Source organism: Bos indicus, chromosome 22 (assembly GCF_029378745.1).
Source record: "Bos indicus isolate NIAB-ARS_2022 breed Sahiwal x Tharparkar chromosome 22, NIAB-ARS_B.indTharparkar_mat_pri_1.0, whole genome shotgun sequence".
In the NCBI taxonomy this organism is placed as follows: Eukaryota; Metazoa; Chordata; class Mammalia; order Artiodactyla; family Bovidae; genus Bos; species Bos indicus.
In genome coordinates, this window is record NC_091781.1 from 2,022,094 (window position 1) to 2,094,182 (window position 72,089).

The following is a 72,089-nucleotide window of genomic DNA, read 5'->3' on the forward strand; positions in this document are numbered from 1 at the left end:
ACCAGCCTAGGTGTATCAGTGAACATCTGTTACAGTCACATTCATGATATTTCTACATACAAATATTTGACTATTCGTGTTTTCTAGTACAGTTGTGCCCAAGTATTGGGTTGCCCAAAGGTTTTTTTTTTTTTCGCTTAAGATGGCTCTTGTAGCACTTAGTTATCTTTAGCTTCATTTGAAACAATTCTGTTAGAGTGTATGTGATAGCATTTAAAAAAAGACATCAAAATTGGTGAATTTTTGTGTAGCAATTTTAATATTGAAGATGGAAGAAAAAGCAACATTTTGTCATATTATACTTTATTATTTTAAGAAATGTAAAAACACAAGTGAAATACAAAAGGACCCATGCAGTGTATGGGAAGGTGCTGTAAGAGATCAAACATATCAAGAGTGCTTTGTGACGTTTCATGCTGCAGGTTTCTCTCTGGACAGGTAGACCAGTAGAAGTTGATAGGAATCAAACTGAAACAGTCATTGAGAACAAACAACATTATACCACGTGGGAGACAGCCGACATAGTTGTTCAGTCGCTGAGTCATGTCTGATTCATTGCAGCCCCATGGACTGAAGCATGCCAGGCTTCCTTCACTATTTCCCGGACTTTGCTCAAATTCATGTCCAATGAGTTAGTGATGCTATCCAACCATCTCATCCTCTGTCGCCCACTTCTCTTCTTGCCCTCAGTCTTTCCCAGCATCAGAGTCTTTTCCAATGAATCAGCTCTTCACATCAGGTGGCCAAAGTATTGGAGCTTCAGCTTCAGTGTCAGTACTGCCAACAAAGAGTTGATTTCCTTTAGAACTGACTTATTTGATCTCCTTTCTGTCTGAGGTACTCTCAAAAGTCTTCTCCAGCACCACAGTTTCAAAGCATCAACTCTTCAGCACTCAGCCTTCTTTGTGGCCCAACTCTCACATCTGTGCATAACTACTGGAAAAACCAGAGCTTTGACTAGATGGACCTTTGTCGGCAAAGTAATGTCTGTGCTTTTTAATATGCTGTCTAGATTGGTCATAGCTTTTCTTCCAAGGAGCAAGCGTCTTGTAATTTCATGGCTGCTGTCACCATCTGCAGTGATTTTGGAGCCCAAGAAAATAGTCTTTCACTGTTTCCATTGTTTCCCCATCTATTTGCGATGAAGTGATGGGACCAGATGCCATGATTTTCGTTTTTTGAATGTTGATTTGTAAGCCAGCTGTTTCACTCTCTTCTTTCACTTTCATCAAGAGGCTCTTTAGTTCCTCTTCACTTTCTGCCATTAGGGTGGTGTCATCTGCATATCTGAGGTTATTGATATTTCTCCCGGCAATCTTGATTCCAGCTTGAGCTTCAACCAGCCTGGAATTTCGTATGATGTACTCTGCATCTAAGTTAAATAAGCAGGGTAACAATATATATAGCCTTGAAATACTCCTTTTCCAATTTTGAATCCATTTGTTTCCATGTCCAGTTCTAACTGTTGCTTCTTCACCTGCATACAGGTCAAGATTATATCCTTTGCAGCTCAGGATGGAGAAGGCTGTATGTCTTCTGTATGTCTGTATGTCTCTATACAGACAGCAAAAACAAGACCAGGAGCTGACTGTGGCTCAGATCATAAACTCATGATTGCAAAATTCAGACTTAAGTTGAGGAAAGTAGGGAAAACCACCAGGCCATTCAGGTATGGCCTAAATCAAATCCCTTATAATCATACAGTGGAAGTGACAAATAGATTCAAGGGATTAGATCTGATAAACAGAGTGCCTGAAGAACATGGATGGAGGTTTGTAAGATTGTATAGGAGGCAGTGATCAAAACTATCCCCAATAAAAAACACAAAAATGGAAAATGTTTATCTGAGGAGGCCTTACAAATAGCTGAGAAAAGAAGAGAAGTGAAAGGCAAAGGAGGAAAGGAAAGGTATACCCATCTGAATGGAGAGTTCCAAAGAATAGCAAGTGGGCTTTAGGAAACATTACTATGAACAAAGCTAGTGGAGGTGATGGAATTCCAGCTGAATTATTTCAAATCCTAAACGATGATGCTATTAAAGTGCTGTACTTAATATGCCAGCATATTTGGAAAATTCAGCAGTGGCCACAGGACTGGAAAAAGTCAGTTTTCATTCCAATCCCAAAGAAAGGCAATACCAAAGAATGCTCAAACTACTGCACAATTGTACTCATCTCACATGCTAGCAAAGTAATTCTCAAAACTCTCCAAGCCAGGCTTCAACAGCACGTGAACTGTGAAATTCCAGATGTTCAAGCTGGATTTAGAAAAGGCAGAGGAACCAGATATCAGATTGCCAACATCTGTTGGATCATAGAAAGAGCAAGGAAAATCCAGGAAAATATCTACTCCTGCTTCATTGACTAGGCTAAAGCCTTTGACTGTGTGGATCACAACAAACTGTGGACAATTCTTAAACTGACATACTGAAGATATCCAAATCAATAGTTGAAAAATCAATTGCACCAGCTTGGTGGCTCAGACGGTTAAGCGTCTGTCTACAATATGGGAGACCCGGGTTCGATCCCTGGGTCAGGAAGTTCCCTGGAGAAGGAAATGGCAATCCACTCCAGTACTATTGCCTGGAAAATCCCATGGACAGAGGAGCCTGGTAGGCTATAGTCCATGGGGTCACAAAGAGTCGGACACGACGGAGCGATCTTCACCATAATCACGGTAAGTTAAGTGCTAAAAACCTTGACCACATTTCCACATGCAATTCTCTGCTGAAATGTAAGGTAAATGTTCCATTTTTTAAAACAAATTGTGATGAGTGATGAAACAGAAGAGACTGTGGGGCAAGCAAAATGAACAACTGCCAACCACACCAAAGGCTGACGTATATCCAAAGAAGATGATATTGTGTATATGGTAGGATTGGAAGGGAATCCTTTATTATGAACTCCTTCTGAAAAACCAAACAATTAATTCCAACAAGGACTGTTCCCAATTAAACCAACTGAAAGTAGCTCTTGATGAAAAGCATTTAGAATTAGTTAGCAGAAAATGTATAATCTCTCATCCAGATACCATAAGACTGTATGTTCGTTTCCTTGGTGACCAGGCAAAATCTGTTACAGCTTGGCTGGGAAGTTCTGATTCATTGGCTATATTCACCATACATTGTATCTTTGGATGTCCATTTATTTCAGTCTTTACAAATGTCTTAATGGAAAATATTTCAATTCCCTGGGAGACTTTAAAAGGCACCTGGAATGTTCTTTGCTCAAAAAGATAAAAAGTTTTGGAAGATAGAATTATGAAGTTGCCTGAAAAATGGCAGAAGGTAGTGGAACAAAAGGGTGGATACATTGTTCAATAAAGTTCTTGGTGAAAATGAAAAATGTGTCTTCACTTCAGAACCAAAGGAAAATTTTGGCTCACTCAATACTTTCTATGGGGAGGGAGGAGGGAGGAGGGAGGAGGGTTCAGAATGGGGAACACATGTATACCTGTGGCAGATTCATTTCGATATTTGGCAAAACCAATACAATATTGTAAAGTTTAAAAATAAAGTAAAATTAAAAAAAAAAAAGAAATTCACAGCATCTTATTATTAATTGCTTTTCCAATATCCCCTTTGTATCTCAGTTGATCACATTCACTTTACAAAATTGTGAATATAGGCAATTTTTAAATCTATGAATCTCAATTTAGAATAATAAAAGAGGTGCTAGTGAACTGAGTTGTGTCCCCCCAAATTAATATGTTAAATGCCTAACCCCCAATGTGATAGTATTTGTAGATGGAGTGTTTGGGAGGCGATTAGGATTCAACAAGTTCATGAGGATGGGGTCCTCCTGGGGGGAATTAGTGCCCTTGGAAGAAGATGCCCCCGAGGCATCAGCCTGCTCTCTCCCTGCTCACAGGCTCTGAGGTAAGGCAGTGTGTGCTCACAGCTCCCTACCAACCAAGGGAAGAGGCCTTGTGGTGTCCACCCTGCCAGTACCTCGGTCGCAGACATCTCAGCCTCCAGAGGTCTGAGGAAATAAAGCTCTGCTGATTAAGCTGAAAGTTTCTGGTGTTTCATTATGGTAGCATGACCAGACTAGTAGAACGGATGTTATAAACATTTTTTATAAAAGGAGAGAGAGCAATAGGATCAATAGCATTAGGGCACTGATTTCGCTCCCGTAAGACGCCCATTTGAGGATCAATTTTGCACTACTGAAACCTGGTATTTGTTCTCCCTTTGTAACAGCATCCAGACTTTCCCAGGTGTATTATCTCTCTCCTATCGTGTCTTATCTGGGTTACTTGACCTTCCCATCAGGAAGGTGAAGTTGAGCTACAGCCTCTCATTGTCCTAACATTACCAAGTGTGGGTGAGACACTGAAGTTTAGCAAGTTGGAGTTGCCTTTCCGCAACTTTGAATCTTGAAAAGATGGATATATTAATGGAAGAAAACACCCCGTAGTGCCCTAGTGTCGTGCCTGGCTCTTCAGCCTTTGTCAGCATCCTTCCAATAAATTCTCCCTGTGGTTTAAGGAAGCATTGTATTAGAGAGCCTAACTGAAAGCAGTAAGGAGAGGGAACACAATAAATGTTACTATATAATAGAAATAAAGACACAAGATATGCTTTATTTGTTGGTGGCAGGCATGACTGACTATCTACAAACCCTAAGGAGCTCTCCAGTGCAAACTAGAGAGTTTGGTAAGAGAGCTACTTTTAAAATATCAGCAATAAATTTTACAATGAAAAATCTCCTTATACATAATTGTCGAGGCAGTCTGAGTGGGTTGGAAAAGAATTTCCAGACACAAAGAATTTCAGAAGGGGGAGAATTTATTAACAGCAAAAGGCAGAGACGATGGGGGTACTGTGAGCACAGTGAGCCAAACCCCTAACAGGCCAGGGAAGGTCGACAGGATGTTGTTAGAACAGTGGGCTGGCTCAAGGCACAGCTGTTGCTTTTAATGGGTGAGTAGTCAATTTTTATAGTCTCAAGACCAAAACAAACAAAAAAATTCCTGCTGGAAGGTTGGCATTAGGTGATTGGTTAGGGCTCAATAGTGTGACTATTTGGGTGGACATTTTTGCCAAATTTGGGGTCAGAAAGCCTGTTGGTGATGAGCAGGTGGGCTTTTGACAATGGTTTCAAAGGGGCTCAGTCAGATTAGGTGACCTTGTTTCTGGGCTCTGCTTCTGTGGCCTTGGGACAAGACTCCACAATAATAAACCTTTATAATACGGAAATAAATTTAGCAACAACAGATTAGAATCTACATAAGAAAAACATAAAATATTATTAAAAGATATAAAATAAGACCTGTTCATCCTAGAAAGGATTAATAATCACAAAAAAGCAATTTAATCCAAATTAATAAAATTAAAAAATCACGACCTGTTTTTTTTTTTTTCCTTCTGAAGTAGAATAAGGAGAAAAGTACAAAAGTATTTAAAGATCAACATCTTTCTCCAAATCTGGAAAAATATTATTTGGGAGTAGAATGGGGAAGGAAGATATTAAAATATCAGAAAGTTACAGAGATCAAAACATTTACTCCAGGGAGAGATTTTAAACACAAATATACAAACAATACAAATGTTGGAAAGGAATTTAACAGACCATTTGAGTGATAACACCTTTTAAAACAATGCAGGAAACACAAAAGTCCAGAGAGAAAATGATGGACATTTGTTAGTAAACAAAAGTTAAGTATTTCTGTACAAATATCCTAAAAAAATATATCACAAAATAAAAATAATGGAGTATTCCCATTCATGATAAAATTGGACTGAGAAATTAATCTGCAAAAGAATATCTCCAGAAACTTACAGAAACACTGAGATACCACCGCACACACACCAGGATGGCAAAAATTAAATATCAAGTGTAAGTGGATCAAGTAGAATATCCGTACACTGCTGGTGGGATTAAAAGTGGCTTCAGCCAGACTGAAACACGGCTTGGCAATACCTGCTAAAGATGAATATCTGATATAGGACTTCTACTCTGGTGTATTCTCAGGAGAAATACATACACATGTTTCTCAAAAGGCATGTACTAATTGAACATAGCAGCTCTATTTGTAACAGCTCCAAACTGGAAGCTACCAATATAGATGGCAGCTGTTAGATTCAGCAACCCCCCTTCTGGCCGCATATCCAAGGGAAATGAAAACAAATTATCGAAGAGATGTCTCAACTCCTATGTTTATGCACCATTCACAATAGCCAAGCTATGCAAACAACCTAAGTGCCCATCAACGGATGAATGTTTTATATACACATACAGTGGAACACTATTCAACCATGAGAAAAAAGAAAATTCTGCCATTTGCAACAACATGGATAGAACTTGAAGATACTATACTAAGTGAAATAACTCAGAGAAAGGCAAATGCTGTATGATCGATCTCTTCGAGGTGATAGCTAAGAAAAAAAATCCCTGAATTCATAAAAGCAGAGCATAAGAAGGTGATTAAGAGGAGCTGGTGCCTAGGGGAATGGTAAAGATGTTATTTAAAGTTACATACTTGCAACTAGGAGACAAATAAGAGCTCTAATACTCAGTGCAGTGATTATAGACAACAACTGCTGCTGCTAAGTCACTTCAGTCGTGTCCGACTCCGTGCGACCCCAGAGACGGCAGCCCACCAGGCTCCCCCGTCCCTGGGATTCTCCAGGCAAGAACACTGGAGTGGGTTGCCATTTCCTTCTCCAATGTGTGAAAGTGAAAAGAGAAAGTGAAGTCGCTCAGTCGTGTCCGAATCTTAGCGACCCCATGGACTGCAGCCTACCAGGCTCCTCCATCCATGGGATTTTCCAGGCAAGAACACTGTGTTATAAACTTTAAGCTTGCTGAGACTAGATCTCATATGTTCCCAACACTAAAAGAAATGATTATGTGAGGTGACAAAGTTGTTACCAAATGCTATGATGGTAATCAGACTGCAATACAAATGGATCCAATCAATATGGAGTATAACTTATACAATTTGTATGTCAAATACATCTCAATTTTAAAAATTTGATCATATGACTGGGGGAAAATTTATCTATCTAAACTTCAGTTTCTTCTTTTACAAAATGGAGCTAATGGTGGAACTTACCTTGTAAGGTTATGAAGTTAATTGATAAAAGACAAAGTTTGCAGAACTATTTCTATTACACAGTATGTGCTCAGTAAACAATAGTAACATTAGGAGGAGTTAGGAAGAGGAGGGGACATAGCAGTAGTAGTCGTAATACCAGTATTAAAGAGGAAAAAGAAATTTACATGTAGCACCAATTTTTATCTATTAGATTGACATAAATGTAAAAGTCTGATGACACCAGCGTGTGCAGAAACGGGTGTTCATATGTGTCTGGTGGAGGTGAGAATTGCTACCTCTCTTGAGAAAAATAAATACATGCATTACAATAGCAATTAAAAATATTAAAGCTTTTGACCTAATAATCCCATGTTGGAAATACATGTTTTAAGAATAATCAATGTTTTTTTGCTAATTTGGGGAGGGAAATTAATATAAAAAGAAAAGATTAAAGCACACCAATGTTGAAATACTCTTAAAAAGAAACTTAGCAAGTGTGGTTAGGAATGTTAAGGTACGGCCTGCCTCCTGCTTCTGGATTCGGTCTAAGCCCTAACACACAGAAGGCCGGCTCCGCCTCCGGTTGAATTTCTCATCTTCCTATACTGTGTTCCTTTCACTTCCTCCGCTGGGCCCTGTGATCCGACATCCTCAGGCTCTGGGAGCACGCTCTTTCTGCTCACGGAAAGATCAGGAACAAACACTCCTACGGCTCCTCACCTGATTTCTCTGGGCTTAATTCATCTCACATCATTTTACACATCTATTTTGGCTGTGGGTCTTCACTGATGCGCGCGGGCCTTCTGTAGCTGTAGCACGTGGTCTTAGCTGCCACGCAGCGTGTGGGACCTTCGTGATGGAACTCGTGTCCCCTGCTTTTCTTTTTTCTCTTCTATTTCAAGATGGCTAACATTTTTTGCCAAGAATAAATGTTAAATTTTGTTAACTGATTTTTCTGCATGTAGTGAGACAAATGGTTTTTCATTTTTAGTCTGTAAGCATGGTGAATTATATTGATTGATTTTTAATGTTATATTAACCCCAGATAAATCTTTTTTATTAGATACATAAACACAGGATTATTATGACCTATTGATTAATTTATCCTGATATTATTATTAAATGACCTGTTCTCCTTTACTTTAAAATTTGCTTTGATATTCATATATCCACTCTAGCTTTCTTTTCATTAGTGTTAGCATGCTGTATCTTTAAAAATCTTTTAAATTTTAACTATGTATGTCTTTATATTTAAAATGGGTTTCTTATAGGCACCATATAATAATGCCCTACTTTTTAATCCAATTTGACAATCCTTGAATTTTAATTGGAGTGGTTAACAACTTAATGTTACTATTGATATTGTTGGGTTAAAATCTACCAGTTTGTTATTTACTTCCTGTTTGTTCAATCTGTTCTTTGTTTCATTTTCCTTCTTTCTGTGCCTTCTTTGGGTTAATTTGTGATTTTTAAAAAATCGATTTATCTCCTTTGTAGACTTATTGGTTGCACTTCTCTATTGTGTTATTTTGATAGTTGTTTTAGGATTTCTAGAAACATCTTTAACTTACCACAGTTTATCTTGAGTGATACTACATCACTTGACGTACACTATACTGCTGCTGCTGCTAAGTTGCTTCAGTCATGTCTGACTCTGTGTGACCCCATGGACTGCAGCCTCCCAGGCTCCTCTGTCCATGGGGTTTTCCAGGCAAGAGTACTGGAGGGGGGTGCCATTGCCTTCTCCAGATGTACACTATAAGGACCCATAATAGAGAAGGACCCTATGGTCCTTGCCCCCCATGTCCTCAGCCTGCCTTTTGTTGGTAGAAAAACTTTAGCCCAAGAATAAGTTTAATCATAGAAGTGAGAAAATGCAGAAACAAAAGGAAGCAGTCAAAGAAGACCAAATAATAATAGTTTGGGCAGTAAGCAAAAGGTCTGTTGATAATATTTTCAGCCCTCTCCTGTGAGATGTCTTGTAGATACTGAAACACCCACCAGGTGGAAGAAGTTAGCTACCTGATGAACAGACTAGCCAGGCTGTGAGTTGCCAACTCTGCAAGAACTGGCCTCAAAGAAATGAGAACAAACCAATCCTGGAACTGAAGATTAACTGTACTTTAAACAACCAAGATGGTGCTGGTCAGACCACAGATGACCAATTTCAAGACGACTGTCAGAGCTGACTGTGCTGTTTCTGCATGTAGCCCCTCCCTCTGTCTATAAAAGCTCTTGCCCATTGATAGTCAGTGGGGGGAGTTGGCCTCTGGATAAGCATCTGTGCTCCTCGCACCCATTGCCAGCGTCCAAAATCAAGCAAACTTTCATTTCCAACAACCTGGTTTCTTTATTGGCTTTTGAGTTGCAAGCATCCAGATCCCACTTTCAGTTACAATAATATTATATTTCCATTTCTCTACTCCCAGCCTTTGTGTTATCATCATATATTTCAATTCCGTGTATGTTGTAAACATCATGTACCTTGCTGTTTTCACTTTAAACAGTTAATTTTCTTTTAAGGAGATTTTGAAAATGAGAAAACAAGTATTTTATATTAACTCATGCGGTTACCATTTCCAGGGCTCTTCATTCCTTATGTGGATCCCAAATTTCCATCTGGTATCATTTTACTTATCCTGAAGCATTTCTTTTAACATTTCTTACAATGCAAGTCTGATGATTATAAATTCTGTCCATTTTCATATGTCTGAAAGAGTCTTTATGTCCCCTTCATTGTTTAAAGAGGTTTTCCTTGGGTACAGACATCTAGATGGATGGTTTTATTCTTTCAGTACTTTAAAGACGTTCCACTGTCATCTAGCCTACTTATGTTCAGCTGGCATTCTGATCTTTTTTCTTCGTATGCAATATACCTTTTCTTCCCCTGGGTGCTTTTACATTTTCCTCTTTATCACTGGTTTTAAGCAATTTGATTAATATAAGCTTTGGTAAACAACAGACTGGTTCCAAATAGGAAAAGGAGTACGTCAAGGCTTGTATATTGTCACCCTGCTTATGTAACTTATATGCAGAGTACATCATGAGAAACGCTGGACTGGAAGAAACACAAGCTGGAATCAAGATTGCAGGGAGAAATATCAAAAACCTCAGATATGCAGATGACACCACCCTTTTGGCAGAAAGTAAAGAGGAACTAAAAACCCTCTTGATGAAAGTGAAAGTGGAGAGTGAAAAAGTTGGCTTAAAGCTCAACATTCAGAAAATGAAGATCATGGCATCCGGTCCCATCACTCCATGGGAAATAGATGGGGAAACAGTGTCAGATTTTATTTTTGGGGGGCTCCAAAATCACTGCAGATGGTGACTGCAGCAATGAAATTAAAAGATGCTTACTCCTTGGAAGGAAAGTTATGACCAACCTAGATAGCATATTCAAAAGCAGAGACATTACTTTGCCAACAAAGGTCCGTCTAGTCAAGGCTATGGTTTTTCCTGTGGTCACGTATGGATGTGAGAGTTGGACTGTGAAGAAAGCTGAGCGCCGAAGAATTGATGCTTTTGAATTGTGGTGTTGGAGAAGACTCTTGAGAGTCCCTTGGACTGCAGGGAGATCCAACCAGTCCATTCTGAAGGAGATCAGCCCTGGGATTTCTTTGGAAGGAATGATGCTAAAGCTGAAACTCCAGTACTTTGGCCACCTCATGCAAAGAGTTGACTCATTGGAAAAGACTCTGATGCTGGGAGGGATTGGGGGCGGGAGGAGAAGGGGATGACAGAGGATGAGATGGCTGGATGGCATCACTGACTTGATGGACGTGAGTCTGAGTGAACTCCGGGAGTTGGTGATGGACAGGGAGACCTGGCGTGCTGCGATTCATGGGGCCACAAAGAGTCAGACACGACTGAGCGACTGAACTGAACTGAACTGAACTGAAGCTTTGGTATAGTTTCCTTCATATTTCTTGTGATTGTCTTCACTGAGCTCTTTGTGTGTGTGTGTGTTTAGTTGCTCAGTCGTGTCTGACTCTGTGCGACCCCATGGACCATAGCCCACCAGGCTCCCCTGTCCTTGGGATTCTCCAGGCAAGAATACTGGAGTGGGTTGCTATTTCCTTCTCCAGGGGTCTTCTGGATCCAGGGATCGAACCTGAATCTCTTGTGTTTCCTGCATTGGCAGGCAGATTCTTTACCACTGTGCCTCCTAGGAAGCTACTTATTGTTTTCTATTAACTCTGCCACCTGTGTCATCTTTGGTTTGGTTTTGATTGTGTTTTTCTCCTTTTTGTGGGTCATATTTTCCTGCTTTTTGTATTTGTTGGGTGTTTTTTATTGGATGCCATGAATTTTCAATATTTTCTTCGTATGAGCTTGCGGATATTTTATAACTATAAACATAGTTAAGCTTTCTTCTAGGCATAGAAGACATCCAATTGTTAGAAGCCAGGGTGGTGCCAGTATCCTACAATGCAGCTCTCCACCCTCAGAAAAAGAGCTATCTGTCCCCAAATGGCATTAGTGTTGAGATTGACAAAACCAACTTTGGTCTTTTTGGGTGTTATCCTTCTGGACTTTGGAGAGCTTCTTCATATACATGTTCTGCTCGGCGCTCAGAGCATCAGGGGACCTTGCTTGATTCTCTGGCGTCTCTGCACACACCCTACTCTCGGAACTCTGCCCTGAGAACGCTGGCTATCTTGGCTATTCCTCCTCACAAATCTGCGTCCTCAATTCAAGACTGCTGGGTTTAGTCTGGATGCCCAGCCTCATTCTGACCGCAGACTGGACACTCTCTAGGCAGCAGCTAGAGCAACCTTAGGGTTCTTATTTCTTTCTCTTCTCTAATGGATTGCTATTCTACAGATATTCAGTGTCCTGGAAGACAATTTTTCTTATATACTTTTCTGATTTTTATTTTAAAATAAAAACTTTTCCAGGCGGAAAGATAAGCCACTTCCTTGCTACTCCATCTTGTCTTGGAGCAGAAGTCCTGCTTTTGACATTTTTGAGATCCAGTTAGAATTAAATCATTGATCAAAGTGAAGTGAAAGTTGCTCAGTCGTGTCTGACTCTGTGAGTCCATGGACTATACAGTCCATGGAATTCTCCAGGCCAGAATACTGGAGTGGGTAGCCTATCCCTTCTCCAGGGGATCTTCCTGACCCAGGAATTGAACTGGGGTCTCCTGCATTGTAGGCGGATTCTTTACCAACTGAGCTATCAGAAAAGCCCAAGCTAGCAGTCCACAGCTGAATCTTTCTCAGAAGTGTTTTTGTTGTTTGTTTCTTTCAAATAAGTTATCCATATTGAAAATGATGAAGTTTTCATATAGTAATCCATATTTCCTCTTGACCTGCCTCTTGAGAAACCTGTATGCAGGTCAGGAAGCAACAGTTAGAACTGGACATGGAACAACAGGCTGGTTCCAAATAGGAAAAGGAGTATGTCAAGGCTGTATATTGTCACCCTGCTTATTTAACTTATATGCAGAGTACATCATAAGAAATGCTGGGCTGGAAGAAGCACAAGCTGGAATCAAGATTGCCAGGAGAAATATCAATAACCTCAGATATGAAGATGGCACCACCCTTATGGCAGAAAGTGAAGAAGAACTAAAGAGCCTCTTGATGAAAGTGAAAGAGGAGAGTGAAAAAGTTGGCTTAAAGCTCAACATTCAGAAAATGAAGATCATTGCATCTGGTCCCATCACTTCATGGAAAATAGATGGGGAAATAATGGAAACAGTGGCTGACATTATTTTTCTGGGCTCCACAATCACTGCAGATGGTGATTGCAGCCATGAAATTAAAAGATGCTTACTCCTTGGAAGGAAAGTTATGACCAGCCTAGACAGCATATTAAAAAGCAGAGACATTACTTTGCCAACAAAGTTCCATCTTGTCAAGGCTATGGTTTTTCCAGTAGTCACGTATGGATGTGAGAGTTGGACTATAAAGAAAGCTGAGCACCAAAGAATTGATGCTTTTGAACTGTGGTGCTGGAGAAGACTCTTGAGAGTCCCTTGAGAGATCCAACCAGTCCATCCTAAAGGAGATCAGTCCTGGGTGTTCATCGGAAGGACTGATGTTGAAGCTGAAACTCCAATATTTTGGCCACCTGATGCGAAGAGCTGACTCATTTGGAAAGACCCTGATGCTGCGAAAGATTGAGGGCAGGAGGAGAAGGGGTCGCCAGGGGACGAGATGGTTGAATGGCATCACTGACTCGATGGACATGAGTTTGGGTGGACTCTGGGAGTTGGTGATGGACAGGGAGGCCTGGCGTGCTGTGGTTCATGGGGTCGCAAAGAGTTGGACACGACTGAGCGACTGAACTGAATCCATATTTCCAGCTATTCTTGATGCAGCAATCCTGGGGATATGTCAAAACAACTGTAGAGTATTTAGAGCCTTTAGTATAAAGGCTTTGCATGGGGTGGGGGTTAGAGTAGGGCTGGATATCTTCTTCATTGCCCTGTGTTTCATGCTCCATTTTGCTCCATCCCGCCTTGTGCCCAGGATACTGGCTTCAATGACTACATCCTGAGACTTCTTGGTCCTCTGGCTTTGCATTGCGTTTGGCCAATCAGAGGCCTGGCAGGGAAGTTGAGAGTGGGAGAAGAGTTTGGCTGCCTATTTGCTGGTTGATTACAGGGTGGCCAAATCCTTTTTTGAAAAGTTGCAGCTTTTGGCAAATGCTGGGGGCTCAGACAGTAAGGAATCTGCCTGCAATGCAGGAGACTTGGGTTCAGTCCCTGGGTCAGGGAGATGCCTTTGAGAAGGGAATGGCAACCCACTCCAGTGTTCTTGCCTGGAGAATCCCATGGACAGAGGAGCCTGGCGGTCTACAGTCCAGAGGGTCACAAAAGAGTCAGACACAACTGAGTGACTAACACACACACACCCATTCTTATCCGTCCTTGCCCACGTTGTGTCTCTCTGGGTCCCAGTGACCATGCCTAAGTGCAGGAGGCTGCAAAGCAGAGCAACCATGGAACACTTGATGGACATGACTGCCCCAGCTACCGAGACTCCAGAAGGAGCCCTGATTCCTCAGGACCAGGTTAAGAATGAGACTCACAAGTTGTTTTCTAAAACTCCAATGGGAAAGCAGGCATGACAGAACACTGGAATACTTGCTTTCCCTTTCCCAGCAAGTTTGTGCTTGTTTTGTTTTTCTTAAAGGGAAAGAGGCATAGGGGGAAATCATTTGAGGCACCACCCCCAGATTAAGGTGTAATTGCATTGTTAGAGGTTCTCTTCTGTTTGCATGCTTTCAGAAGACTGTTTCATCAGGATGGCTAGGATTACCTCCTTCAGACTGGTCTATTTATAACACAATATGTTTTGACAACTCTGAGCAGAAGAGTCCCTAAAGGAAATATTGATACCACCATACATTTTATTCTAATCCTATTTTCACTCATTCTGATCTCAGTTTAATGGTATTCAGCCTTAGAGTACAAATACACTCCAAGTACAGGCGTACGAGTGCATTTTTGTGTACTAACTCAATCCCAGCTCCTCTGTGATTTTCTGTAGCAGCTATGTGGTCTCTACCTGCAGCTTCTCCATATTTAGTGATGAGCGCAGTGTAGTTGGTTAATTAACTCAACACTCACTTGGTTGAAAAGGTGGTGCAGAAGAAAAACTGGAATCCTGGAAGAAGTAAAATGTCAAAGAACGTTCTTGGATTTTACATGTATAAAATAAAAGATAACACCTGCCTGTCAAGATTAAGAAAAGCAGCAAATATGTAGGGTAAATTTACTACCCTAGTTGAGTTGAGTATAGGTCAAACAGCGAGAAGAAACAGACACCACTCCACGACAGGTCTAGATTTTAGGAAAAAAATCAGAGAAAGATGAATCATTGATCCATTGAGATCTCAAATACTTTTCATTTCAAATATTCTGAAAAACAACAGAAAAATAATTAAAAACTATGCTTTAGAATTTAACGTTTTCATGACTAGATATTTCACACACTTCTGAAACGGTTTATGTTTATAGAGTGGGTTCCAGGGACTCCCCTGGTGGGCAGTGGCTAAGAATTGTGCTCCCAGTGCAGGGGGCCTGGGTTAAAACTCCGGTCGGGGAACTAGATCCCACACGCCACAACAAAGACTGAGGATCCCATGTGCCACAGCTAAGACCCAGTGCAGCCAAATAAATAATTATTAAAAAAAAAAAGTCTAGGGTCCACACTCTGGTTTCTCTTCAGATCATATACATCTTTCACCTTTTAAAGTATAGGCCCACCCCACGGTGTGGTGCAGAGCCAGCGGACTCCCCGGGGCACGTCAGCCCTGGGGGCTCTCCTTTCTGTCACGTGTGCTCACGGCCATAGCCACCACAGTGTCCCTCAGATCTCCAATCCAGGGGGGAGGAGTCCAGTTGCCCAGGCTGTTAAAACTGGGACACTGCATGAAGAAACAGTGACCACCAAAGACAGACTATTGTAGCCAACCTTCTGAATGCCTGGTGGCCGGTGGAATAGGTGATGATTTGGTGCCTGCAACGGGGATATAGTAACACATGTAGGGGTTACATCCACCCTTGTTATTCACAGAATTACCATGGTATTCTCAGTCACGAATTGCATCCCAATTCCAGAAGTCCTAAGCTGTGCACTGTGGATAGTAACCTGGCAATCCCTAGGATGCTCCCCAACCTCTTCCCTTCCCCAGGTCCCCTGCTCAGGTCTCCCTTCCACTCTAAACTCACTGATAAGAAACCATTTCTCCTTACTTATCACAGATGAAATCACCACCTCCCTATAGCAACCACCGAGCTATTTGACAGCCCTTTTTATCACTTATGATTTCCAAATGATGTTTGTCAATTCTGGAAACATATTTTTAAGGCAATTAGGAGATTGATAATTTGCCCTGGGAATAGAAAAGCAAATAATCACACACTTTTATCACTTTGTTACGCATTGGTTTACTATGATTTCTTAGCAATCTGTGTGTAGCAAACTGCTTCAATAAATATGGATCAATCTTATCCACTGAGGTACTTTGTCCATCTTCTCACTTGATTTCAATGACCCAGGTTCCCCAGAGGGCAACAGTTACTTTCCTGTGATGATACATAAAGAGCAGAGACGTTAGATTTTTGGTTCACTCTGCTTAATGTCACAATCAAAATGTCATGATGACGCACTATCTTTAAGAGATATCTGCAATCCCATCTTCACTGTGGCGCTCTTCACACTAGCCAAAAGACGCAAACCACTAACCTAACTGTCCGTCCACGGGGGAATGGGAACATGAAAATTGGCAGGTATATTATTTAGCCATAAAAAAAGAAGGAAACCCTGCCTTTTGCAACAACATGAATGGACTTTGTGGGCATGATCTATATTTTGAATTTTTATTTTATATTGGCGTACAGATGATCAACAATGCTGTATTAGTTTCGAGTGTCCAGCAAAGTGATTCATTTATACATGTACATGTATCTATTCTTTTTCAAATTCTTTTCCCATTTAAGTTATTACAGAATATTAAGTAGCATTCCCTGTGCTATACAGCAGGTCCTTACTAGTTATCTGCTCTGAACACAGCAATGTGTACATGTCAAGGCCAAACTCTCAATCTATCCCTCCCCTACCCCAACCTCTCCGCTTGGTAACTCTAAGTTCATTTTCTAAGTCTATGCTGTTGCTGCTCAGTCGCTTCAGTTGTATCTGACTCTGTGCTACCCCATGGACTGTAGCCCACCAGGCTTCTCTGTCCATGGGGATTCTCCATGCAAGAATACTGGAGTGGGTTGCCATGCCCTCATCTAGGGGATCTTCCCAACCCAGGGATCGAACCCAGGTCTCCTGCATTGCAGGTATATTCTCTACCATCTGAGCCACGGTGGAAGCCCAAGAATATTGGAGTTGGTAGCCTGTCCCTTTTTCGGGGGATCTTCCTGACCCATGAATCAAACCAGGGTCTCCTTCATTGCAGGCGGATTCTTGGGGTCCACCTCTCCCTACTTTCTTATATGTTTGTAATTGTCCATAATCATTTTTGAGTAAATTTAAAAATCTTTCAAACAACAAGGTCCTACTGTATAGCAGAATGAACTATACCCAATCTCCTGGGATAAATGATATGAAAAAGAGTATTTAAAAATAATGTATATAGGTGTATAATGGAATCACTTTGCAGTACAGCAGAAATTAGCACATTGTAAATCAACTATTCTTCAGTAAAAATGTAAAAAATTAAAAATCCTACGGAAAAAAATCTTTCATTTGCCAATGAATGCACTTGAGTTGACCACTATGTATTGTGTTGTAAAAGTAGTAATTGATAATGCCTCCTGGACTTCTCTGGTGGTACAGTGGGTAAGAATCCACCTGCCAAAGCAGGGGCCACGCTTCTATCCGTGGTCCAGGGAGATTCCACATGCTGCAGAGCAATTAAGACCATGTGCTGCAAGTCCTGAGCCCCAGGGTCACAGCCACTGAAGCCCCTGGGCTTAAATCCAGTGTTCCAAAACTAAAAGGAGCCCTTGCTCTGGCAACTAGAGAAAACCCACGCGCAGCCAAGAAGAACAGCACAACCAAAAATTAAATAATCAGTATCTACTAATACTACTCACAGCTGCTCAACAGCTTACAAAGCAGTGAAGTTCATCCTGCCCTCTTTGGTCCTGGGTAATACATCAGACGAGCCAGCTGTGACAGCAGCTACTGAGCGGTGACCCAGGACTAGAATTTAAAGTCTTCGAACTTCAGCTTCCCGGCTCCTGCCCCCCACACCAAGGAGCTTTGAGAAGAAGGAGGGGAGGTGGCATGAAGAAGACCTCCTTGCAGAAGCTGCATGGCCTGGGGCGCCTTACTCGCGGTGGCCGCCAGATGGCGAAGCCTGCCCGCCACCCGGAACCCGCAGCATCAACGGAACTGCGGCTGGACCCACCGCCAAGGGCGCGGCGCCCAGTGAGCGGAAAGCTGGGTCCAGCCTGGGGTTACAGAAGTTACTGTGCGCGCCCTGCTGCCTCCACGAAAGCTTCTAGAAGGATGCTAAGGACTTTTTAGGGAGGCGGGGACATTTTAAGTGGAGGTGGGGGTGTTCACACCATGATGCCCAAGATAAGAAGAGACCCGGCGCTTCTGGGATGGCCAACGGTCCATCAGAAGTTGGCCACTTTGGAGACTACCTCCAAGGGTCTGCCGTGTCTGGAGCAGCCACGTCCTTCCCCCAGTGACTTGATGCGTCCTCGGCGACACGCAAAGGGCTCCTAGGGCCGAAGAAGAAAGGGGGAGAGGGTGGAGCAGTCGCCAGAAGTTAACTTCTTTTAAGCTGTAATAAGGAGAAATTCAGTGGCCACCAAGGTCAGAGTCACCATCATGTTTTAAAAAAAAAAATTATCTTAGTTTAAGCCTGTCCACGAACGGTTCAGCTCACGGACGGGGGAAGAAATGCAACTCCTGAGAGTTCGGGCAAACGGAATCCCAGTGAACCCCAAGTGCAGGCGCTGCTCCCAAGTGTCCGCGGGGCGCAGGAGGGGTTCGATTCCAACGAAAACGCGCGCAGGTGGACGGATTCCGCAGGTTCCAGCCTCCCGGACTGGATTGGTGGAGTTCGCACCTTCGAAAGCTTAGACTCATTTACAGATGGGGACTGGATCAAGCCCACCAACGGAGTTTTGCAAATTGCCTTTAAAAGTGCGTCCCGAGGCTGCCGAAATCCTCGCGAGGTGAAAAGCCAAACTCTTGGAGACTCTCAGCGCGGTGGGAGACATCGCCAGGAGAGCAGCGCGGGACAGGGGAAGCGTCCAGACGAGTGAAGAATGAGTGCTTTCACTTTTCATCCCCACTGGAGGTTCAATTTCGATTAAAAGCAAGGGGCAAGCTGAAATGTGTTTATTTCGGAGCGTTTCCACGACTCCTGCAGAATTAAAAAACAAACAGACAAACAAACACGGCATCGTACCCCCGGCCTGTTTGGTTCCGAGATAAGGAAGAGCCTGAAGAGGAAATGGAAGAGCGCGAGTCTGCCTTTACCCCTAGGCTGAAATCTAATCAGAGGCGGCTGAAAAGGAAGGAGGTTGGACCACAAGCTGATCTGGAGCCTTTAAACCCCCGTTGAAGAGTGGGGAGGTGATTCCTTGCAGATGCCGAGTAGGCTCCAAGCCCCAGCCCTGGTTTACAGGGTTAAGAGTTTAGCTGCTCCTTCCACTCTTGCCCTATTTCTTTCCAGATTCCTTTCGCCTTTTCCAATGGGTGGTTCCCCACTCCACCACCAGGATAGCTACCCTGCGCCCCAGCACTTCTGGGCTTCAGTTGCCTGAAGAAGGAACCCCGAGTCAGCGAGGAGAGAACTCGTGCCGGGGCGGGGTGGGGGGCAGAGGAAGTCCTGATCCGAGTTCTCCCCAAAGCAGCAAAGAATTCCCGAGACTACGAGTGGAATATGGATTTTGCTGTTGTTGGCCTTCTTTTTAAAGACTCAGACAACCAAAAAGTGTTCGGCGATGCAAATTAGGACACGCGAAGAAAATGACAATAATATTTCCAAGTCAGAGTCGGGTCGTTTTTGCGCTTCTCTTGCATTGCAGTTTGTCTACTTGGAGATTTCTGTTTGGGGTTACAACGGAAGGGAGCCAGCAGAACCCTCCCAAGCCTGTGTCCTCCCCACCCCCCGCTCCCCCAGCTCAGGCAGTCTGCGCGGGCGCAAACGCTGGGACCCCCGGGGGTGAATGTAAACAAACGGGGCGCCGAGTCCTTGATCTTTATTTAAATAGAAGCTTGTTTATCGGTGTCATTCTAGGAGGATTAATTAGATACATCTCTTCACAATTTGGTGTCTGACACTCCATCTTAGGAATGCCTTATCACAAGGTGTTAATTGGGGCCACTCAGCCACTTACGTTTCTATTAAACACTGTGAGGGACTTTTCACAAGTACCAGGTTCTTTTTACTGTACGGTGCAAAAATATACAGCCCTGGAAATAGACTGGGGCCGGTGTCTGCTCCATCCCGGAGGTGATTAGCATTTGCAGTCTTTCCAGAAGGCAGAAGAGGAGAACGTCGTTTCGAAATTCCATCGTATCTCCCAATACGGTCGGGTTCCTTGGGGTTGGGGGAGGGGAGAGCGCAGACGGCTTGGGGCAGGGGGTGTGCTCCTTGACGTCCTCCTCCGTCTGAATTTATCATCCCCAACAAACACACATAAGCCAAATTTCAAGGCTTTAGCTTCCAGCTCCGGTAAAGTTAGGGGCGTTTTGAACAGGCATCGCTGGAGGAGCGGGTATAGAGACCCAGACCTCAAGGTCACGGACGGCGCAGGAAGGATGACTCGGAGCCGGGAAGGGCGGTGGGAATGCGAACCCCGGCCGAGGCGAGGCGCGAGCTCGCGGCGGCCTTAATTGGGCGCGGAAGGGGAGGAGGGCCCGGCCGATCGCTCGCCGCCCAGCACTAATCCTCTTAGCAGCTGCATTTCCGCGCCACGCAGTTAGCAGAATGACCCTCCCGTTCAGACCTTTACCCCGAGAGGGTCGGGAGGGGGCTGGAAAGGATTGCAAACCGGGCCAGAAGCCGTCTGCCGATAAGCGCGGCAGGGCGTCTGGCAGGGGGACAAAGGGCCCTCCGCCACACTCCTGGATTTAACTCTTCCGCGGGCCCAGGACTCAGTCGGGGGATGGAGTGGCCCTTGCCCTCCCTGGGACTGAAAGCCTAGGAAGCGGCGCTAAACGCTAGGTGACCGACTCCGCAGCCGCCCCGCACAGAGCGCTCCCGCCGCAGAGCTCGCGCCCGGGCCCGGAGCTGCCCCCGCATCCCCAGAGCCTAGGGCTCAGGGAAGGAGGAAGCCGCGTAGCGGGGGTGGAGGCGGCCCGCACCCGCCTGACCTCGGGGGATCCGGAACTCGTGGGTGCTCAGAGGGCCGCGAGGGTGCCCGGGGAGCCCACGTGGGGCCGAGGATGGGAGGCCCGGGAGCGGCCCGGAAGCCGAGGACTTGGGGGTGGAGGCTCGCTCGGTTCCATCAAGCCTGCTGCGGGCAGTCTCGCACCGCCCCTCCTCGGCCCCAGCTCCCATTGTCCAGACTTCCCAGAGCGGCGAGGAAACAACCCCATTCACCTTCAAGAAAAAAAGATAAAGAAGAACATCCCCACCCCCTCGAGAGGACAGTGTCCACTTAGAGATTCTAGGGCCTTCCGTGGGGGGAGCGGGTTGGTGGAACTGTGTTCCTGCTGGAGGAAAGTGGAGAAAGCAGACTAAGATATTTGAAACAAAGATGAAAACCCATCGTACAGATGACAGAGTTAGGCCTGTTCCCTTAACGAACCACATTTATTAAAAATGACTACGACTGTACATAAAAATCCAAGGTCTCTAGAAAGCCTATAAGAGCTGGGGCGTTAAGGTTTCTGCTTCCTCAGGTTACCAAGTTGGGTAGTGGGGGTGGTGGAGGAAGAGGATGATGCAGGGAGTTTTCCTTAACACCGTTTCAAGTTAGTACAGTAGCTGAATACATTCTTAACTAGCTAAGAAGTAAACAGAATATTCCCATATGTTGCCCCCTGCTCCAGTAGCTGTGGTCCAATGATTTGCAAATTCTTTACAAAACCAAAGCACCAATTTTACATAATCTCATATACCTATGTAACTATTTATACAATATTTTCCACATTATTCTACAGTGTATCTAAGCACACACAGCTGTACAGTTTAAAATTCTCCTTTTTTTCTTTTTGGCGACCCCCTTGCTGTCTCCTGAGTCCTATGAGGCCCCCGGCTAGCCCCCAGGGGCACACAGCAGAGGCCTAGCACATGAGGTGACTGAACCTGGGCAAACATGGCTTGTTTCAAAGCCTGGGAAGATCAGTCAGGCCAAACCAGCACCTTCACAAAGCTCTTCTTGCCTCCCAGGCTTCACGTCTTCTTTCCCTAGCAGAAAGTTAACAGCAAAAATTTCCTTGTTGAAGCTTAAGGCCCACCCTTCTCTCCCAGAAGCAAAACCATCTTACCACTCTGGGTTTCTATTTGCTTACAGATTTACAGATTTAAAAAAAAAAAAAAAAAACACCAAAGCTTTCAACATCTTTGATAGCGCTAGGCCCTCCATCTCCACAGCCCCAGTTCACTGAATGTCTAGTGTCTCCAATAAATAAATCCGTAACTTTGAATCACCTTCAAATTTAAAAACACTTGAAAGTCCTCTGTTAATTTCATTAAAAAAGAAAAAAAAAGTCTAGGCTTGTTTCAGTTACCTGCAGCAGTCAAAAAGCTTTGGCACCTTCTTTTAGAGAATTGCACAAAACAGGACACATCGGGGTGGAAGGCAAATGTCTTTTTGGCAACAACCTAGGCGAAGAAGACAACAGAAACACCACCCAGTCCACGGGCAAACGGTGAGCTCATTTTGACAAGGTTAAAATAACTCTTTAGGGAGTTGTGTAAAAAGCATAATAACCCCCCATGCCTTTTGAGGAGTCTTTACTGTATTCTTCAGCGTTAATGTCCTCACACTTTATGGAGGGAGAATTTTCATTGCTAGAGGTGCTAGGAGACAGCCGCCTTCGCTTACAAGCACTGGTGTATACCCCCGAATCGTTGGAGTCGAGAGATTTGATGGATGGGGGTGTCTCTATCCAAGAAGAGCCAATTTCTTCTTTGACTTTCTCCTTGGAGAGCTGATCTTCAGAGAACCCTGGGGGGCTTGTTCGGGAGGTCCATGGGAGTCCAGCTGCCATCTTTCTCTGATAAGAGCCTCTGCTTCCCCACCCTGCCATCGCTGGGAAGGCAGGGTCGGGGTAGTACCCCAGGGCATGGGACGTCTGGAGGGGCAAGGATTTAATGCCATATGGGAGCAAGGTGCTGGAAGAATACTCAGACTCATAGGAACCGATGTCTATTTTGTTTGTCCCAGGTTGCTGGACAGGCGTGACAAGCCACCGCTGGGGAGGGTTGGCCACCTCTTCGCTCTGTTGGGGTGAAAGGAGGCCGTTGGTCTGTGGCACGGTTCTCTCACCATTGTAATATCGGGCTTGAGGTAAAGTGTTGACAAAGGGCTCCGGGAAGAAGGACTGAACGCCGTACCGACCTCCGGGGACAATCTGATGGGATCTAGGAGAATCCGTGGGAGATGGAGTTAACCTGTCATTTTCGGAAGCGGTGTACATGCTACAATACAAAGAGAAACACTTAAAAAAAAAACCCTAATGTTCTCCCCAGACAGTCTACATCCCAGAAATGAAGAAGGCTCTAGAGCCTGAGCGCTGGTCTGCTGAGTGAAGGGCCAGAGGTGGGGAGGCACCAGTCCATTTTAGCTGAACTCTTGGCTCACTGGGACAAAATTTCCCATCATGAAAGAGAAAGTTTCCTCCCAGGCATTAAGCATTTAAACTATAGAAATTCCATCTTTGCAAGTCCTAGAACTTGAAGAACTGGGAGCAACTCTCCCTTCCGTGGTAGGGAAGGAATGCTGGCTGAGGTGGGTAGAAATGCCAAATTTAAAAGGCACTTGTGGGCCTTGCTGTTTGATGTTATGAAAATGACATCCTCTTGGTTTAAGGTTTTTCTTATGTAAAAAAAATGAGAGGGAATAATCCCTGCTCCTGAGAGAATAAAAAAAAAAACTGGGATCAAATGGGAAGGAGGCATATAAATGCAGATTATGAAAATTTCAAATCTCCACTCAAATGTTAAAAAAATAAAAGCTGCTCATGTTTAAGCCCTTAACATTTCTTTAGAAATGAACAAAATCCTTCTGTGAAAATTCCAAAGCAAGATTAGTCAAAGCCTAATATATGCAAAAATAAAAATGGGTAAAAATCCCAACTGTGAAAGCTCTTCCTAGAATACGGTCTCAAGAAAGTATCTGATTCAACATGTCTCACTCAAAGATGACCAGGCAAGGAAAAATAAAGGTGCACTTACGAATCATAGTTGTCCCTGAAGCCTTTTGCAAAGGGATTGTGATCAATCTTTAGTTGAGTTATCTAGATAAGGAAAAAAGACAGTCACTGAGTGCTTTCTCTCTCACCCTGGATAGGGCTTTGGGGATGCTGGGGACTCTGGGGCACTCACATCGGTGTTTTGATAGGCGGTCACAGCAATGAACTGCGTTTCTGAGAAAGTGAAGGTCTGTGTCTTAGAGGGCTCATTCAAGTCCTCCACGCCATCCTCTGTGACTTCAACAATGTGCAGTCTCGGCTGGTACTTGTGTAAAGACTGTAAGACTATCATCTGCAAATGGTACAGAAAAAAGAGCTGCCAATTCTCAAAAGTGAAGTCGATTTTGACCAATTCTATATTTTGGAATGGAACTTGCTTGCTCCTCAGCCCACAGCTAACTTTTTCTGTTGCCATTTTTGAAACTTAAAACATAGCCAAGTATGTGTGTTTCATAAACACTCTTGTGTCTTGGTTTCCTAAGTCGCCAAACGATTTCAGTCTTTCTGTTCCTAATCGTTCACTCACTGTTATTGATATCCGATAGGAAAATGACCAAAAAAAAAAAAAAAGTAGAACTGAGAAAGGTCAAAGGAAAAAAAAATACTAGAAAGTGGCAACAGGTAGCTGCAAATATAAACACAGTAAAGAATACAGAAACTGATTAGAAAACAGATTCACAGCCAGAAGACACCACCTCCTCTGTCACCCTACCTGGGTGTTGTTGTTGTTTGCGCCTTTGTTATTGGTGAGTTTTAACTTCCCAAAAGAAATCTCCTGTCTCATCCAGTGGGAACCAGTGTTAGGAGACTCGGGGTGAACATACATTTTGTTGCCTAAGAGAAAATGAAACAAAACACAAAACTCCAGCATATATGGCTGTTTGCAAATGGAGGTAGGGGGAGAGAGAATTTACTACTCATGGGCAAGATTTAAGAGCTAGACTTACAATGCCTGTCTCTCCTTAGAGGCTTAAGAAGACCAGTGGAGACCAAGTAGTCTCTACTGATTCCCCTCCCAGGGGCCCTGTGCTTCCGGCCTTCCTTGGACAAAGCAAAAATGGAGCCAACGGGCAGTGCCTCTTGAAGGTCAATTTGCCGATGTCTGAAGCTAGAAAGTCAAGATCTGATGATGGAAGGTGCTTGGATTTTTATGATAAACTCAACCTTGGGGAGATCTTTTCTCAAGTTAAGATTAAAATGTCAGGAGCCTTGCCTCCCGGAGAGTTTATGGCAATGACGTCCTCAGAGGTAGGGATGTGGCGGGGCAGGCTAGCTAGGGTCGTGGTTAACATGCTATACGCTAGCCAGCAAGAGGTCTGACTTAGCGATTCTCTCCCTCAATCAAACATTCAACACGAAGAAACTCCTGCTAACACCTCCAGGCCCCGGATGCGGAGGAAGCGATGCGAGATTTGGTTGTGCGTGGTCTGAGCGGGGCTCCCGGCGCGCCACCCTGCCCAGACCTCCTCTCTCCTCACCCTGCATGTTATTGTCCGCTTTTCCGCAGGTCACCCATTTGCCCCCCTGGAAGCGCCAGTGGTTGGGGTCCGCCAGCACCACTTCTACGAACACGTTGTAGTGGGCGGTGGGATTGAGTCCGTTTATGTTGAAGCTCAAAAAAGGAAACATGCGTCTGTGCAAGGGAATAGAACCAGGAGATGTAAATCGCGACGCCGGGGCACAGACCCACGTTCGAGTACGCCACTGGGAAGTCTACAAACAGAATACCTGTGGGTCCAGTGGCCCTCACTACGTACAACATTCTTGAGTTGGCAACTCGCGGGGAAATCTCTTTCCCGAAGTAATTTGCCCCAATGTTATTATTTCCCCCAATGCCCGCGCTTCTGCATCCCTCACTCAATTTCTCAACCCATTCAGATGCTCATTCATTTTCTTCCAGGATGTTTCTATTTAAAAATCTTTTTTTTTTTTTTTTTACAAGTACGAGTGCCAGGGAATATTAAGTTGCTCTCGTTTAAAAAAACAGAAACAAAAACTCTACTGGTAAGGCTAAAAGTGTCCCTCGGACGCCCCTCTCGCAGCACCCACCCCTCACTTTCCCCAGAATGAACCAGTGCCCGCAGTGGGATTTGTAGCCGAACTTTCCCGGGCCGGGCATCCCAGCCCAGTCGGACTCCAGGGCCGGCCTAACCCACTCCCCGGCTCAGCCCTCGCTGCTGGCGCTCACGTCCTCGCGCTCGTCCCCCGGATGCGCCCCGTGGAGACCTTGGCGCCTAAAACTGCGGGAGCCCATCTCCAGCGCTCGGGGGGAGCCACCCCTCGAGCCTTCTGGCCGGCCTGCAGGGACCCGTGTACAGCTGGGCAGGGAAATCTAGGAAATCCAGCTTTGTGGACAAGCCTCAATTTCTATTTCCGCCTCCTCCTCGTCAGTCTGGGTGAAGATGAGGAGAGCGAAGAGGGGAAGCAGCTTTAGCCTTAGCGCCCTGCACGAAGCGCTGGTGCGCGGACGGACTGGAGACACGGCGTCTCCACTGGTTGAGCCAGGAAACTCTTCCAGCCACGAGCGGAGTGGGCGGGCCGCGGGACCCCATTCCCGGCCACCCCAGGACCACACAGGCCTTCTTTGCCCCCGCGCCTCCGGGCCCCTCCGCGCTGCGCTCACCTGCCCTGTTTCGTAATGATCATCTCGGTTTGGTGGCGGTGGAATTTGAGCCACAGAGGCCGGTTGCACAGGTAGACGTGGGCGCGGAAGCCGGAGCCGGGAACCCCCAGACCCCCTAGTCCTCCGCAGGTACCTGCGGCTGCCGCCGCTGGGTACGGCCCGTAGAGCGGAGCCCCCTGGCCGTACTGATACGCGCCCGGGCCGCCTCCACCGCCGCCGCCGCCCGCGCCGCCGCTCGCACCGGCTCCCGTGCCGAACTGCGCCCTCCCGGGTGGGCACACGGCCGCGGGGAAGCCGCCGGGGGGCAGCATGGAGCCGTAGGGGTAGCGCGCCCCGTTGGGAGCCGGGTACACAGACCCGTGGGGCGCCCCGGCCGCCGCCTGGTACGGGAAGAGCGAGCAGGGAGCCGCCAGCTCCGAGCCCTGAGGCCCGGGGGACTGGAGGTAGTAGCGCTCCGAGCTCAGGCTGTCCATGGAGTAGCGCGCGCTAGCCGCGGCGGCGGCCGCAGCGGCTGCGGCGGCCGAGGGCAGCTCCTCCTCCCCGCAGGGGGAGCCCTTGCGGCCGTCCGGGGGCCCCGGCTTGGCCACGGCAGCGGCGCTGGCAAAGGCGTCCCCGGCGTCGGCGTCACTGAGCATGGTTGCGGGGGCCCCCGCGCCGGCGGCCGCAGGTTCCCCGCTCGCCGCCTCGCACGAGAGACTGCCCGAGAACTTCTTGGGCGCTTTGTCTAAGTCCAGCCTCTGAGGCGAGGGGGCCGCTCCCGGGAGGTGGCCGGCGCTCCCGCCGCCGCCTCCTCGCGCCCCCTCCAGCGGGTAGAAGTGCGCGCCGGGCAGGTTCACAGAGCTCACCAAGAGCTGCTCCCCTAACTGCATGCTTTGCAGAGCGCAGACGGCAGCTGGCTGCTTCCTCTCCGGCCGCGACCTGATTATAAAGGCAGGATGGGGGAGCCAGCGCCCTCTTCCGAGGGGAAGGTAACTTCCCCTTCCTCCCGTGCCGGGTTACCCACCTGGCGACACGCGGGCCGCTAAGGCGCGCGCAATTGCGCGCTGCGAACCCAGAACCCTTTCCGAATGGAAAGCGCACGGAGTTTGAAGGCAAGAGGCTAAAGCTGACCGGGAAGCGATCCGCTTTTCCTTCCCGGTCCTTTCTGCCTCTCTGGACCTGTACTCTCCTGGCCCGCACACACAGGAAGAAGTCTTAGATCTCTCTCCCCATCCACCACCAGAGCTAGCCTTTCTGCCCTTCTCCACTGACAAACTATCGGTCAGGTTGACCACTTGGAAACTTGCAGGCTGTCATTGGCTGCTTTATATATGTGAGGCCAGGGAGTGGCTTCGCGGCCCTACAGCCTCGGGACCCTCTGATTGGTTGTTGGAGGTGACACTAATTCAATTAGGCATTTACTAATTGGATCAAGTTGCCTGAGACTTTATTTTCCTATCCTTTAGCCTGATTTTTTTTTTTTTTTTTTGAGATGCTGTCATGCTATGAGAATCAGTCCTGGTGTCCGTATTTCGCTGGAGTTTAGGGTCTCCGTAGCGGGGTCCACTCTTGGCACAGAAATCGAGACAGCTCTCCGAGTGGGGGTGAGGGGGCGGGCGCAGGTTGTGGAGGCAGGAGGTAGAAATGCTCTGCAAGTTGATGGCCTGCAGAAAGGCACCGGTCCCTGAGGGTGAGGATCTGGGGCGAGTTGGAGGGAGGCCCGAGAGAGGTCTCTTTCCTCGTCGGGGGCTGTAACTTCAGGCACACTTTCCTCCCCTGGAGGACTCTCTGGCTTTCAACACGCAGGAACCACTTTTTGTTCGGTCCTACCCTTTTACCCAATGGGAAGGGTTTACTGAGAGGAACTTTGGGCTTTGGGGATTCCAGGGACCGCACTGCTATCCTTTAGGACCGAAGCCCTGGTGGGGTGGGCTATTGGGAACTACCCGGTGGGGTGGGCTATTGGGAACTACCCTCATCCCCAGGCTCACTCCTGCTTCAGCAGACAGTCACTTTTACGCCCCACAATTGAAAATCCACTCTCAGTTTCCCTGAATCCCGGATCCCACCCCCTCCCATCTTCAGTTGGACCTGACGCCGAGAAACAAAGGTCCTCAAGCAGCCCCGCGGTTAAGATTCCCTGTGCCTCTCCTCTGCAGCGCAACACAGAAGGTGGAATAATTAGTGAAATAATCAGTTTGATATTGAATTAAACCCTTTTCCCCCAGCTGCCTGTTTCTCCCCCTGCGTTTCTGCAGACAGCAGAGCAAGATGATGCTGTCCTATTGCATTGTTTATTAATACAGAAGGTGTGGGGCACGTTTCGTTGCAGATAAGAAGCCTGAATATTTGCTGTTAATAGATAATTATAGACGCCGCTTTTAGTCTCTCCGGGAGCGCGTTTTCCGGCTAAGAGCTCGGGACTCTGCTTCCCCAACAGAACGCGATCACACGGGAAACTCTTCTCCCGCAACTCTAGGCGGTGGCAGGATTCGTTGAGCCCGCATACGCCGGTGCAGAGCGGCTCGAAGCGTTCCAACTTAGATTCCAACCACAGCAGCGTAGATACTGGCACCTCTGGGTTAGAGTGAGGCGGTCCTTCACGCACTCCGACGCTCCAGGGCGGTTACCAATTCTCCGCGGCAGTGGAAACGGTCAAGGCCCAGCCAGAGCGGGGGAGGGAGCAAGTTAAGCGAGCGGGCCGGGGCTGGGGCCTCGCAGGTCCCGGCACCGAAGCCCCCCAGGTCCTTGGAACGTGGTCTGGAGTGCGCTCAGCCCAGCGCTTCTCTCACGTCGTCCCGCTGGTTTAATGCGGGCTCTCGGTGGCTCTCTGCTTTGATCACCACCCCGTCCACTCCCACCTCACCGGCTTTTGTTTTCTTTTGATCCACAGAAGTCCTGAAGTATTGCAGTTTTCAAGTATTTTTTGTGCTTTTTAGACTCCAAGATACTCAACGTGGAGGTTCCGTGAGGCGGCCTTGAGAGCAAGAAGAGAAAGGGCAGTTTGGCAGGGGAGCCCGGGCTGGGGGATCTTGTTACCGCTCGAGGCTCTTCCACATCAGCCTTGACCTGAGCTGCAAGATGTTTGAGGGAAAAGGCAGCGGTGAGATCAAATCTCACGTGTTGCTTTTATTTATTTATTTATTTATTTTGGAGACAGAGTGGCTCGAGTCAGGTCTCAGCTTTGCGCCCGACCGCAACGAGACAGCGGGCCTCGGGGTCCCTTCGAATCGTTTTCGAGGCGGCCAGGGAAGCTCTGCGCGTGGCAAAGCGCCACTGCAGGCAACAGGCATCGCTCCGACCCACTCTGGCGCAAGTAACGCGAGCCAGCTGTCCCCCGCGCCACATCAGAAAGGCTTGATTTTATTCCAGCCCCAGAGCATGCTCTTGAAAGCGCGTGGGTTCATTCGAGTGCTACTTAATTATGAAATATACACACGGTACGTGTAATCAGGATTAGTGTTGATTCTTGGGGCAGGAAATTGCAGTTTATATCTCCCCACCTTCCCAATAGAGCTGTTCTTTTGCCCAAACCTGAACACATTTAACAGGCGGAGAAACAAAGAGAAGTTCAAAGACAACCAAAATTCCGACTCCAGGAAACGGCTCTGGGGCCCAGAGTTTTGGAACATGGAAAATACACCCATAATTTATATTACCTTTATAAAAATATATATTACAAATTCCTTTTGAACATAATGAAAAGCACTGTTTCAACTAAAGATGATTTTTTTCCTGACTGCATAGAGATAAAGAAATCTCATTTACTGTTTTTTTCTGTATTAATTAATGACTATTATTATTATTACATATGGAATATATTAGTCTACATGCCTGGAAAGTTATAGATGAGCAAATCTGTGGTTGATTTCCTACATGAAATAGACTTTCCTTCTGCTGGCTCAGTTTTACTGATAACCAGGGAAAGAGGCATAAAAGTTATTTTCACGCGTCCCAGTCGCACCTTAAAATGTAAAGCTCCCTTTGCCAGAAACAGGAACAGAAAAGAAAGCTAAAGCAGCGGCTTCAGTGAACAAGTCAGGCAGCACTCTCCTTAGACTGAGTGGGCAAATCAGACAGCCTTCCAGCCTGTTTGCTGTTTGATTTCAGTGACACCCCAAGCTTCATGAAATCCAAATGAGACATTTATTGAAAGGTGCCTGGTTTTATGTGACTCAACTGACAGTGTAGAGAATGCATTGAACAAAAACATCAACACTAGGGAGGAAACGTGGAGACCCCATGGAACCCGGGACCCAAGTGCTGGCTGGATTAACTCAAAGCTTGCACCTTTCAGCCTGAGCTGCAAGGAGCAGGACCCTCTGAAAGCTGCAAGGAAGCCAAGGTTAAGCCAGTGAGTGAGCCTATTAAGGATCATATGCTGCGTTGTCTTGAGCAATAATACCAACTTCATGCTACCATCTCAAATTGATAACACAAGTTATTGCCAACCTGACCAGGGCACCTCTTCTTCCCTTTCTCCCCCTTAAAGGTAACCAGTCTCAGTGCATTCATCTTTTAAAGACAAAACTGAGAAGTATTTGGCTGTAACATGACTATTACATGTCACCAGATACACACTCAGATACATACACACGTATGAATAAATTACAAGGGTGAGTTATAGGTAAGTGCAGTGAGATATAGTTTACCGCCCCCCCCACAACCAAGGGGGCCCATATAAATGTCCCAATAAATTCTATTATTTTCACCCCCACTAAAAATGTGTTATCAAAACACTGTCCGTGTTATTCAAACACTTTGTAAATTCTGAGCAGACTTGCTGCCGGTTCTCCTTTTAACCCTAGGAAAACATTCCAACATTAACCGGTCACCGGTGCTTCGCCTTCACTCTGGGCAAACGTCAATGGGTTTTTTGTGGTGAGTTGGTCCTTTTATTATTTATCTATGGCCTTTTCTTTGTTGATGTTGCATTTTATTTCGCCATCTCAGGTTCACTCTTTGGCCCTTTGTTCTCTGATGGCCAGATCCCCACCTCCACTGGGCTTTCCCAGGGGGGGAGGGGGCTTCCATCACGGGAAGGCTGTTCATGTTTAGATTTTTTTTTTTTTTTAAAGAGAAGTCCCGTAAGATAACACATTTTGGCAAGGACAAGTAGTGCTGATTTTGCTGAGAACAGCAAGATACTCCCACCAACACAGTTTCACTTACTGTAAGAATTTGATTCGCTGTCCCTCTGCAATAGACTGATTGCTTTCTTTAAAAGAAATCCACAAAGGTGTCCACAAATGTGTGAGGCAGAGGATTACATTAAACCCACTGTACTTTTCAAACAAAACTGACCAAAATTTAAATTATTTTCTTTAAACTATTTTCTTTAGCTATTAATCCATGTATTTTGATTGCTAAGGGCAAGTGTAGTTCACTGTTAACATACAAGGAGATGGGGAAACAGGGGATGAAAGTTAAGAAACATACCAAAAGGTGCTTATTTCAAAAAATAAATGATCTTAAACACTGGATCAAGAATCTTCTTTATGAAACTTTTTTTTTTTAACTGCAAGTGAACTCTGGACTTAACTGCTGTTCAATCATCACCATCATCATATTTATGGAAGTGCACAGATTCACATAAGTAACAAGAAAGGCAAGGCAACATGAGGCAGAATAAAGCGGAATGCTCTCAAAAATAAAGTATGGGGATGTTTGGCTAATCACTGCTACATTAAAATATGAGTTATTCAGGGCTCCCCCTTCTTGCTTACTTCTGCACCTTGAAAGGCCTGACTCTTAGTAGGTGCTCATCTCTTGATCGAAAGGAAGGGGTTACTGAATCTGTAAGACTAAAAAAGACAAAATAGCCCAAGGACAGTGTCAGGTCTCAGACTTTATAGCCAAGAAGACAACAATGAAAGGTTTTTTCCTAAAAGGAAAAACACAGATCTTCCTAAATTAATGGCATTTTCATGTTTTTAGGGCTGTTCCTAGATTTTTAAGGATGTTTTATATCTTTTTTTAGACCTTTCCTAACCCAGAGTTCTCCCATTATTGCAAAGCTTCCCCTGTGCATGTTAATGTGGACATTCTTCCACAGAAAAACAGAAAAGTGAATGTCAGAATTGCAGGACAGCTGTTGATGGGAACAACCACCATGTAGTCACTGAGAAATATTATCCTGAACAGAAATCACTCACACATCACTAACAGGGACAGCAGAACCAATGGAATTTAATGTTTCAACAGAAGGCACCTAGGAGGCAGGTGTGGCAGGATGTCTCCACAACAGGTGGGCAGAGTGGAATCCTGTTGACCAGGGCTTCCAGGTGATGGGCAGCTAGAATGTTCCCTCCAGCCCGGACTTGAGAAAGGGGAAGAGGGGAAGTCTGGATTGGAGAGTTCCTGCCAGAAGTGTAAAGCCCTTAAGATAACCGAGGAAGGAGAGTGAGAGGGAAGGAGAAAGGAAAGTGGACAGGAAGGAGAGAAACAGAAGAGCCGTCCTTAAACCTGTCTTTTCAGATCCCTAAGCGAAAAGCGGAACGTTGTATGCAGAATCTTTCGGGTTTGTGACTCCACCTTTCACCAGCTTGTTGGTTCTGGGCAAACTCTTTAACTTCTCCCCTCAATTCCCACGTGTGATGACCACAAACAGAAAGAAAAGCAGTTAGCACAGCACCCAGCACACAGGAAAACCTCCCATCATACGTAGGCTAAGCTCACTTTTTGCCCTGGACACTGAGGATTCAGGACCACTAATCTTTCTCCTCCAGAGATCCCCAGTCTGATGGGGAAGCAGGCCGGCATCAAACCCTTCCAGGACAATGTGAACCAGAAGGAGGAAGCATGAGTGACTCAGAGCCTTCGAGGAGAGTCCCCAGTCTTTCCATCCGTTCCTCCCCGGTTCCCCAGAAGCCGGGGTAGCCCAGCGCTGTCCGGGAGCCCGGCCTGGAAGGTGCACTTCAAAGGGAGGCAGCGGGCGCCTGGCCCCCGTGCGCCTTCCGCCCCCCCCTCCCCCTGGGGCCCCCATTAGCATCTGTTTTTCCCAGGCCTCCCGCCCGCCTGCCCCCCGCCGGGATTTTGCCGTTCCGGCGGATTAGAAAATATTTAGCTCAGGTTTTGTACTCCACCTACTCGGTTAAACGCCCGACGAGGAAGGAGTTAATAATAGTCGGAAACCTCCCAGCGGGGCACTCTGAACTGGAAGTCTTGAAAAAGACGCCATATGCGGCCTCAAGTTGAGAGGACAAGATCAACCCAGGAGGGCGGCCTGGAGGAGGTTCTCAAGCCGGGGCCGACCAGGGCTGCTTAACCGCCCCGCAGGTCCAGGGGGCCTGCGGGGCAGTTAAGCACCTCCCGCTACAGATTCTGGTGGTCCACAGGAAAGGAGTCTCTAGGGGGAGCAAAGGGTAGCTGGGATCTTTTCTTAACCCAGTTGAGGTTCGACTTTTCCAGAATAAAGTTGATCCTCGAACCCATAGCCAAAGGAGGGAAACAATGAAAGAAGCAGCGGCTGACTAGAGGTCAGACTCTGCTTTTAAACTCAGCACCCTAAAATATTATCACCCCATTGTACAGAAGAGTAAAGTGATGCTTGGAGAGGTGAAGGCTGTTGTCTAAAGGCACAGGGCTAAAAACAGTAGCCTGGGAACTGGGATCCAGAAGATCTGAGCTGCAGGGCTCAGGTGGAGGGGTTAAGTGCGTGCGAATGGGGGTGGGGTGCCACTTGTTTTCTTTGAGGGGGGAGGCTGAGGTGCCCACTAGGATGGAGACCCCGTGTGGCTTCGGAGGAAGCGACTGGCCGGCGTTCGATGCCCATCTGTGGCCGCTGGACCTTGCCAATAAATCTCTTTTTAACTCCAGCCTAAGTCCTAATCCTGGGTTCCAGTTGACCCTTGTTGCTTGGGGTAACCATCGCAAGGGTGCGTTGCTTTCTGCAAGCAAGGGCTGGGCCAAACCCTGGGCACACAGTACCCCATGTAAACCCTCACTACCATTGCACAGACTTAGGTACTTCATCATCCCCATTTTACAGATAAGAAAATCGAGGCCGGGAGAGACAAAGTAAACTTGCCCCCGGGCGTGCAACTTGTGAGTAGCAGGTCCGGGCAACCCCGGGAGCTGGGGAGACGGCCTCTTTCCCTGAAACTCTGAAACTGACTATAAAACTGGGCTCTCCCGGCTTCGAGTGGCAATGGGCACGGGGAAGCGGGGCGCGGAAGCAAAGGTCAATTCTTGACCCCCTGCCCTCCCAGTTTCCTCTTCGCATCCCTAGCTGCGCCGGCCGCGGGTTCCACGCGGGTCAGGGCTGGGATCCGGGGGACGTTGGGGCCCTTCTCGCCTCCCCCGCAGATGCTCAAAGACTCTGAATAGCGCGCGAGTTGGGGAAGCTAGACTACCGGGTGGGTCAGGCCCTTCGCTGCGAGCGGCGCTTCTGCAGCCGCCGGAACCCCGCCATCCACGGCTTGGGGACACGCGGCGCCCTCGGAGCGGCCACCTCCGCCGGCGGGGAGTCTCCCAGGGCTCCGCGCGCGGCGAACGCCCGCATCACCGAGCACCGGCGCCTCAACCCGGGCCCCCGCAGGCGGCCTGAGCAATGCGGATTCCAGGAAGGAGTTGGAACCCAGGCCCGGGCTAGGAAGGACCTCCCCGAGCGTGGATTCCCAGTTTTCGCCCCGCGGCCGGCTTCTAACTCCAAAGGCACTCCGGGTTGCCCTCGGGCAGTGGAGCGCCTCAGTTCTCCTTGGCACCTTTGTCTAGAATGAAAAGATATTTGGGGGGGGGGGTCCCACGTACTCGCACCTGTCCTCCTTCTTTGCCTTTTCACTCCACGAAGCTTTCTCCCTTTGAGTTAGGGCAGCCTTGAAGGCAGAGGCTGAATTGAATTTCTTTGACTCCACCAACCCGAGGTAAATGCGTTTGTGTATAATATAATGTAGTGTGTTGTGTATAATAAAACATAGTATCTTTCACAATAGAATGTTATGCACAACACCCTATAAGATATAATATAAAATCAATGTAAATTTTAAAATAGACCTGCAGAAGTTTTAAAGAAACTCAAAAAGCCGCCTTATTGCAACGTCTGGCGCCTCGGCCTGTTGGCAACTGCGATTAATTTCTTGTGTGTTTTTCCGGGACTTAGTGTATGTTTGCATCAGCCAATAAGGATGTGTACCTGATTTTCCTTTTGTCTGCCCCCTACCCATCCTCACGCTTTTATAAATACTATTCAACACTGCTTTTTTCTCTTAAAATACATTTTTAACTTAGTAAAGATGTAGGCACACCCGTGGAGGCACAATTGGCCGGAAACGCTCAGGTAAATGCCACCGGCCCTGGGGACGGAGAGGGTCCCCGGGCAGCCGCGGTCCCCGGGGCGGCTGCCTGGTCTGCGCCCCCGGAAGCGCACGGCGGGAGGAAAGGCTTGCGCAGCGGGAGGAGCGGCGCCCCCTCGCTCCACGTGCGCTGAACTCCGCCCCGGCCTCCTCGCTGTGGGTGTTTTCCTTTCTTTGAGATCCTCCCATTGTTTGTCACCTGAGACCCCAGAAGCAGGTAAACAATCTCCGGACCCTGTGTTCCGGGGGCTCCTGGGAGGGTGAGCGATCTGTGAGACGGCGCGGGTGCTGATCAAAGCGGGGGACCTAGAGGGGGCAGTCAGCTGCGTTAACATCCCGCTTGGCTTGGCTGCCGGGGGGAGGATGAAATTGGGCAGATGCAGGCCTGAAATACGTTTTACTTAAGGTTCAAGGAGTGACCTGAGCCGAATTACGCCCTAAATTCCCTTTAGGCTCAATGGCGACTCTTGAGGAGGCGGAAGCCCCCTGCGCTTCTCCTTAGAGGTCGTCTGTGAGGCGATCCTCATAGCAGGGGCGGGAGGCTGGGTGTGGCACTGGTCCAGGTTGACAAGAATAAATTTCCATGTCCCTGGGGCTGGTGGAAGATACAGACAGCATCGGGTCAGCAGTTAAGAGAGTAGCACAGAGGTTCCCAACCTTGGCAGAACAACCTGGGGACTTCTTAAAAACTCCACTACCCAGGTGGCACCTCAGAACAAGGAAATCAGAATTTCTGAGAGTGAGACCCAGGCATCAGTATTAACCAAAAGATCTCTAGCTGATTCCTGTAGGCAGCAAAGATGGAGAATTTACTGGGCTTAGGGATTTGGGGGTTGGTGGGGGACTTTCTGGAGACCTGGTGTTTGAGCTCAGTGCTTGTCAGTAGGCAGGGGGCGGGGCGCGCAGTAGGGAAGGGAGGAAGGGCGTTTAAGAACCAAGGAAGGAAGTGATGCCTGAGCCTCTGGTCACAGTGCTCTGCACGTGGAGGTCTTTCAATTTCCCAGTTCCTTGGGAAGGTTTAAGGATGACTGGAGAACACCTAGTTTAAATGATTATTTTTAAAACTCAAACAATACATGGGAATATTTTAAAGGTGGAATGATGCTGGAAAGCTTAGCTTTGACCACAACTTCATGAGGTTCTTAGGGAAGACATGTCATCAAATCTAAGATGGTATCCATTAACAGACACCATTATTTTGCCGCTCGTTAAGAGCAACAACAACAAAAAAGACTGATCCTCAAACTTTTATTTCGTGCTAACGGAAAGAATGGCTTATTTTGACAGTGTTACTTGTCTGTTTCACTCATACACACAATAAAAGCTGTAAGCAGAGGCAGTAACAGCTATGTCACAACTGCCATCTGACAAGAGTGATTGTAAAGCCTCACTGATTGTGGTATCTGCATTTCCAGAAATTAAAAGGTGTTTTAATTGCCCCATGAAATGAGGCAACTGAAGGCCATCCAACCAGCTCTCCTTTAAGCTCACTGAATCCTCACAACTACCATGTGTGTGGGACCTGTTATTTATTAGCAACATGTTACAGATGAGGAAACTGAGGCACGGTGAGACAAGCCACTTCAAGTCAGACCACCACCAAGTTGCAGAGACTGGATGTAAACCCCCCCTGCACAAAGCTGAGAAAATGTCCAGCTGAGTTGATTCTCAGAAGGGTTAAAGGGAGGGGGCCAGGGGGTAAGAGAGGAGAGGAAAGATTGGAGAGCTTGGTTTATGTGGTAGGCTGAGATCTCCATTTCAGTTAGAGTTCAGTTTTGTTACTGTTTGGGAGGTAAAAATATCACGTGGTAATCCAAAATCACAGAAGATGGTGATTGCAGCCATGAAATTAAAAGACACTTACTCCTTGGAAGGAAAGTTATGACCAACCTAGACAGCATATTAAAAAGCAGAGACATTACTTTGCCAACAAAGTTCCGTCTAGTTAAGGCTATGGATTTTCCAGTGGTCATGTATGGATGTGAGAGTTGGACTAGAAAGAAAGCTGTGTACCGAAGAATTGATGCTTTGAAACTGTGGTGTTGGAGAAGACTCTTGAGAGTCCCTTGGACTGCAAGGAGATCCAACCAGTCCATCCTAAAGGAGATCAGTCCTGGATGCTCATTGGAAGGTCTGATGTTGAAGCTGAAACTCCAATACTTTGATCACCCAATGCGAAGAGCTGACTCACTTGAAAAGTCCCTGATGCTGGGCAAGATTGAGGGCAGGAGGAGAAGGGGACGACAGAGGATGAGATGGTTGGATAGCATCACCGACTCAATGGACATGGGTTTGGGTAGGCTCCAGGAGTTGGTGATGGACAGGGAGGACATGCTGCGACTCATGGGGTCACAAAGAGTCGGACATGACTGAACTGAACTGAACTGAAAAGAATATTATACAGCCAAGACCATTCATATCATCCATTAAAATGACCAATGCTACAGCTCATTTGCTTCAGTTGTCTGACTCTGTGTGACCCCATGGACTGTAGCCAGGCTCCTCTGTTAATGGGATTCTCTAGACAAGAATACTGGAGTGAGTTGCCACCTCCTCCTCCAGGGGATTTTCCCAACCCAGGGATCAAACCCGCATCTCTTAGGTCTCCTGCAATTGGCAGACAAGTTCTTTACAACTTATACCACCTGGGAAGTCCAAAAGGACCTCTAAAGAAATGATATATGCATTTTTCAGGCCCAGTAAGTGTTTCCAGATTAAACATCCTTATATAATTAGCATCTGATGACTCAGTGGCAAAAATCCACCTGCAATGCAGGAGACAAGGGTTTGACCCTCAGGATGGGAAGATCCCCTGGAGGAAGAAATGGTTACCTACTACAGAGGTTATGAAATAATCCCATGGACAGAAAAGCCTGGCAGGCTACAGTCCAAAGGGTTGCAAAGAGTAGTTGCCTATGCATGCTAAGAAATCTAGTGTTGCTTGAATTCCAAAAGTCTCCAGTGTCCAAGAGCTGACCACCGTTGTGACTTCTTTCACCATCAATTACCTGTCTCGAGTTTTTTGTAAATGGAGTCTTACAGTGTGTTCTTGCCATCTGGGGTCTTTCATTCAACTTCTTTGGGATATTTGTTCATGCCAATACATGTGAATGCATTTGTGCATTCTCCTAGCTGTGTAATATTCCACTCTGTGAATATGTAATTTCTTCATTCTATTGCTGGAGACATTTGGGTTGTTTCCACTGGCTTGGATTATTATGGATATTGCTGGTATGAACATTCTTGAACCTGCCCTGTGGCAAACACCTGTACTGCATCTGTCAGGCCTGTACACATGGGAGTGGGAATACTGGATCATAGAGATCAGACTATATACTTTTCAACAAAGTTAGTAACATTTTAAAATCTTGGGCCATTTAAGCACACGACTTATGATCTTAGGACTTACTTGTGTCAATGGTTAGGACCCTTGAGGGAAGGGATATCAAGTTAAAGAAGGGAGGAAAAGATGAAAAGGAGACAATAGATGTTATGTCTTCGCATACATTTTTTTGTTCTGTATTCTCCAGTACTTTGGCCACCTCATGCAAAGAGTTGACTCATTGGAAAAGACTCTGATGCTGGGAGGGATTGGGGGCAGGAGGAGAAGGGGACGACAGAGGATGAGATGGCTGGATGGCATCATTGACTCGATGGACGTGAGTCTGGGTGAACTCCAGGAGTTGGTGATGGACAGGGAGGCCTGGTGTGCTGCGATTCATGGGGTCACAAAGAGTCAGACATGACCGAGCGACTGAACTAACTAACTAACTAACTAGTATTCAGGCACTCAATGTTTACGAATGCTTTCATTTCCTCTACAAGTTGTTGAGCACCCAAAGATAAGAGGGTTGGCAAAGTAGACAGGCATTTGGAAATATTCAGAAGGCTAGAAGGAACCCCTTGCTTTCCTTTCATCTTATTTATTTATTTTAATTTTTATTTATTAATTTAATTTATTTTTGGCCTCGCTGGCTACACGTGGTTTTCTTTAATTGCAGCACTTGAGCTTCTCTTTGCAAAGGGGCTTCGGTAGTTGCCATGCATGGGTTGAATATTTGCAGCTCCCAGGCTCTAGAGCACAGGCCCTGTAGTTGTGGTGCGGGAGCTTAGTTGCTCTGTCACACGTGGGATCTTCCTGGACCAGGGATGGAACCACGTCCTCTGCATTGGCAGGCAGGTTCTTAACCACCAGATCACTAGGGAAGGCCTCACCTGATATGTTTATGACTTTGTAACAATAAGGAGATCCAACCAGTCCATTCTGAAGGAGATCAGCCCTGGGATTTCTTTGGAAGGAATGATGCTAAGGCTGAAACTCCAGTACTTTGGCCACCTCATGCGAAGAGTTGACTCACTGGAAAAAGACTCTGATGCTGGGAGGGATTGGGGGCAGGAGGAGAAGGGGACGACAGAGGATGAGATGGCTGGATGGCATCACTGACTCGATAGACGTGAGTCTGAGTGAACTTGGGGTCACAAAGAGTCGGACACGACTGAGCGACTGAACTGAACTGAACAATTGCCTAGGTTGACATTTTCCATCTGATACTAGTAAATGCTCAAGTCTAAATTTTCCACTGACAAATATATTTTTTCAAGGAAAAATTTTCCCCCTTGATATGATTTTTTAAATTATAGTTAATTTACTATACTTTAATTTAAGTTGAAGTAAGGAAATGGCAACCCACTTCAGTATTCTCGCCTGCAGAATCCCATAGACAGAGGAGCCTGGCAGGCTACAGTCCGTGGGGTCGCAAGAGTCGGACACGACTTAGTGCACTGTCTCATAGTTAATTTACACTATTGTGTTATTTTCAGGTGTACAGCATAGTGGTTCAGTGTTTTTGGAAATTATACTCCAGTATAGTTTATTACAAGATTCTGGATGTAATTCCCTGTGCTGTACAGTATATCCTTGTCATTTATCTATTTTATATATGGTAGCTTGTATCTATTAATCTCATACACCTATGGAGAAGGCAATGGCACCCCACTCCAGTACTCTTGCCTGGAAAATCCCATGGACGGAGGAGCCTGGTGGGCTGCAGTCCATGGGGTTGCTAGGAGTCGGACACGACTGAGCGACTTCACTTTCACTTTTCACTTTCATGCCTTGGAGAAGGAAATGGCAACCCACTCCAGTGTTCTTGCCTGGAGAATCCCAGGGACAGAGGAGCCTGATGGGCTGCTGTCTACGGCGTCGCACAGAGTCGGACACGACTAAAGCGACTTAGCAGCAGCAGCATACACCTAATTTGTCCTTCTCCCTTTATCTCTCCCCTTTAATAACCATGTTTGTTTTCCATATCTGTGAGTTTGTTTCTGTTTTGCATATACATTCATTTGTATTATTTTTTAGATTCCACACATAAGTGATGTCATACAATATTTGCCTTTTGTGTCTTGACATTTCACTGAGCATAATATTTTCTAGGTCCATCCGTGTAATGGACAAACAAAATATTGTTATGACAATTCTTTTGTCATGACTGAGTATTATCAATAATATTCCATTATAAATTTATCATATCTTATTTTTTAATTTATTTTTAATTGAAGGATAATGTGTTGATTTCTGCCATACATCAACATGAATCAGCCATAGTTATACATATGTCCCTTCTCATATGTCTTTTTAATTTATTTGTTTGTTGATGGATACTTGAGTTGCTTCCATGTCTTAGCTATTGTAAATAATGCTTCTGTGACCATTGGGGTGGATTTATCTTTTTGAATTAGTATTTTTGTTTTTTCTGAATATATATTCAGGAGTAGGAATGCTGGATCATATGGTAGCTCTATTTTCAGTGCTTTAAGGAACTTCCATACTCTTCGACAGTGGCTGCTCCAATTTCTATTTCCACCAACGGTTTACTAGGGTTCTCTTTTGTCCACATCCTCACCCACATTTGTTATTAGTAGACTTTTTGATGAGAGGCATTCTGAAAGGTGTGAGGTGAATATCTCACTGTGGTTTTGAGTTGCCTTCTCTAATATTTAGTGATATTGAGCGTCTTTTCATGTGCCTCCTACCCATCTGTATGTATTCTTTGGAAAAATGCCTGCTGCTGCTGCTAAGTCGCTTCAGTCGTGTCCGACTCTGTGCGACCCAATAGACGGCAGCCCACCAGGTTCCCCATCCCTGGGATTCTCCAGGCAAGAAGACTGGAGTGGGTTGCCATTTCCTTCTCCAATGCATGAAAGTGAAAAGTGAAAGTGAAGTCACTCAGTCGTGTCTGACTCTTAGCGACTCCAGGGACTGCAGCCTACCAGGCTCCTCCGTCCATGGGATTTTCCAGGCAAGAGTACTGGAGTGGGGTGCCATTGCCTTCTCCTAGTCAGGTCTTAATGCCCATTTTTAAATCCAGATGCTTGTTTTTTTGACACTGGTTATATAAGTTGTTTGTGCATTTTGCAGGTTAACCCCTTGTTGGTTGCATCATTTGCAAGTATTCTCTCCCATTCTGTAGATTGTGTTTTCCTTTGATTGATGGTTTCCTTTTCTGTGAAAAAGCTCTTAGGTTGAATTAGGTCCCATTTGCTTATTTTTCCTTTCTTTGACCTTGGGAGATGGATCCAAGAAGACAGTGCTACAGCTTAGGCCAAAGAGTGTTCTGCTTATGTTCTCTTGTAGGATTCTTATAGTTTACACTTTTCTTTTAAAGCAATTTCTTAACTATTCTCTTACTTTATTTTTCTAGATGAAATTGAGAACTGGGGTTTTGATCAGAATTGTATTGAATTTAGACTTTTTTAAAAGGAAAAATGACATCTTTATAACATAAACTTTCTATCTTTTTTTTTAAAGTTTATTTATTTTTTGGCTGTGCTGGTTCTTCACTGATGCTCAGGTTTTCTTTAGTTGCTGTGAGAGGCTACTCTTTATGATGACTTCTCTTATTTCAGAGTGTGGGCTCTAGGTGCACAGGCTTCAGGAGTTGAAGCACACGGGCTCAATAGTTGTGGCTTGCAGGCTTAGTTGCTCCATGGCATGAGGAATTTTCCCTGACCAGGGTTGAACCCATGTATCCTGCATTAGCAGGTGGATTCTTAACCACTAGACCACCAGAGAAGTCCTAAACTTTCTTTCCAAAATTAATATACGTGTTTCTAACATTCATTCAACCAGTCTCTCAGTCTAGCTGTGTGTTTTGTAGGCTGAACATGGAACAACAGACTGGTTCCAAATCGGGAAAAGAGTATATCAAGGCTTTATTTTGTCACCCTGCTTATTTAACTTATATGCAGGGTACATCATGAGAAATGCTGGACTGGATGAAGCACAAGCTGGAATCAAGATTACCGGGAGAAATATCAATACCTCAGATATACAGATGACACCATCCTTATGGCAGAAAGTGTAGAAGAACTGAAGATCCTCTTGATGAAAGTAAAAGAGGAGAATTAAAAAGTTGGCTTAAAACTCAACATTTAGAAAACTAAGACCATGGCATCTGGTCCTATCACTTCATGGCAAATAGATGGGGAAACAGTGGAAACAGTGAGAGACCTTTAGTTTTTTGGGCTTCAAAATCACAGCAGATGGTGACTGCACCCATGAAAATAAAAGATGCTTGCTCCTTGGAAGAAAAGTTATGATCAACCTAGACAGCTTATGAAAAAGCAGAGACATTACTTTGCCAATAAAGGTCCATCTAGTCAAAGCTATGGTTTTTCCAGTAGTCATGTATGGATGTGAGTTGGACTATAAAGAAAGCTGAGCACAGAAGAATTGATGCTTTTGAACTGTGGTGTTGGAGAAGGCTCTTGAGAGTCCCTTGTACTGCAAGGAGATCCAATCAGTCCATTCTAAAGGAAATCAGTCCTGAATATTCATTGGCAGGACTGATGTTGAAGCTGAAACTCCAATACTTTGGCTACCTGATGTGAAGAACTGACTCATTGGAAAAGACTTAGATGCTGGGAAAGATTGAAGGCAGGAGGAGAAGGGGGCAATACAGGATGAGATGGTTGGATGGCATCACGGACTCAATGGACGTAAGTTTGAGTAAACTCCAGGAGTTGGTGATGGACAGGGAGGCCTGGTGTGCTGCAGTCCATGAGGCTGCAAAGAGTTGGACATTAGTGAGCGACTGAACTGAACTGAACTGATCTTGATAAATTTATACTTACGTATTTATATTCACATTTCTGTTGTAAAAGGAATTTTTCATTATATTTTCTAACTGGATCTTATTTGTTATAGTAAAACTATTGATTTTTAAAATAAACCATGTTATTAACTATTTTCTGAATTCTCTTACGCCTTTGAGTAGCTTTGTATTTATTATCTTTTGGTTTTCTATATTATCCCTCAGACATGATTACTTTCTTCCTTTTTTCCAATAGTTTAAATTTTGGATATTGAGCTGTCACTCAGAATGAATGGTAAATAATAGTTAAAGTAGTAAATCATAGTTATCTAATAAATACATGTTTATATAATAAATTAATAGTTAAAAATTTATTGAATACTCATGTCTTATACCTGAGTTTATTGGGAATATTTCTTATGCTAAATCACCCAGCCTGATGCTAAATTTTGAATAGATATAAGAATTTAGAATACTTTTGCATATGTGTTTCTAAATCCCATATTTGTGCATATGTTTTGTGGCTACATACAAATTAAAGAGTTTGCCATTGATTTTTATTTTATCTGAGATATTGTCCCATTTTTTTCCAAATCTGAAATACCATGTTGATTCAAATGAATTATTTTGAAAGTTACACTTGTTAAGGTTTCCTTTACATATAGTCAAAACTCCCCCATTTTAGAAGTGTGCAGTTGGTATATTATGACAAGTATATGTATTTGAGTAACTGATATCACAATCGGATATAGAACATTTTTACCACCCAAAGTTCCCAAGTCCTCCTCAGTAGTCAGTTCCCTTTCTCAACCGTCAACCCCTGGCAACCCTGATTTCTATGGAGATTAGTATGTTACTCCATGAAATCTATCATTATAGTGAATTTACTAAAAGATTTTCCAATAGCAAACACCCTTCCGTTCCTGGAGTAACTGGCAGTGGTCATATTTTACATTCACAATGCATTGCTGGGCTCTCCATGCTAATCTATTATCTGAGAGCTTTGCATCAGTACTTAAAAGGAAATTTGGTCTGTGTCATCTGTTAGGTCTTGATTGCAATGGTCTGCTAAATTTGTGAAAATTGGGGGACTAATTTTATTCTCTGTGAAACAACCTAAGTACAAGTGTCAGTTGAATGAGAATTTATCCCTGAAATGAATACTTTGGAAATACTCTTTTCAAGCTTTTCAAGTTTTATTCTATTTTCTAAATTTAATTTAAAAATTATTTCTTTATTTTATTATTGGCTGTACAGGGTCTTTGTTGCTTTGCACGGGCTTTCTCTGGCTCCAGTGAGCAGGAGCTGCTCTTGGCTGCAGAGGTCTCATTCCAGGGGCGTCTGTTTGGCGGAGCCCAGGCTCTCGGTGCACAGCCTTCAGTCGCTGCAATGCTCGGGCTTGGTTGCGGCGTGTAGGCTCTAGAGCACGGGCTCAGGAGTTGTGCCCCACGAATTCAGCTGCTCCAAGGCACATGAAACCTTCCTGAACTGGGGACTGAACGCATGTTCAGTGTTCTTACCCACTGTGCCACCAGGGAAGTTTGTCTCCTATTTTTATAGGGCTATTTAATTCTTAAATTTTCAAATGTTTAGCTGAGAATTATACCAAAAATAGTATCATTATATAATATAGCAATCTATTTTACATAGTAATATAGTCACATTTTGCATTTGGTCTTGATTTTGCCATCTTATTTTAGGATTTTGCTTCTTCCTTGATGCCTTTTTTATTTTCTTCTCTTTCAGTGTGTGATATACTGCTAAGTCACGTCAGTCGTGTCCGACTCTGTGCGACCCCATAGACGGCAGCCCACCAGGCTCCCGTCCCTGGAATTCTCCAGGCAACAATACTGGAGTGGGTTGTCATTTTCTTCTCCAGTGCATGAAAGTGAAAAGTGAAAGTGATGTCACTCAGTCGAATCCGACTCTTCTCGACCCCATGGATTGTAGCCTACCAGGCTCCTCCGTCCATGGGATTTCCCAGGCAAGAGTACTGGAATGGGTTGCCGTTGCCTTCTCCAGTGTGTGATATAAGCTATGTATATATTTTTTGTCTCCTTTTCTCCCTCCCCATATTTTACTAGGATTTCAGAAATGCCTGTCTTTTATGATTATTTGTGTGGCTTTAAATAATATACCTATGTTTTCCCCACCCAGCCTAAGAAATAAAACAGCATCTATAAACTATTGTGAAACAGGAGAACCAGTTGAAATGGAAGTGTGAGGACACTGTGGATATTTGTTTGTTTGTTAACCCTACATCCCCAGTTCCAAGCACATGGCCTCCCAGGTAACAAGAAGATGATGCACAGAGGTGATTGGGTGAACGAATGAGAGCAGTCACTGGCTCTCACCTTTGAATTTTTGAGGTTTAAGGACCAGTCCATTATATCCATATTATACTCATTCTATATTTTTGTAAATTTGATGCTATGTTGCTTTCTATTAAAAATATGAAGATATAAATTTATCTTATAAATGCAGTTGCTATAATGACTTGCCATTATTTATATTGAATGGATCTTAAGCCTCCTGCTAGTACCTTGCATACTGCCCTCTATATCTTCAGTCTCTTTTGCATGATTGGATTGTGTTATACAGATTTTTTTTTCAGGAAAACTTTGCAGGTGCTATTTTCCTATAATCTGATCTTCCCTCCTCTTTCCCTCCCTACTTCCCTCCTTCCTTTCTTCCTTTCTTTTTTTATGTTTCTCGGGCATTTATTTATTTTTAGAATAAGTAATACATTCACAGGGACTTCCCTGGTGGCTCAGCAGATGCATTGAATCTGCCTGCAATGCAGGAGACCTGGGTTCAATCCCTGGGTTGGGAAAATCTCCTGGAGAAGAGCATGGCAACCCACTCCAGTATTTTTGCCTGGAGAATTACATGGACAGAGGAGCCTGACACTTTACAGTCCATAGGGTCACACAGAGTCAGACATGACTGAAGCGACTGAGCAGCAGCAACAATATATTCACATGATTTAAAATTTAAGAGTAAAAAAGGGAAATCTTCTTTCCCCCTTTTTTTCCCAGCCACTCAGTTGCTCTTCCCAGATACAACCAATATTATTTTTTTAATAAATATTTATAGAGATATTTTATTCAAATAGAGACACATTTATAATTTAATTTTTCCCCAATGGTAGCAAGAACTGACTTATTCGAAAAGGCCCTGATGCTGGGAAAGACTGAAGGCAGGAGGAGAAGGGAACGACAGACGATGAGATGGTTGGATGGCATCACTGACTCAATGGACATGAGTTTGAGCAAACTCCGGGATATGGTGAAAGACAAGGAAGCCTGGTGCACTGCAGTCCATGGGGTCACAAAGAGTCAAACACAGCTGAGCAACTGAAAAACAATGACAGCAAAGCATATTACAGCACTCTTCTGCATCATGCTTCTCTTTTTCTCTTAACAGTGTATGTTGGAAATTATTTCATATCAGTGCATAAAGAGCTTCCTCATTTGGGGGGCTGGTTGCAAGAGTATTCCATGGGTGCACTATGGTTATCCGTTTCCCCACTGACGATCATTTAATCTGTTTACAGATGTTTGCTATATAGGTAATGCTGTAATAGGTAACGTTTTGCATTGCTGTATCCTTTCCTGCTCAGTGCTGACTGAATCAGAATTTCTGGGGTTATGCCTTTTTATGAAAACTGCCTGGTTCAATATGATACAGTGGCCCATACCTCCTTCGGCCCTCTGAAGCCTTCATTTTGTGCACCTTAGCTCTTCCTCCCAGTGATGGGAGGAGGGAGCACTCTGAGATGCTCTGATCTTCCCTGGGGCCAGCTGTTTTCCCCAGCCTGGAGAGAGTTTGCAGAGTTGTAACCAACGCCTTCAGTTGGACTTTACTGCTCTTGTTTTGTATTGATTCCCAGAGTCTGCCTTCAACATGCTAGAGATTTCTCTGTCTCTGGATGGTTCTTACCACAGTTGATAGATTGGATTCTTTTCCCTTTTGTTTTGGCATAGCGGACTTATTCCTTGAGTTTATGTCTTTTGTTCATTTTGTTCCATTTTGTGCAAGGATGTTCTATACTCCTGGGCCACGTTTCACAGAAGTCTATTTTACGTTTATTATATTATTAAATTGATTGTTTAGAAATGTGGTTGTTTATTTCACAGTTTTTAATGATGTGCTATTACAATAATGTAAAAAAATTTAATTAAAATTTTATTGGAGCAGAGTTGATTCACAATGATGTGTTAGTTTCAGGTGTACAGCAAAGTGATTCCTTCATACATATACGTATCTTTATTCTTTTTTAGATTCTTTTCGCATATAGGTTATCACAGAATATTGAGCAGAGTTCCCTGTGCTATACAGTAGGTCATTGTTGGTTATTATAGTACTGTTAAAAAAAAAAAAAAGCTTGGGTTTTCTAATGTCTGGGGTTTTAAGTTCAGTTTACCTCATCCAGACAACTATCGTTTTTGGTGGGGGAATAGTTCATAGACTTATTTTAAAATTAAAACTTAAATTCAGAATGACTAAACTGAATGCGCCTGAGTAAGAGCCAGGTAGATAAAGTGAATGAGAGAAGCAGGGTTAATTCCATTTTCTTTTCTTTTAATTTATTGCTGTGCTTTGCATCAAGACATCAATCCATCAATATTGTTTAAATTAAAAAAAAAAATTGTGTTAAGCCTCAATGCCTTCTTTAGATAATCTTTTCCCACCATTATCCTGCATTTCTGGTTGCAGCTCTTGCTGTGAATTGTTTCATGGTGGGATCATCATTTGCCTTGGCACAGACATAGAAAGAGTTTTATTTTCCAAGTCAGTTGTATATTTCCCACTTTTGATTGCGACAGAAGGGTAGGTACTATTTCACTTTTTTCTTAACCTTACTGTAAGAAAACACAGTTCAGGCAAGGTGATGGTAATAATTGATATTTACTGGCTACCTGTGACATGTGAGGCTTTGTTCTAAGTTCTTTCATGTATAAAATCATTTAATCCTCATCACAAGTGAAAAGTGAAAATGTTATTTGCTCAGCTGTGTCTGACTCTTTGTGACTCCATGGACTGTAACCTGCCACGCTCCTCTGTCCATGGAGTTCTCCAGGTAAGAATACAGGAGTGGGCTGCCATGCCCTCCTCCAGGGGATCTTCCTGACCCAGGGATCAAACCCAGGTCTCCTGCATTGCAGGCGGATTCTTTACCATCTGAGCCACCAGGGAAGCCCACCATCACAAGGTGGATATTAATTATTATCTTACTTTACACATCAGGAACTGAGGTACAGAAAGATTCAGTAACTTCCCCAAGAGAAGCACTGATCATACATTACAGGCTCTGGATTCCAGTCGAGGTGGTTGGGTTCAGAGCCCATGCTCCCAGCCATGGCACTTGTGGACGGTCTGCAGTCCACAATCACAAAGGCAGCTGCAGACAGAATTGGAGGTGGGGTGTCTATGGCACAGAGGATAACATGCCCTCCTCTAAAGGGGAATCATTATTCAGTTGCAGCCCACTGTCACTGGTGAATATTTGGGCACTGGTTTTTATTAATTCTCCTAATTTTTCAAGCAAGGCAGAATTTAGGTATTTATGCAAACTTCCTCAACTTACAAATATTGGATACCATCCAAATATCTTAAAATCTGGGAAAATTTTGCCCAGGGCCAAAGCACATCTGTGGATTGAATGTGAATGATGAGATTCTTATTTAAACACCTGTGTTGACCTCTTGGACCAAAATCCACCTTTTAGATGGCTTACCGTGAGCAAACAGCAGTAAGAGGAATAGGTGGAGAAGTTTCATGGGCTATATATCTTCCTTTTCTTTTTCCCTCTCTTCCTACCCTTCCTTTAGTAGATTGAAAAGTAAATGTTAATGTCGGAGAACTAGAGTTGGATTAAAAGGGCTTCCAGAATGGAAGAGAAAAAGCTTTGGTAGCATACCAAATAAGTCAAGGAATCTTAACAGTGCCGAAAGAATGTGATTTATCTCCAACAGCACCAGAGTGCTTTTTCTGGGATGGCACTGTTTAGACAGTGCTGCGTAAGCTCATTCAACACAAGTTTGTGAAGGACTTCCAGCTGCCAGACTCCGTGCTAGCCCTGAGGGCACCAGGATTCATAAGGTTAGATTATCTCTGACTGTATTGTTAAATCTATTAATTTCCTAACATTATTACTCTTTTTTGTTGCTCTTATATTTTTTAATCAAAACATTTTAGAGAGTTTTTTAAAATTAATTCTCTTTGTATAATTTAAAAAACATTTTTGATGTAATAATTCAGTGTGGTGTAAATGTTTATAGTCATTACAGTTGGAAAATTGTTACTCTTTATTTTTAAGAGAAGTTACAAAAGTTACTGGTAATCCAAAACCAACCAAACACTGGCAACAACAAAAAGAAGACAATTTAATATCAAAGAAAAAATTCTATGTGGAAGATGTGTTCTATTTTTCTAGAAAGAGTGAATGCTTTTGTTAAGTGAAAGAATGGTTATTTCTGAATTTATGATTACTTGTTGGTTTTTGCTAGTTCTTTAAAGATCTGGTACGACCGATGCTGAATATGGTGATTCAGCCTCTGATTCCCAAGAAAAGGAATGGGTGTCACTTTCATCTTCACTGACTTGTAGATACAGGAAGTGACTGTCATCAGCACATCATCTTTGTCTAGGAGATAACAGTGTACTTTGAATTCACCTCTTGTGTTAGTAGTTTGTAATATACATAATAATACGAAGTGAATTGCAGCAACTGCTTGTAGGGGAAAGGATTATAAGTGTCTCTGATTTATGAAAATGGTGAAATTTCCCTCAGGTTTCCCTTTTCTGAACATGAGCAAAGCAGCCAATTATTTTCCTGCTGAAAGTTCTCAGATGTTCTATTACAGCGAGGGGAGTGAGGCTATTTCTTTATTAAGAATGCTGCTGCTAAGTCGCTTCAGTCATGTCCGACTCTGTGCGACCACATAGAGGGCAGCCCACCAGGCTCCCCCATCCCTGGGATTCTCCAGGCAAGAAGACTGGAGTGGGTTGCCATTTCCTTCTCCAAGGCATGAAAGTGAAAAGTGAAAGTGAAGTCGCCCAGTCGTGTCCGACTCTTTTAGACCCCATGGACTGCAGCCTACCAGGCTCCTCCGGCAATGGGATTTTCCAGGCAAGAGTACTGGAGTGGGTTGCCACTGCCTTCTCCGGATTATTAAGACTAGCTATTACAAAAAAGAATAGCTATTAAAATTCTATTTATTTTCTCTCTAAACAGATTTGATGACACAAGGCTTTCTGTAGAGAAAGAACTACAGACTAAATCCTTGGTTTTCATTCCTAGCTTCACAGTACACAAGGGGTATGATATAGCAATTAGACGGTAGAAACTTAAGTTAATACTTACTTTCAAAGTTATGGGTCAGGACATTTCAATAATTTGAAGATATTTTATAAAAATTGTTCATAAAGAAAAACTCAAATTTCTTTTTAGCTTCCAAAATAGTTGAAATTTCAAAGTCGTGTTTTGCGACCATTGTGAAAAAAGTTTTAAATCAACAATACAAATTTGAATATTTAAAATCATTCTTTTATTAGGACTAAAAAGTTCCAGTGGTGAAGAATCTGCCTGCCAATGCAGGAGATGCAAGAATTGTGTATTTGATTCCTGGGTCAGGAAGATTCCCAGGAGAGGGAAATGGCAACTCACTCCAGTATTTTTGTCTGGAATACATGGACAGAAGAGCCTGGTGGGCTACAGTCCATAGGATTGCAAAGAGTTGGACATGACTGAGCATACACACACATACGTAGGACTAAAGGAGAAATCATGAATGGAATTAAAGTTACATTTAAAACTTATGAACATTGTATGTACAAAGTAATGGGATGCAGTCAAAAACTGCAACTATTTCAGTCCTTTGCATTTCCATTTGAATTTTAGAATTAGCTCGTCAATATAAAGCCAGAGCTTTAAAAGAGTTTATCATACAAAATGTAAGAGGAAATAAACATTTAAATTAATATTTTAGAAAAAGAAGTATCATGTAGTCATATACATCATCATTGCTTTCTGATCATTTCTTCGTTTTACTGCGTTTTTACTTTTTAAAAACTCTGTTGGGATTTTCACTGGGATTGTATCTACATCAAGACTAATTCATATTTAAACAATATTGAGGAAAAAGAGTCTTTTCCAGAAGCTTCCAGGTTCTCCTCTGTTCTCAGAGGCGTAGAAGGTACCCTGCTCATCACTGAATCAATCTCCATGCCCAGAGTGATGGGGTCATTTCAAAGTCTGGGGAAAGCATACAAACAGCCTCCCAAATTTAGGGCTACAAGGAAAGGGAGAGGAAAATGAATATTTGGGTGTTAACAAATATTAATGGCAATATCCTAGGATAAACTGCAATGGAAAAGTATATTAAAAAACAACATGTGTTTGTATAACAGATTCGCTTTGCTGTACAGCAGTAGTTAGTACAGCAGTGTAAATGAACTGTGTGTGCATGCCGCGTTACTTCAATCGTGTCTGATTCTTTGTGACCCCATGGACTGTGGCCCCCCCGGCTCCTCTGTCCATGGGATTCTTCAGGCAAGAATACTGGAGTGAGTTGCCGTGTCCTCCTCCGGGTTCTCCCCATCCAGGGATTGAACCTGCATCTCTTACCTGCATTGGCAGGTGGGTTCCTTACCACTAGAGCCACCTGGTAAATGAACTATACTTCAATTTAAAAAATTGATAGGGACTTCCTTGGTAGTTCAGTGGTTAAGAATCTGCATTCCAGCACAAGGGACAAACAAGAGTTTGATCCCTGGTTGGGGTACTAAGATCCCGCATGCCTTGGGGCCACCGAGCCCACGCACTGCAACTACTGAAGCCCATGTGCTCTAGGATCTGAAATGAAGACCCAGCTCATCCAAAACTTAAAAAAATAAAGTGTTGAAGACAATGATGAGAGATAAAGAAAGCCTGTTTATTGGAGGAAATTAAAAGGAAGAAGGGGGCTTCCCTGATGGCTCAGATGGTAAAATATCTGCCTGAAATGCAGGAGACCTGGGTTCAATCCCTGGATCAGGAAGATCCCCTGGAGAAGGGAATGGCAGCCCACTCCAGTATTCTTGCCTGGAGAATCCCACGGACAGAGGAGCCTGGGGGCTACAGTCCATGGGGTCACAAAGAGTCGGATGTGACCAAGTGACTAATACAACAACAACAAAGGGAAGAAGGAGTTAAGACAATGGGACGAGGACTACACTTTAAAAAATTGATAAAAAACAAACAATGATATACTGCACAAGACATCAGTCTAAGGATAGAGGTGCTAGGGAAGAAAGTCTGCCTCAATGCATGCATGCTCAGTCACTGAGTCGTGTCCAGCTCTTTGCAATCCCGTGGACTATAGCCTGTCAGATTCCTCTGTCCATGAAATTTTTCAGGCAAGAATATTGGCATGGGTTGCCATTTCCTCTTCCAGGGGATCTTTCCAACCCAGAAACTGAACCTGAGTCACTGGCACTTTCTGCATTGGCAGTCAGCTTCTGGGAAGCCCCTCTGCCTACAAACTTGGGGATGATTGTATATTCATCCATCTATCCACCCATCCATCCATTCAATGGGTAGTTACTAAGGACTCACTACCTGACTCACTATGCTAGGTGCTGGGTTTAGTGGTGAAAGGAGACAGACATAAAACGAAAAAGAAAGCAAGTTTATAAGGCAATTTCAGATCATGATAAGAGTGATGCAGAAAATAGAGCAGGTTGGTGTGGAAAGCTGCTCTGGATGGGGAGTTCGGAGAGCAGCTCTGAGGTGTCAGAGCTGGTGAGTCCCAGCACAAGGCAGGTGGGCAGAGCAGCCTGGAGCCGGGAGCCAGGTCTCTGTGCTAGAACCTGAGAGGAGACTGGTTGAGGTGACTGACTGAAGATGAGGTAAGAGAGGCAGTCTGCAGCCAAATCATCCACCGCCTTAAATGAGCACTCACCTGAGCTTTTTACATGCTAAAGGGTGTAAGAAGGCACTGGAAGTGCACAAGCAGTGGAGAAATAGGATTTGATTTATGTTTTAAATTATTCCTCTGGCTGTCGTGCAGAAAAGAAATAAAGGGCTCCTGCACTGGACCAAGCAAGACATGCTGGTGGCTTGAGCTTGGGGTGTTGAGTGAATGTGGAGATGCTGGTTTCAAGAGAGTCTGAGGAGAGACGGCTGGTCTCGTTGATTAATTGATGACGTATGTTGATATTTATTTGGGACTGAGGTTGGCCAGTGGCCATAGAGGGAACTTGAGCTTGATTCTGTGCAGAATTCTGATGAAGTCTGCAGAAACCTTAGGATATCAGAGTAGGTGATGATCCCACTCCTGGGCATATATCCAGACAAACTGTAATTCAAAAGATGCACATACCCTTGTGTTCATAGCAGCACTATTCACAATAACCAAGACAGGCAAACAACCTCAATGTCCATTGACAGATGAGTGGATAAAGAAGATATGGAACAGGTATGCAATGGAATATTGCTCAGCCACAAAGTGAATGAAATGATGCCATTTGCAGCAATGTGGATGGATGTAGAGATTATCAGACGAAGTTAGATAAGTCAGAAGGAGGAAGACAACATCATATGATATCTCTTATAAATGGAATCTAAAACATAACACAGATTACCCTTTCTGTGAAACAGAAACAGAATCATGGACTTAGAGAGCAGACTGGTTGTTGCCAAGGGGAGGGGAGTGGGTAGGGATGGAGTGGGAGGCTGGGGTCAGCAGGTGTAAACTTCTACGTATGGACGGAAGCACTACAAGGCCCTCCTGTAGAGCACAGAGAGCTATATTCAACATCTTACGATAAACCACAATGGAAAAGAATACATAAAAAAGAATGCACATAGGTGTATAATTGATTTACTTTTCTGTATAGCAAAATTCTGTGGAAAATTTTTAAAGAGATGGGGATACCAGACCACCTTACCTGCCTCCTGCAAAACCTGTGTGCAGATCAAGAAACAAGTGTTAGATCCAGACATGGAACAATAGAATGGTTTCAAATTGGGAAAGGAGTATGTCAAGGCTGTATATTGTCACCCTGCTTATTTAACTTAGATGCAGAGTACATCATGCAAAATGCTGGGCTGGATGAAGCACAAACTGGAATCAAGATTACCAGGAGAAATATCAACAACCTCAGATATTAAGATGACACCACCCTTATGGCAGAAAGTAAAGAGGAGCTAAAGAGCCTCTTGATGAAGGCGAAAGAAGAGAGTGAAAAAGGTGGCTTAAAGCTCAGCATTCAAAAAACTAAGATCATGGCATCCGGTCCCATCACTTCATGGCAAATAGATGGGGAAAAACTGGAAACAGTGACAGACTTTATTTTCTTGAGCTCCAAAATCACTGCAGACAGTGACTGCAGCCATGAAATTAAAAGACTTGGAAGAAAAGCTATGACTCCTTGGAAGAAAAGCTAAGACAAACCTTGAAATTAAAGGTTTTATGACAAGCCATGAAATTAAAAGACTGGGAAGAAAATCTATGCTCCTTGGAAGGGAAGCTATGACAAACCTAGACAGCACATTAAAAAGCAGAGACATTACTTTGCCAACAAAGATCTGTATAGTCAAAATTAGCTCCAGAAACTGAAAAAACAAGAAGTACTTTGGATATTTATCATGTTTTTGGAGACTGCATAATTTTCTAGTTTTAGGAAGGATGTTTTAGTATTATCAAGGAAAAGAGAGACAAACTTGACCATAAGAAGCAGAAAATTTCTATAAATGAAAAACTCCAAACCAAAATGAAGTAGAACAGTAGAGTAAGGAATACTCATAGTAAACAGAGTGTGTCAAATAAAGGAATAATAATGTTTAACACATTTTAAAAATTGAGATATGACTGACATAACATTGTGTAGGTTTCAGGCGCTGGTGTGATGCACTTATGTGTGATGCGAGTGGTGACCGCCGTAGCTTTAGCTGACACCTCTGCATTGTCACATAATGCTCATTTCTTTTTTGTGCTGAGAACATTTAAAACCTAGCCTCTTTTGCTTTTTTGACTTCTACTACATGTGATTTCTGAGACCGATGGCCGTGTTGGTGGTTTAGTTGCTGAGTTATGTCTGACTCCCGCAATCTTAGATACTTGCGAGAAATCAAATACTGGATGCAGAGGAAGTCCAGGATTAAGGAGTGATTAAATTCTGATTGGTTGAATTTGCTTGTGATTTGACTGAGCCTCAATTCTATTAAGGATTCACAGAAGGACAGACTAAAGGTGTTTTTTTTTTTTTTTTTTTTTAACATTGAACATAATTGCTTTTATTTGTTCTCAGTACACAGCTGATGATCTCCAATTTAGCAGATTTTTCCATAGCAAATGCTCTAATGTTCCACATATGGGCCAAAAATGCCCATATTAATTTGTACAGTTGGCAAAATCCTCACGGATGTGAATAAAGTGGAAAGTGGTTATTTTCCAAGGTTTGCTATTCGACATTCTCTAGTTGGTCTGAGGGGCTAAGGGCTAAGGTCTTGTAGCACCTAACTCATGTCTGTTAACCAAGATGTGTCGGACCAAGACAAGGACCGAAGATCCAGCAGCAAGAGCCAAGCCCAGGCACCTTCAAAGACCAAGGTCAACAAAGAAAAGAGAAGCAGGCAAAGTTCGATATGAGAATGAGGAAGGAGCGTCTGAGTGTTTCCTGGGCCCTTAAGTTGCCTGTGCCTTCCTTCCTGGGTGTCGGTCCGATGCCTAGAAAGTGATTGGCTCAGCTCTGGTTGCAGTGAGGCATGGGGTAGACACTCTTTCACTTGCTTTCATGTGGATATCAAAGATGTGTCTTTTTAAGGTGCTAGAGATGCTATTTTGAGAGATGCTCTCTTGGGACAATGAGACAGGGTGTGTGCTTATGTACCTGAGCAGGGAAGAATGAATGAGAATAGAATGTGTTCGCTCAGTCGTGTCCGACTCTTTTCAACCCCATGGACTGTAGCTCACCAGGCTCCTCAGTACACGGAATTTTCCAGGCAAGAGTACTGGAGTGGGTTGCTATTTCCTTGTCCGGGGGATCTTCCCAACCGAGGGATCGAACCTGGATCTCCCGCACTGCAGGCAGACGCTTTACTGTCTGAGCCACCAGGGAAGCCCTAGAGCAGGGAAGAGGGGATGGCAAACAGTCACCAGAAGATCTAATTAAGAGGCCAGAATGCAAGGAAAAGAGGACCCATCCATGCTCCATCGCCCGCCAGGTGGGAGACATGGCAAGTTTCTTATTTTTTCTGTGCCCCATTTTCGTGGAGAAAGTGAGTACTTTCTACCTCATAGATTTGCTCTGAAGATTAAATGATCTAAATCATGAAAAGTACCTGGAATTAGTAAGTGGTCAGTTAGCATAATCAGAATAATTAATTTTTAATTTTTATTGGAGTATAGTTGATTTACACTCTTGTATTATTTTGAGGTGTAGAGCACAGAGCATCAGTTCTACATATACATATATTCACTCTTTTTTAGTTTCTTTTTCCATATTTCTTATTACAGAATACTGAGTAGAGATCCCTGTGCTATATAGTAGTTCTTATTAGTTATCTATTTTATATATAGTACTGTGTATATGTCAATCCCAGACTCCCTCTTACTCCCTGGTAACCGTAAGTTTGTTTTCTACATCTGTAACTCTATTTCTATTTTGTAGATACCCTTTTTTTAGAGTCCACATGTGAGCAATATCGTATGATATTTGTCTTTCTGTATCTGACTACTTCACTTCGTGTGACATATTCTAAGTCCATGTTGCTGCAAATGACATGATTTCATTCTTTTTTATGGCTGAGTAATATTCCATTGTATAGATGTACCATATCTTCTTTATCTGTTCCTCTCCTGATGAATATTTAGGCCACTTCCTTGTCCTGACTATTGTAAACAGTGGCCCAGTGAACACTGGGGTGCATGGATCTTTTCAAAGTATAGTTTTCTCTGGGTGTATGCCAGGAGTGGAGTTGCTGGGTAGGATCATCACCTTTGAGAGGTTTTCTGAGGTCTTTCTGGGATAACTCTGTTTTTTACTAGTTGAAATCTCTGAAGATGGATGATAGAGATTTTTCTGCTAAAAGAAGGGTGAGATTTCCCAAGAATTAGATGTGGGAAGATAAGAGAAGAGGAGGAAAGTGTTGGGGGAGAGGGGAGAGAGAGAGAATGATTCTGAATCTTGTTCAAGAGGAGAACCCTTGGGAGCAGCAAGGCCACAACAGAAAGAGCGTCTGTGGAGACTTCTGGAGAATTCCAAGGAGCAGAATGGAGACTGGCAGAGAGAGAGAGAGCAAATGCTTTGCCCATGTCACAGGATATGCACGTTCTTACGGATGGTCTCTGAACAAACTCTGAAGGTCCCCAAGAAGAACAATCAGTTTTCATCATTGGCTGGGTTACCTATGCCACTCACAGGGCCAGTCAAGAAACAAATTCTGGGCTCCTTTCACCCCCTCACCTCTTCTGCTTTGACTCTTAAGTGAGTCAGTGGGAGGGGGAGGATAAGGGGCAGGTTCATGCTGCTTTCCCTGGCTTCCTGCCTTCAGAAGCCCCAAGAATTAGGGAGAGACGACGTTTTAACTCAAAATCACGCTCAAATTTATGATTATTACCTGGGACCACAGACAGTTATTACACTTAGAAAGTTTTCCAACTTAAAAAGACTGCAAATTATTTATTTACTTGCATTATTGGAATTTTCCTTCAGGGGCAGAGGGTAAAGTTTCCACATGAAATACATTTTAAAAAGGACAGTAGGGGACTTAGGTTATACGATTACACACCATAAGGTCTGTTTAAGATACTGATTCTTTTTACGCCATCTTTAGTTGGGGTTCTACGGCTTGTAGCTGAAACCATCCTGACTGATATATTAGTTTCCCCAGGGCTTATGTTGTAAAGAAAGTCATCGTATTGCAGGGACTTGCCTAGTGGTCCAGTGGCTAAGACTCTGTGCTCCCACTGCAGGGGCCCTGGGTTCCATCCCTGGTCAGGGAACCAGATCTCACATGTCACAACTAAGAGTTCAGATGCTGCAATTAAAGATTCGATGAGCTGCGACTAAGACCTGGAGCACCCAAATGAGTAAATATTTTAAAAAAGAAACTACATTGCAATCCGAATTATTGTGTTTTAGTCACCAATATTTAACTATTATTTAATAAGACCTTAGTCATGTGTCCAGGAAACAGAGTTATAAAGTTATCAAAGCTTTTTAATTTTAATTAAATTTTAATAGTCTTGCAATCTGAATTATTGTGTTTTAGTCACCAATATTTAATTATTATTTAATAAGACCTTAGTCATGTGTCCAGGAAACAGAGTTATCAAGCTTTTTAATTTTAATTGAATTTTAATAGTCTACCCCCAAAGTAGGAGGGTATAAAATTATTTAATCTCATTAAGAAAGAAAGATCATAAATTATGTGAAGATGCCTCCTCTTAACAGAATTATGCATATCAAATATATCGTCTACATTTATGTTACATACTTTATTCTGGGGTCATCACTAGTTTTGAAGGATTTATATTTGACAGATGGTACCTAATGCAGCCTTTTCCCCTCACCTATTGTGAATAGGAAACCTTTGCCAGGATTTCACAATATAAAAATCACTCCTGTCACCTAAAGGGCAAAAATGAATCACTTTCTTTTTGGATTAAAAATCAGTTAGGATGGCTCAGCAATACATCGACACGGTTTTTTTGCCAGCATGCTGACAAGGATACTGTGTTTATTTTTGGAAGAAGACTTCTTGTTAGTCTCCCTACAGTAGCCACTTCCTCATATTAACCTTAAAGGTGGAGTCAAGGCATTTGACACCATGTAGATCTTTTGAATGTTACAGACATTCAAGTCAGTTTATAAAATAAACTTTAGAAATGGGTGCTTACAATGACCCTTCCATCCCTAACCTTATAATCCTTAGGAGTTCTTAATTTATCCCCTGAAAGGCAAAGGAAGTAATAACTTGCTTTCAAATGAGAAGTCAAAACATAAGCTCAAGACTTCCCTGGTGGTCCAGTGGGTAAGACTCCATGCTCTCAATGCAGGGGGATTGATCCCTAGTGGGAGAAGATCCCACATGCCACATGGCATGGCCAAAACCCAAAACAAACAAGCTAACTAACAAACAAACAAAAAAAAACATGAGCTTGCTGTATTTCTGTTTTATCTTCATTCTAGTTAACTCTTAAGACTCATCTACAGTACCACTTCCTCCAGAAAGCTTTCCTGCAATTTTCACTTTTACCAACACTTACTGTTTTGGTATTTGACTTTTATTTTCTCTCTAATGTATTTGGTTGTACATTTGTTTCACTGGGGGCTTCTCTGGTGGCTCAGATGGTAGAGAACCTGCCTGCAATGCAGGAGACCTAGGTTCAATCCCTGGATCAGGAAAATCTTCTGGAGGAGGAAATGGCTATCCACTCCAGTATTCTTGCCTGGAAAATTCCATTGACAGAGGCACAGGCTACAGTCCATGGAGTTGCAGAGTCAGATAGGACTGAACACCTAACACATACTTTGTTTAATTTAGGTAACAATGCCTTCTCAACATTTATGTGCTCCATCATTAAGCCATAGGTGCCTATCACACATCATGACATGAATATCTGTTTGTAAATTATAATCTGTAGCCTCATAACCTAGTACCACCCCAGGCACAGAGTCTGTCCTCAACTTGATTATAAGAGTTACCTACTTTGTAGAGAATTAGTCTGATGAGGAAATATGTTATTAATTTAAAAATTAGACTGATTAAACAGTTCTGAGATGGTCACAAACAATTTTTTTCCTTAACTTCTGCTGCTGTTGCTGCTGCTAAGTCACTTCAGTTGTGTCTGACTCTGTGCAGCCCCATAGATGGCAGCCCACCAGGCTCCTCTATCCCTGGGATTCTTCAGGCAAGAATATTGGAGTGGGTTGCCATTTCCTTCTCCTTCAGTTCAGTTCAGTCTCTCAGTCCTGTCTCACTCTTTGCGACCTCATGAATTGCAGCATGCCAGACTTCCCTGTCCATCACCAGCTCACAGAGTCTATCCAAACCCATGTCCATCGAGTTGATGATGCCATCCAACCATCTCATCCTCTGTCATCCCCTTTCCTCCTACCCTCAATCTTTCCCAGCATCAGGGTCTTTTTCAATGAGTCAGCTCTTTGCATCAGGTGGCCAAAGTATTGGAGTTTCAGCTTCAACATCAGTTCTTCCAATTAGGATAGACTTGTTGGATCTCCTTGCAGTCCAAGGGACTCTCGAGTCTTCTCCAACACCACAGTTCAAAAGCATCAATTCTTCGGTGCTCAGCTTTCTTTATAGTCCAACTCTCACATCCATACATGACCACTGGAAAAACCATAGCCTTGACTAGATGGACCTTTGTTGGCAAAGCAATATCTCTGCTTTTTAATATGCTGTCTAGGTTGGTCATAACTTTCCTTCCAAGGTCCCATCACTTCATGGCAGATAGATGGGGAAACAGTGGCTGACTTTATTTTGGGGGCTCCACAATCACTGCAGATGGTGATTGCAGCCATGAAATTAAAAGACGCTTACTCCTTGGAAGGAAAGTTATGACCAACCTAGACAGCATATTAAAAAGCAGAGACGTTGCTTCCTTCTTCTAAGGGCTCCCAAATCCTCTCTACCTCTCCTCTGCCTCTTTGAATCCCTCTTCTGTTCTAAACCTGGAGCATTCTTTTTTATTTCCTTTTCAGTATGCCTTTATTTGGCTGTGATAGGTGTTAGCTGCAGCATGTGGGATCTAGTTCCCCGACCAGAGATCGAACCCAGGCCCCCTGCATTGGAAGCCCTGAGCCTCAGCCCCCAGACCACCAGGGAAGTTCCAGGAGAACTCTTTCTAAACAGAAAAGCTGATTATGTCACTCCTCTGCTGTGAATTCTCCTGCAGCTTCTACGATCTTTGGGATGGAAGTCAAAGCATGTGTTTGGCCAGAGCCCGAGGCCTCGGTGCTCTGACTCTGCACTCAAGCTCCACCTGGAGTCCCTTGTGACCAGCGAGCCCTGCAGCCTTTCCTGGCCTCACCGCTCCCCCGTTACAGCTCGATGTGCCACCTCCCCTTCGTATGTTTAATAGGACCTTCAATAATGTGGTCTTCTTTGGAACTGGCCACTTGCAGATGTAGTTAGTTAAGATGTGACAGTACTGAAGTGTATGGGCTCCTAATCCTGCACGTCCTTAGAGAAAGAGGACATTTAGACAGGAGACACACACATGGGGAGAGTATCACGTGGAGCCATGCTGCCACAAGACAGGAACTAACAGAAGGGAGGAAAGAGACTCAGGACAAGCGCGCCCCGCCTCCCACCCCCCACCCTCAAGCCTTCAGAAGGAGCACGCCACTGCTGACACCTTGGCTTTGGACTCTGGTTTCAGAACTTGGAGACAGTATCATGGGCTAAGCACTCCAAGTGCAGTCTTTGTCACGGCAGCCCTAGGAAACTCATGTTCCCTTTGGGGCCTTGGTGAGCTCTTATGCGTGCTTATCTGCTCAGTCGTGTCCAACTCTTAGTGACCCCATGGACTGTTACCCGCCAGGCTGCTCTGTCCATGTGACTCTCCAGGGAAGAATACTGGAGTGGGTTGCCATGACTTCCTCCAGGGAATCCTCCCAACCCAGGGATCAAACCCGCAACTCTTACATCTCCTGCGTTGGCCTGTGGGTTCTTTACCATTAGTGCTGCTGCTCTTACCCTTGTTCAATGTTTGGCTCAAATGTTTCCTCTTTTGGGAGCTTTCTCTGACATCCCTGCCCTCTCCTGTGGCTGGATTAATGGAACCCACCTTCACTTCTCTCTGTATATAATTGCATTTTTTAAAACCATTTTGACATTTTTTTAAACTGATTTTAAAATCTGGCATTTTTGGGAGCATAAATAAAAGATTGTTCAGCATCTAGATTCTTTCATGGCTTCTCATTTTTATTTAAGTAGCAGAGGACTTTTGTGTACTGACTTTGTGATCATTTTGCTAGATGTTACTTTGCAAGAGTTGAGTGCACGTCCTAGAACTTTTGGGTGGTGGTGTGAAAGACGCTGTACTTTTAGGGAGTCACCTGGGACCTAGGTCAAGACTTGACTGTTTCCTGGACTCTAGAAAAGGAGGGCTTAAAACTTGGTCTGTTTGCCTCTTGCATTTTCAGCAGCCGTATTCTAAACACATACATTATCCCTGGACTTGCTTGTAACAAGCATGAATGGAAAATGTTAGTGTAAATGGTATGACAGAAATGTGTCTATCCTGTTTAATGTGTCCCTAACTTTCCTGTTCCATAATTACGTTTTGACCATTGATTGATTCCCTTGCTGGTATGTTACCATGATCTGTGTCTTGTTTATCTCTTTATTATAGCTCCCTGCATCAGTGCCTTAATATGTGTATGGGACAAATAGATTTTTACCTTTTTGTGTGACTTCAGCAGCATCTCTACAGAGAGATATTTGTCTCATAGGAATGTTGGGGATATTCATTTTATAAAGAGAAATCCAGAGGTATAAAACACTGGAGTGGAAGTACATTATAAAGCTCACCTAGAAGCCCTGTGGCACAGCTGGGAGCCATCTTAAACATTTGGGGTTTAAAATCAAAGCATTCTGGAGACTTTGTAAACATCCTCCAGCAGAGGAAGATGCTGAAATCTATTCTATTAGAAGGATCCAGAAAAGAAAGATGTTCACTCCTTTGAATACTGATGAAACTATTAATAAGTTAGGAAATTCTTTCCAAAATATTTAAATGAAGATTCAGAATTTAGACTTATTCTCTAATAATTTAGATTTATTCCCGAATGTAAACTCCTTTTAACTCTCTCCTAGAAACTCAGAGAAGAATGTCTAAACTTCATTTAGAATGTATATTGTTGTACTTTCCTTTAGCTTCTCCTAGTCAGAATTCAGTCGACAAGTTTTGCATACAACAAAAGAAAACTCACTTGAAACAGTAGATAGAATTTGGAACTTCCCGGGTGGTTCAGTGGATGGGCCTGGGTCCCATCCCTGGTCAGGGAGCTAGATCCCACATGCTGCAACTAAAGATCTTCCATGCCACAGCTAAGACCCAGTGCAGCCAAATAAATAAATAAAAATATTTTTCAAATAGTAGCTAGACTTTATAAACCCTGACTGTTTCAGTTCAATGCTCTATGGTAATAATATTGATAATAATCTGAGTCACAATTCTAGTGTCATTTCTTAATACAAAGATCATAAAGATTACATGGCTGCCACTGGGTACTGAAGAACATTCTACGTTGGTCTCTTGGCATCAGGAAATTCACTGTGGACCCAGTTGAAAAACAAAATGGAAAAGAGTGGAAGGATCACATTTGTGTCATAAGCAAATCCTTTATAAATCATCAAGAGACTGCATAGATGGCCACAAAGAGATTTTGTCCAGGGTTTTATACAACTAAAATCAATTCCTCCACTTCATCTGTTTTGAATGTACTGGGCATGCGACTGGAGATGTCACTAAGAGTTAGAGCTGCTCAGAAACCTTTAAGGTGTCAATTGACCATATTTTTAGGTGCAGAAATGTTACATGGACACAGCACAGATTCACCAGTGATTTACTTTTTAAAATCTGCAACAAATGGACCCAGAAATCTACAAGGGAATAAAAATATCATGAGGGCAAAGCTGAGCTGAAGCAGGGTAACTCAAAATCAATATTTTGCTTTTAAACTCTTAAGGGAAGACCCAGGAGGGCTGCACTCATTTTGTCCTCCTTACTTATTATCCTCAGAGGATGGGGTAAAAAGTGGCAAGCCTGTTCCTTAGTTCAGCCAGGACATTCTTCACTAACAAGCCACTTGTTAGATTTCTTAGCTTCAATATCCTGTCGAGTGGCTTTTAAATAGCTACGCTATCAGATGTTGGTTAAAAAAAGCAAACTTACTTTTCATATTATATAAGTGAGATTGCATTTAGGGAACCAGGCAAAGACCAGTCAGTAGCAAACTTGATGGAGAAAAGGGGATGCTGTTTTAGCTCTACCTGTGCAAAAATGGGGCTGAAGCATCACCAATGTCAGCTTAGCTGAGTTCTCTGATGGATTAGAATTTCTCATTATTAAGTTGAACTGTTTTTTGACCTTGTACATTGATGAGTAAATCCTGCATATTCACAACTTTGCTGTGGTGCCTTCAATGCTGCTGCTGCTGCTGCTGCTGCTGCTAAGTCGCTTCAGTCGTGTCTGACTCTGTGCGACCCCATAGATGGCAGCCCACCAGGCTCCCCCGTTCCTGGGACTCTTCAGGCAAGAACACTGGAGTGGGTTGCCATTTCCTTCTCCAATGCATGAAAGTGAAAAGTGAAACTGAAGTCGCTCAGTTGTGTCCGACTCTTCTCGACCCCATGGACTGCAGCCTACCAGGCTTCAATAGGTGCCTTCAATAGGTGCAGTGAAATAGAGTGGATAGGAATTTTCTTTAAGGAGTAGCCTGGAAATAAGTTGTATTTCAAGTGGATAACATTATTTAAATGTCCTTCTTTTCCCCTCCTCTGTTGGTTGTTGATTTTCGGTTGCTCAGTTGAGTTCAAGTCTTTGCGACCCCATGGACTGCAGCATGCCAGGCTTCCCTGTCTTTCACTATTTCCCAGAGTTTCCTCAAACTCATGTCCATTGAATTGGTGATGCCATCAACCATCTCATCCTCTGTCGCCCCCTTCTCCTCCTGCCCTCAATATTTCCCAGCATCAGGGTCTTTTTCAATGAGTTGGCTCTTTGCATCAGGTAGCCAAAATATTGGAGCTTCAGCATCAGTCCTTCCAATGAGTATTAAGGGTTGATTTCCTTTAGGATTGACTGGTTCAATCTCTTTGCTGTCCAAGGGGCTGTCGAGAATCTTCTCCAGCATCACAGTTTGAAAGCATCAATCCTTTGGCACTCTGCCATCTTTATGATCCAACTCTCATATCTGTATGTGACTACTGAAAAGAACCACAGCTTTGATTGTACCATCCTTTGTCAGCAAAGCGATGTCTTTGCTTTATTAAACACTGTCTAGGGCTAGAGTCCATGGGGTTGCTAAGAGTCGGACACGACTGAAGCAACTTAGCAGCAGCAGCAGCAGCTTTGTCATAGCTTTTCTTCTGAGGTGGGAATGTACATTGATGCAGCCATTATGGAGAACGCTGTGACGGTTCCTTTAAAAACTAAAAATAGAGCTATCATATGATTCAGCAATCCCATTCCTGGGCATATATCAGGAGAAAACCATAATTAGAAAGCATACACGCACTATAATATTCATTGCAGAACTATTCGCAGTAGCTAAGGTATGGAAACCACCTAAATGTCCACTGGCAGATGAATGGATAAAGAATATGTGGTACATGTACACAATGGAATGTATATATTCATAAAAAAGAATGAAATAATGCCATTTGCAGCAGCATGCATGGGCCTAGAGATGATCACACTAATAAAGTAATTTAGAGAAAGACAATATATGATATCATTCATATGTAGAGCCTAATTTTTAAGAATGATACAAATGAACTTATTTACAAAAAGAGAAACAGACTTACAGATATTGAAAACAAACTTATGGTTACCAAAGGGGAAATGTGTGTTGGGGGAGAGGGATGAATCAGGAGCTCGGGATGAACACACACACACTCTATGTATACCATGTATAAGACAGGAAACCAACAAGGACCTATATTATAGCACACGGAACTCTATTCAATATTCTGTGATAACCTGTGTAAGAAAGTAAAATAAATACATGTATAATGGAATCATTTTGCTGTATACCCGACACTAACACAACATTATAAATCAACTATACTCCAGTACGCCAAAGAATCCTCAAACTACCGCACAATTACACTCATCTCACACACTAGCAAAGTAATGCTCAAAATTCTCCAAGCGAGGCTTCAACAGTACATGAACCGTGAGCTTCCAGATGTTCAAGTTGGTTTTAGAAAAGGCAGAGGAACCAGAGATCAAATTGCCAACATCCACTGGATCATTGAAAAAGCAAGAGAGTTCCAGAAAAACATCTACATCTGCATTATTGACTATGATAAAGCCTTTGATTGTGTGCTGCTGCTGCTGCTAAATCACTTCAGTCGTGTCCAACTCTGTGCAACCCCATAAATGGCAGCCCACCAGGCTCCCCCATCCCTGGGATTCTCCAGGCAAGAACACTGGAGTGGGTTGCCAATTCCTTCTCCAATGCATAAAAGTGAAAAGTGAAAAGGGAGTCGCTCAGTCATGTCCGACTCTTCACGACCCCATGGACTGCAGCCTACCAGATTCCTCCATCCATGGGATCTTCCAGGCAAGAGTACTGGAGTGGGGTGCCATTGCCTTCTCCATTTGACTGTATGGATCACCACAAACTGTGGAAAATTCTCAGAGATGGGAATACCAGACCACCTTATTTGCCTCCTGAGAAATCTGTATGCAGGTCAAGAAGCAATAGTTAGAACCGAACATGGAACAACACACTGGGTCCAAATAGGGAAAGGAGTACTTCAAGGCTGTATATTGTCACCCTGCTTATTTAACTTATATGCAGAGTCCATCATGAGAAACACTGGACTGTATGAATCACAAGCTGGAATCAAGATTGCCAGGAAAAATATCAATAACCTCAGATATGCAGATAACACCACCCTTATGGCAGAAATTGAAGAACTAAAGAGCCTCTTGATGAAACTGAAAGAGGAGAGTGAAAAAGTTGGCTTAAAACTCAACATTCAGAAAACTAAGATCATAGCATCTGGTCCCATCACTTTGTGGGAAATAGATGGGGAAACAGTGGTAACAGTGAAAGACTTTGTCTTTGGGGGCTCCAAAATCATTGCAGATGGTGACTGCAGCCATGAAATTAAAAGACGCTTACTCCTTGGAAGAAAAGCTATGACCAACTTAGACAGCATATTAAAAAGCAGGGACATTACTTTGCCAACAAAGGTCTGTCTAGTCAAGGCTATGGTTTTTCCAGTAGTCATGTATGGATGTGAGAGTTGGACCATATAGAAAGCTGAGCACTGAAGAATTGATGCTTTTGAACTGTGGTGTTGGAGAAGACTCTTGAGAGTCCCTTGGACTGCAAGGAGATCCAACCAGTCCATCCTAAAGGAAATCAGTCCTGAATATTCATTGGAAGGATTGATGCTGAAGCTGAAACTCCTGATGCTTTGGCCACCTGATATGAAGAACTGACTCACTGGAAAAGCCCCTGATGCTGGGAAAGACTGAAGGCGGCAGGAGAAGGGGATGACAGAGGATGAGATGGTTGGATGGCATCACTGACTCAATGGACATGAGTTTGAGCAAGCTCCGGGAGTTGGTGATGGACAGGGAAGCCTGGCATGCTGCAGTCCATGGGGTTGTAGAGAGTCGGACACGACTGAGCGACTGAACTGAACCGAACTGATAATCCAGTAAAATCTAAAAAAGTGTTCTCCTTAAAGAGTATACTTTCTAACAAAACCTTAGTCCATGTTAATGGATTTTTGGTGTTGGGACTCTTTAGGAATCAACAAATCAGTGACTTTGGCCTTGATTTAGCCCAGAGCATTCCCCTCCCACCGCTGAGGCAAGTCAGGGATGGTGATTCCAGGAAGACCCCTAGGCTGGGGAGATGAGGGGGTGGAGACAGGGTTACTGGAACATGGAACTTGGAAGCAAGGTTTGTGACGATGACCCCCAGTCCTTATGAGATAGGGGTGGGGTGTGATGGTGGTGTTGTTTGGCTGGTGTGTCTTGGCGGTTCAGGAACCCAGAAGAGAAGTTTCTTGGGGTTGGGACCTTTGAGGAAGGTATACATGACTGATGTGAGTGTCTCTGAGGGGCCAGGAGAGCTCTGAAAATGCTGAGACTGGAACTGTGCTCAATGCTGCCAGAGAGAATGGCTTCAGCTGAGGTTGCTGGCAAAAAAGTGAGCCAACAGGAAAAAGGAAGCACCCTCAACACCACCACCGCCACCTTCCAGTCCTCCTGGAACCTCCACAGCCCTCCTCACAGGGAGCCAGCCTGAGAAGGAGAAACTAGACATGCAGCATCTCCAGGCACAGCATCCTGGGGTCTGAGTCTAGAGGGTTTGGAGCTGAGAGAAGGTTGCCTAGTAACTGACCACTAGATTCACAGCATCCGATCCATCAGGAGAGGCTGTTATCCTTCAACATACAGTCCCCCAGTTCCGGATGGCCCCAGGCTACCACGGCTGACTTTTCAGGGATCCTGCAAGTCCCCTGCAAGTTGGCTGGGGCCTTGCTCTGTGTCATCTGAACTCCTGGATTCAGGCTGGCCACTGCTGGAAGCGTTGGTGGTTCCATGGCAAAGACGGAAGAGCTGCGGGACGTGTCCTCCGTTTCTTACACCTTCTGCACCTTCTTTGGCCAAAAGAAGCACAAGGACATTTCTGATTCCAAGATTGGTAGAAGGAGTGCAATTATACCACTTGGAAAAAGAAGCAGAAATATTTGGTTAATATCAAGGCAAATGGACTAGGCAAATTTCAATAGAAATTTTTTGCATAGTTGACACAAATCAAATCAATTAAAAAAATCGGTACATCTTCCTTTTTCATATAAGGAAAATTTAAGGTAAATGTTTAGCTATGACAGCAATGAAAACATGCTGTACAAGTGTTGTCTTGAAATGAAGGAAACTTAATATCAGACAATAACTGGGTTAAAGGGTTAAAGTAAGATTTATTTTTTAAAAAGTGTATTTAACTGTAGTGCTCTTAATATAACTTAATATCTAAAGTGCAAACACCTTTTTTTCCTTTGCCTTTTTCCCTCTCAGTTTTCAATTTTTAATAATTATTATTTTTTAAACCAGGGATTGAACCCAGGTCACAGCAGTGAAAGCGTTAAATCCTTACCACTAGACCAGCAAGGAACTCCCCCGCCCCAGTTTTAAAATAAACTTAAATCCATTAGCATGTTATTGGGATAAGGACTCAAAGGTACTTACTGGTTTGCATACAAGGTGAAAGTAATTCAGAGAGAGCAGATTTAGAGAGAAATGTATGGCTTACATGATAAAGAATCTGCCTGCAATGCAGGAGACTTGAGTTTGATCCCTGGGTCAGGAAGATCCCTTGGTGAAGGGAATGGCAACTCACTCCAGTATTCTTGCCTGGAGAATCTCATGGACAGAGGAGCCTGGCGGGCAATAGTCCATGGGCTCACAAAGAGTCAGACACAGCTGAGTGACTAACGCTTTTTCTCCCCCCATAAGCAAGCAAACAACAAAAATCCGACACTGAGAACTGCACGAGGGCAGGAAACAGATCTCTATAATTCAGCCCTTCGCTGGCAGCCCTTTCTGGACCAGAGGATGAGTGCTCAGTACCATGGGCTCTGATGGAGACTGGGCTGTGAGTGCTCTGAGCAGGAAAGTTGCAGGGTGCTATGGAGCCCATGGGGCAGGTGCCCAAAGCTGGCCTGTGTGCTTAGGGAAGAATCCTAGAGGAGTAGAGAAGGGGTGGTGATTAGGTGGCCGGTACATTGGAAGGCATGCCACCAGGAATTCTGATAAGTGCCCAGGAAAGACACCAGGTGGCATGCCACCAGGAATTCTGATAAGTGCCCAGGAAAGACACCAGGTGGCTGTGATGTGTGCCACATTCAGTGTATTAACCCCTTTCTGAGGTAACCAGCAATTTATATTTTTACCAGGAAATGATTTATTTCACTGAGGAGCTAAGAAATATTTACTACATCATACCGCTAAGATGTATGTAAATAAACATCTTTCAAGATAGGCAGTATGGAGTGACGTATATCAGGGACAGAAAAATCAAGTAGGAAATTGGAAGAAGGCATGGGGTCAAACTGCATGTATAAGGCCTAATCAAAATCCACTGATTCTGTAGGATTTTAAAGCAACTCATGTATTTATTTATTTTCAATTACAAAAGTGAATTCATTTTTGTAAAAATGTAAATAGATAAAAGTTCTTTCAGTTCAGTTCAGTTCAGTTCAGTCGCTCAGTCATGTCCGACTCTTTGTGACCCCACGAACTGCAGCACGCCAGGCCTGCCTCTCCATCACCATCTCTCGGAGTTCACACATCTCCCGGAACTCACATCCATCGAGTCAGTGATGCCATCCAGCCATCTCATCCTCTGTCGTCCCCTTCTCCTCCTGCCCCCAATCCCTCCCAGCATCAGAGTCTTTTCCAATGAGTCAACTCTTCGCTTGAGGTGGCCAAAGTACTGGAGTTTCAGCTTTAACATCATTCCTTCCAAAGAAATCCCAGGGCTGATCTCCTTCAGAATGGACTGGTTGGATCTCCTTGCAGTCCAAGGGACTCTCAAGAGTCTTCTCCAACACCACAGTTCAAAAGCATCAATTCTTCAGCGCTCAGCTTTCTTCACAGTCCAACTACCCTGAATTGAAATTCCACATTGAATTCCCCTATCTTGTTGTAAACACTGTTACAAGTTTATCTCTCTAGGTTTTTTCTATGCATTTATATACATGTGTATGAACTTGTAGAGAAATATGGATTTCTAGTGTTATTTTTTAAACATAGTTGCATCACGCACTCTGTATTTTTCCCCAGCTAGCTGTTTTTCCATTTAGCCTTAATGATTGGAGAGTGTTTCATGTAAGTGAGCTCGATCTAATTTAATCTTTTAATTGTGAAACAGTTCTCTAAGTATGGGGGTGCCTTCTTTTATTTCATTTCCCTACTGATAGAACTCTACGTTGTTTCCGCATTTTGGCTATTACAGGCAATGTCACAACGAACCAACTTCCGCCTTCATGGAATTTATTTTAGTTGGTAGGAGACAATAAACAAGATGAGATGCAAAATACACAGGATATGGGACAATGATTAAATTCTCAGGAAAAAAAATAAGAGAGGATACAAAATGTCAGAGTTAGAGGGGTGAATTACTTTTAGGTAAGGAAAGGCTTTATTGAGGAGATGATTTCTGATAAGGCCTGAAGGAAGCAGGGAATGCCACAGAGCCATGTTAGAGGAGACTTGTCTTTGCTGCTCAGCTGGGAATGCCATCAGCTTCACTAGACTTATTTGTAAGATATAAGAATCAGTTTGAGTATTTTTAATGCTACTCTATTATAATAAATATAACCTTAATCTTTGCTAAATTGTATTTTTTATGACTCTGTTAATTGTCTGTCTTTTGCCTTGGTTTATCAGCTCACTTTATTTATTTGCTAAGTATACTTCCCCAATTT

General features: G+C 44.0%; 1 protein-coding gene across 2 annotated transcripts; it reads right to left on the reverse strand.

Moving 5' to 3' along the window:
• Positions 1–21,272: 21,272 nt before the first annotated feature.
• EOMES (eomesodermin) lies at positions 21,273–27,780 on the reverse strand. 2 transcript variants are annotated; one of them, XM_070777298.1, is made up of 6 exons: positions 26,521–27,780; positions 25,376–25,530; positions 24,610–24,731; positions 24,031–24,189; positions 23,881–23,942; positions 21,273–23,067 (listed from the first exon to the last, which is right to left on the reverse strand). In XM_070777298.1, the coding sequence occupies exons 1-6, from the start codon at positions 27,387–27,389 to the stop codon at positions 22,386–22,388; spliced, it is 2,049 nt and encodes a 682-aa protein (XP_070633399.1). In that variant the 5' UTR covers positions 27,390–27,780; the 3' UTR covers positions 21,273–22,385. The 2 variants fall into 2 exon arrangements, with proteins under 2 accessions (XP_070633399.1, XP_019840703.2); XM_019985144.2 differs by having other exon boundaries at positions 21,273–23,124.
• Positions 27,781–72,089: the final 44,309 nt, after the last annotated feature.

Excerpts from the sequence above, each read along its gene's own strand:
- EOMES (XM_019985144.2), bottom strand. The coding sequence starts at position 27,389 with ATGCAGTTAGGGGAGCAGCTCTTGGTGAGCTCTGTGAACCTGCCCGGC. Across the intron at positions 25,531-26,520 it reads ATCATTACGAAACAGGGCAG|ACGCATGTTTCCTTTTTTGA; the intron begins GTGAGCGCAGCG and ends TCCCTTGCACAG. Across the intron at positions 23,125-23,880 it reads TTCAGGGACAACTATGATTC|CATGTACACCGCTTCCGAAA; the intron begins GTAAGTGCACCT and ends TTTGTATTGTAG.